The following is a 72,089-nucleotide window of genomic DNA, read 5'->3' as shown; positions in this document are numbered from 1 at the left end:
ACGAGCTCAGTGCTGGAACGAATTAAACTCGTATCTAGAGGTTCCACTGTATTGGTAAACTTCCATATGTTTTTTTCATCTACAAAACTTGTGGAGTGAAAAATTAATAGATAACCAAAAGGATGCATTATGGTTCCTTTTGGAGAGAGAGAGAGATTTAACAATCTGAAGCATCTATCATCTCTAAAATCCCATGCAATATAGATGCCCATATGGTATAGATGCTAATACTCAATGAGACAATTAAAGGTCAATTTGCAAATCACATCTAATATCCTACTTATTTATTTAAGTCTGGTGTGTAAAGCTCAGTAGTTCTGCTACTCCTTTTCATTTTGTTTTATATCAGAAAATGGCCATTTTGAAAATGTATGTATTTCAGTAACAGTTTTTAGTATGAGTTACGTGCCAGGGATTTAGATTTGGGTGCAGGGAATTTCTTTCCACAGGTTTTGTAAACACAGAATAAATCATTGCTGTTTTTCGTGAAATTCGAGAAAACATGATAGCATGCATGATTACATTTCTAAGTAAAAATAATCTCACTACTTAGACATTCCTTTATAATGTTTGCCAATTTTAATTTTAATGTTAAAGAACCTTTTAAAAATCAGGGAACAAAAGTGTAGATTTGCAACATGAGCTTCTACAGATAAGGATAAGAAAACTAAAATAAAATTCCAGAGCTGATCCAGCATAGCTCATCTGTCAATATAAAGAGTCCAGGCTATTATCCTATCTTATCATATCACCCTGATTTTTGATTGCATAGTATGGGATTAGGGAGGTTAGGACTGCTGCCTCAGATCCAATGACCAGCGTTCAGATGCCATACCCAGTCATTGTGTTGAGCCTGCACTGTCTCCAGTGTCTGCATGTGTTTCCTCTGCATACTCAGGTTTCTCTCCCATATCCCTAGAACTGTTCAGGTTAGGTTAAATGGAGGTTCAAAATTGGTCCTGTGTGCGTGTGTTTCCTGTCCAAGAGTAGTTCTCACTTGCTATTGGCATAAGTTTCACAGCCCCATAATCCTTAATTTCATTAAGCAGATTTGATAATGCTATTTTATGATGAATTAATCTGTGTAATCACACATTCATAAATCACTAAGAATCAAATACAAAAACAGGTACATAAATATTAAATTTGGCCACTGAACTGAACCCAGGACACTCCAAATCCTGTCCACTGGCTGGAGTTTAAGTTGAAGAATCTCCTTTGTCAGTTTTAAGTTGGATGCATGCCTGTGTCTTTGCTACATCAGCAGAGTAAACTGATTGGAATCTCAGTTTTCAAGTGATAGCATTCATTTGCAGGCAGTAGGGAGTATCTTTGTGATTTATTACTTCACTTTCAACATCCTATTTTAACTCAAGTAACCAGCAACACTGTTCATTGGAATTTCAATACAAACACCCTTGATTCACAGAAGAGATTTTAACAGCAATACTTAAGACCATTTTTAAAATATAAGTTTGCATATTTTCAAAATACCTTCCTTTGACCCCCTGAGATGTCTCCAGGGTCTTTTTAGGAGTCACAGTCACCAGGTTATGAATTATTAACCTAGGCCCTTATCTTGTACCTAGGAAATTGAATTCAATTTATTTTTCTTTTATTTATTTTGTCCATTCCACTGAATATGCTCACAGATTTTTAGCAAAGTACTTTGCCGTAGCAAACAAAATCATTTATAACTGCTTCCTTATCATCAGTAACTTTGGTATCATAGCACAGAGCTGTCCTCATCCCAGCTGAACATCAAGATAGGGGTGAATAATATGTTTATATTTTTAGGTAACTATGAAAAAGAATTATGACAGAAAAAAAAATTTACAAATGAAAATGCTTTCTTACTGCACTTGATATACATGATGATAAGCTTAAAGTTGAGCATGCTTTATTGCTCCTCCAGGAATTTCATATCCTTCCTACTCTTTTCAGTGCAATGCTTGCCATGAATGATAAAATGAATGCTAGATTGTAAAAGTAATTTTTTTTAGGTGTGTATACAGGATGAACACTTTGAGAAGGTTTTTTTCCCTATGAGATGCATACTTTAAGAATGAGATGACTGCTGAGCTTAACAGGGCAACTTAGCAAATCAGAATACTTCCTATACTGAAACATGAAATTCCGTAGTTCTGAATGATATAAATTACATAGTACATTCACTATTATATTCAATGTCATAATTTGCTTATTTGTATTGTTTATTTGATATCGTCATCACCATCTTGCTTATCATTATTTTTCTCATTGCAACCCAGCCACAGGCGATACACAAACCAGTGTGTTTCTTTGTGCCGGTCCCAAGCCCGGATAAATGGGGAGGGTTACATCAGGAAGGGCATCCGGTGTAAAATTTTGCCAAATCAATATGCGGACAACAATACAAATTTCCATACCGGATCAGTCGAGCCCCGGGTTAACAACGACTGCCACCAGTACTGTTAGCCAACAGAGTGCTGGCGGAAATTGGGCTACTGTTGGCCGAAGAAGAAGAAGGAGAAGAAGAGGGGGAGACGTGTCCAGAGGCAGGAGGAGAGGAGGAAAGTAAAGAGAGTGGAACTGAGGGTAGGAACTTTGAATGTTGGCAGTATGACTGGCAATGGGAGAGAGTTAGCAGATATGATGGAGAGAAGGAAGGTTGATATATTGTGCGTGCAAAAGACTAAATGGAAGGGGAGTAGGGCCAGGTGGATCGGAGGTGGATTCAAATTGTTCTATCATGGTTTGGATGGGAGGAGAAACGGGGTTGGAGTTATTCTGAAGGAACAGTATGTCAAGAGTGTTTTGGAGGTGAAAAGAGTGTCAGGCAGAGTAATGATTATGAAGCTGGAAATTGGAGGTGTGATGATGAATGTTGTTAGTGCATATGTACCACAAGTTGGGTGTGCAATGGGTGAGAAAGAAGATTTTTGGAGTGAGTTGGATGAAGTGATGAACAGTGTACCCAAGGCACAGAAAGTGGTGATTGGAGCGGATTTCAATGGGCATGTTGGTGAAGGGAACCGTGGAGACGAAGAGGTGATGGGTAGGTATGGTGTCAAGGAGAGGAATGAAGAAGGTCAGAGGATAGTGGATTTTGCCAAAAGGATGGACATGGCTGTGCTGAATACGTATTTTAAGAAGAGGGAGAAACATAGGGTTACGTACAAGAGTGGAGGAAGATGCACACAGGTAGATTACATCCTATGCAGAAGAGTCAATCTGAAGGAGACTGAAGACTACAAAGTGGTGGTAGGGGAAAGTGTAGTTAAGCAGCATAGGATGGTGGTCTGTAGGATGACATTGGAGATCAAGAAGAGGAAGAGAGTGAGGGCAGAGCCAAGGATCAAATGGTGGAAGTTGAAAAAGGAAGACTGCAAGGTTGAGTTTAGGGAGGCGGTGAGACAGGCACTGGGTGGCAGTGAAGATTTACCAGACAGCTGGGAAACTACAAAAGATGTAGTAAGGATGACAGCAAGAAGGGTGCTTGGCGTGACATCTAGAATAGGGAAGGAGGAAAAGGAAACCTGGTGGTGGAATGAGGAAATACAGGAGAGTATACAGAGGAATAGGATGGCAAAGAAGAAGGTGGAATAGTCAAAAAGATGCAGAAAGTAGACAAGAGTACAAAGAGATAAGGTGCAAGGTGAAGACAGAGGTGACAAAGGCTAAAGAAAAAGCGTATGATGAGTTGTATGAGAGGTTGGACACTAAGGAGGGAGAAAAGGACCTGTACCGATTGGCTAGACAGAGGGACTGAGCTGGGAAAGATGTGCAGCAGGTTAGGGTGATAAAGGATAAAGATGGAAACATACTCACAAGCGAGGAGAGTGTGTTGAGCAGATGGAAAGAGTACTTTCAGAGGCTGATGAATGAAGACAACGAGAGAGAAGAGGTTGGATGATGTGGAGATAGTGAATCAGGAAGTGCAACAGATTAGCAAGGAGGAAGTAAGGACAGCTATGAAGAGGATGAAAAATGGAAAGGCCATTGGTCCAGGTGACATACCTATGGAAGCATGGAGGTGTTTAGGAGAGATGGCAGTGGAGTTTTTAACCAGATTGTTTAATGGAATCTTGGAAAGTGAGAGGATGCCTGAGGAGTTGAGAAGAAATGTACTGGTGCCGATATTGAAGAATAAGGGGGATGTGCAGGACTGCAGTAACTACAGGGGAATAAAGTTGATGAAGTTATGGGAAAGAGTAGTGGAAGCTAGGTTAAGAAGTGAGGTGATGATTAGTGAGCAGCAGTATGGTTTCATGCCAAGAAAGAGCACCACAGATGCAATGTTTGCTTTGAGGACGTTCATGGAGAAGTTTAGAGAAGGCCAGAAGAAGTTGCATTGCGTCTTTGTGGACCAGGAGAAAGCATATGACAGGGTGCCTCAAGAGGAGGTGTGGTATTGTATGAGGAAATCGGGAGTGGCAGAGAAGTTGTACAGGATATGTACGAGGGAAGTGTGACAGTGGTGAGGTCTGCGGTAGGAGTGACGGATGCATTCAAGTTGGAGGTGGGATTACATCAGGAATCGGCTCTGAGCCCTTTCTTATTTGCAATGGTGATGGACTGGTTGACAGACGAGATTAGACAGGAGTCCCTGCAGACTATGATGTTTGCTGATGACACTGTGATCTGTAGTGATAGCAGGGAGCAGGTTGAGGAGACCCTGGAGAGGTGGAGATATGCTCTAGAGAGGAGAGGAATGAAGGTGAGTAGGAACAAGACAGAATGCATGGGTGTAAATGAGAGGGAGGTCAGTGGAATGGTGAGGATGCAGGGAGTAGAGTTGGCGAAGATGGATGAGTTTAAATATTTAGGATCAACAGTACAGAGTAATGGGGATTGTGGAAGAGAGATGAAAAAGAGAGTGCAGGCAGGGTGGAATGGGTGGAGAAGAATGTCAGGAGTAATTTGTGACAGACAGGTATCAGCAAGAGTGAAAGGGAAGGTCTACAGGATGGTAGTGAGACCAGCTATGTTATATGGGTTGGAGACTGGCACTGACCAGAAAGCAGGAGGCAGAGCTGAAGGTGGCAGAGTAAAAGATGTTAAGATTTGCACTGGGTGTGACGAGGATGGATAGGATTAGAAATGAGTACATTAGAGGGTCAGCTCAAGTTGGACGGTTGGGAGACAAAATCAGAGAGGCGAGATTGCATTGGTTTGGACATGTGCAGAGGAGAGATGCTGAATATATTGAGAGAAGGATGCTAAGGATAGAGCTGCCAGGGAAGAGGAAAAGAGGAAGGCCAAAGCGAAGGTTTATGGATGTGGTGAGAGAGGACGTGCAGGTGATGGGTGAGCAAGATGCAGAGGACAGAAAGATATGGAAGAAAATGATTCGCTGTGGCAACCCCTAACGGGAGCAGCCGAAAGAAGAAGAAGAACATTATTTTTCTCATTGCTGCAAGTTTGGGCTGGTTTCCCCAGGCTGTTTGGCCATGTTGTTTGTTGGTGGCAGTGCCCAGGTGCTGAGAATGTGACTGGACTTTGATACCATATATGTCATCATTGCACCATGGGAATAAAACAGCAGCACGTTGAAAATAGCAAGTAACCTAATCTATGCTGATTTATTTTATAAATTATTTAGGGAAAGGCATTTAGTTAGTTCAGGAATCCCTCTACGCTATTTTCTAAGCTTCAGTTTTTGTCTAGCAAATTGGTTTTGTTGTCTTTCAAGACTTTTTGGCTCAGACTTTGACTGGCGTCATGATAGTCATTTGCCTTACATCGCTGGCTCTTTATCTTCTGGTCGCTTTAACATTTTGTCCATTTTTGCTTAGCTGTTTTTCATCTTCTTTCCTTATATGCTCCTGCATTAGGCATTTACACTATGCATGTTTGACTGTTTCGGGTGTAGGATTTAATTTTCCAAGGCTAACGATATATGAACAGGATGAAAAACAGTTATTTATTCAAATAATGTATGAAACTGAATTCTGTGTAATAAATCATGTAAACTTCTTCATTTTCTGAATGCTGTGATTCTATTATTAAAGATTTTGAGTAAAGTTTTACCGCTGATTTGCTCGATTAAAATATCTACACTGAGTTGGTGTATTTTCCTCCTATTATGCTTCCATGAATAAAGAAGCTAGGCTTGGTACATAAATATTACTTGTAGAATTTTGTACTTTCCATGACAATGAGAAACATTCTGAATTCAAAATCTACACATTTTTTTTTTTAAACTAAGGGTTGATGTTACTAGAATCTGGGCCAGTAGTATTGAGCATCGGGCAGGAACTAACCCTGAAAGTGTTGCACACTCACGCACACACCCACACTCAAACATACAGGACAAGTGCAACGTCTCCAGTTTCCCTAAAACACATGCAATGTATGCTAGTATAGGTTTATATGAATATATTTTTTTCAATTATTTACAAGTATGAAGAGGGCTTTGGTAGTTTACAACTTTTAGATACAGTTTCCACTGTATGGATACAAGTAAGTATCATCTTATATTATAAAACTATGTATGATGAATTAGGTGGCTCCAGAATGACTGTAGAATAAATTGCTCAAATCTTTTCTTTCAGTAGCAACATAAATCATATTTTGGTATTATTAGTGACATAACAATAGTAACAACTGCATTCATAATCAGTGTGGAGGAGAATAGGGATTTGGAAGAAGTTTAAATAATTTTTTTGTCAAACTAGATTTTCAGAATAAGTGAATGTCTTTCATAATTTCTTTAATTTGCAGGACTTGAGGGGAAAAGCATTACACGGTAAAAATGAAAACCAAATGAAACTATTGTATTTCTTGAATAAAATAAATACAAGTAAGGGATTAAAAGTTAAAACATACCCGAGGCTTTTTTTCTCTAAAGATACGGCTGCAGTGGTGTTTTTTTGATTCACAATCATCTGGAGAGAATTTGGTGCCAGTCGGCTTAGAGCGTTGCTATTTCCTCTGCATGTGTTCAGAAATGATGTGGGAGGATCTGTGCATTCGTTTTCCAGCAGTCAGAAATGACATGCAATTATGGGGCCTTAGTACGCAACAGATAGCATCTCATTCCTCCAGCCAGCATAGAGGACGGCTTGTACTTTAGCAGCAGCTGTGGAAACAGGCCAGGGGTTTTGGGAAAAAAAGTTTTAACAACCTACCCACATCTGTTTATTTAGAAAAGAAACCATTGTGTCATTTGGTTATTCTAACGGCCCTTTGTAAGGCAATGTTAGTAAAACTGTGACAGATTTTTAAATACACAGGCTGCGCTCAAGTGAAGTGGCTACATAATGTGACTGAGTTTTAAGAACGTGTCAAATGCCAGCAGCATGCTAACCATTTGCATTGCTTTTGCCCAGTTTGACATCTCTATATGGTGTTTCTTGCTTCTTTTTTTCTTTTTCTTTTAACCAGACTACCACAGAGGAATGTTTTAGCAGCGGCAATTTTTTTGTAATTTGCTTTGGTTTTACAGTTGTGCTTTCTTTGTGCCTAATCGGCCTTAATTGGGTTCTGGCTCCTGGCATATTGCCCGAACGTGAAGGTATGGGCACCGGGATCATGAAGTCATAACCCACTACAGTTAACAGAAATGCTTCTTGTTTTTTTGTTTAAAGTACAGTGTGCAGCTGCTAGAACAAATGTCCAATTGTGTGACATTATTGCAAATACAGGCAGAGAACTTTTGAAAACACTAATCAAAAAGAAACACAAAGATCGTGCCTTATGTCTGAGTGGTTATAGTACAGTATCCTTTTAATTAATTCTGGTTATTAAATTCCAAACGTTGAATTGTCATTTTAAATATTTTTACAGAAATTAAAATATTTTATTATTCTTATCAAATATTTTAAATAAAACATAGTATGGTTAAAATATGCCTCGCAGTTAAGAGACCTGGGTTTGCTTCCCAGGTCCTCCCTGCGTGGAGTTTGCATGTTCTCCCCATGTCTGCGTGGGTTTCCTCCGGGTGCTCCAGTTTCCTCCCACGGTCCAAAGACATGCAGGTTAGGTACATTGGTGATCCTAAATTGTCCCTAGTGTGTGCTTGGTGTGTGTGCGTGTGTGCCCTGCGGTGGGCTGGCACCCTGCCCGGGGTTTGTTCCTGCCTTGTGCCCTGTGCTGGCTGGGATTGGCTCCAGCAGACCCCTATGACCTTGTGTTAGGATATAGCGGGTTAGACAATGGATGGATGGATATAGTTAAAATATAGAGAAAAAAACAACCGAACCCTAAACAAAATTAGAAAATCAAAACAAAAAAATAAAACATACATACTATGTACAGCCTTTAAACTCTAATGAAAGTTTATTATTGAGTTACAGGGTTTTTCTATTTACTTTCAAATATAAATATCCTAGTTCTTCTGCACTCTGCAATGGATTATGGTGCACTGAAATATATATTTACAATAAATTCAGTAACATTTTGCTTCAGATTCTTTACACAAAGAAAATAGATATTTTCTTAAATAATTTCCTTAAGAATTAAAAGAAAAATATTTGCCTTTTTTTCCATATCTACACAAGCATTTCTTAAGTTTCTCAGAGTTATGTTATTAAACAGAGCTGGTCATTTAACTGCATGACTTCTGTCATCTTGAGAAATTATTCTTTTCTCTCCAGGTTTACAAATAACCAGGTTCAGAAATTAACAGTGTTCATTGTCTCCTGTCATTTTCCTTGTTCACCTCCATGACCCAAACTCCAGCCCCCTTGTGTTTTTTTCTCCCCACATCTTTATAAAACATTCATCACATTTGGCTGCTTGCCATGCATTTTGGGGATAATGTGCAGCTGTTGCAAAAAAAAAAAAGAAAAAAGAAATGTAACTATCAAACTTAAAAATACACAATGATTTTTGAAATAGTAGGAGATAAACTATTCACAGTGTTGTAAGTTCACTTATATATATGTGAAGATAACTTTACATATTGTTTTAAATTTGAATACTAATGTATCTTCCTGTAAAATGTCCTGTAACTCTAGTGAAGAAGATTATTACTTAAAAACCATAGCTGTTCCTTTATTACATTAATTATCATATAAGTTGTCATAATATTTTTAAGCTTGTTTGTTCTGAACTGCATTGTGGTCTCATAATACTAAGAATGTGGATTGCAAAATGTGCCTTGTGGAGTTTACATATTTTCTTCATACCAAACGTGTACATGGTAGAACAGCAAATGACAAATGACCCATAATGATGATTGTGTCTTGTCTAGGTTTAGGTAGTTCCAAATTTGTACTCCATGCCAACAGGATAGACTTTGACCTCTGTAACGTCCTGTAACCCTGTAGTGTAAAAAGTAGATTCATAAAATGGATTATCTGAAAGGAAAGGCTTTTACTTTAATTAAGAGCAGCACATGTACGTACATATGATCAACAAAGTGACACTTTGTTTATGCTCAGTGGAAATTATAACATTTTTTAAATTCTTCTTTAATGCCTAATATATATATATATATATATATATATTTTTCCTGACTATTAAATGCATCTCTTCATGTATATGCATTATAAGATAAAACAAAAAAGACATAATTAGTGTTAGGGCACCAACCTCTAACATCCAATTCAATTGCCAGAGTCAACAAACAAAAGAAACAAATGGCAAATGCCCAACGTTTAGGCAGTGATTTAAATATACACTTAGATGTACATCAATGTGTATATACTGTATGTTGTGAACAACAAAACACAAAGTCATAAGAAGTATTGGGGTCCTGGAGGAAGCCCCGTTTACCTGATGAAATTTCCAAAGGCACAGTGCAAAAATGGCAGAGGTCACACAAAAACATGTTCTTTAACCAGAATTTCATCCCTCTCAGAAGATGGTCTGAATACCAATTTCTGGTCTGTTGCCATCTTAAATATTGTCAAAGCCAGAAGTGGCAAGGACTGTGACGTCATCAAGTTTTTTTCATCTGAGGACTTTTTCTCCACTCAGAAACAGATGGCATAACAGCAACAGTGCAACAGCTTTATTTATACCTTCATACTTTCCCTCACCAGAGCCTGAGAGTCACCCCCCCTTACCCCCCCAAGCTCAAGTGTAAATACACATACACACATATATATATATATATATATATATATATATATATATATATATATATATATAAGTAAGAAAGAGAGAGGGAAGTGAAAGAAGAATTGTATCGTGCTGTAACTGGGTTTTGCTTGTGGGAAGCGGGGGAAGCCATTGGGTGGTGGTGTGCCCCCTGGTGGTCCACTATATATATATATTAATAATAATAATTCATTACATTTATATAGCGCTTTTCTCAGTACTCAAAGCACTATCCACACAGGGAGGAACCGGGAAGCGAACCCACAATCTTCCACAGTCTCCTTACTGCAAAGCAGCAGCACTACCACTGCGCCACCTGTGAAAAGGCACTATATAGATGCCCGACCTGACACAAAGGAACAAGGAGGCACATGTAAAAATAAAACAAATATTTATTTTTCTTCAGCTGGTGGACACGTCTTCCCACAGCACAGTCCCACAAAGCACAAACCAAAACAAAAAGCACACTACTCTCTTCACCACCACTCCTCCCGGCAAGCGTTGTCCTCCTCCTCCCGACTCTGGCTTCCGGAGTGGTGGCTTGCTGGCTCCTTTTATAGTCCACTTGGAAGTGCTGCAGGTGCTTGATAACCTGCATCTGGCTGCACTTTTGGGTGTGGCTGCATTGCTGCCCAGATGGGCTCAGGAAGCCGTGCAGCTCCCCCTGGAAGTGGCCACGGAGCCCAACAAGGGGTTCCAGGGGAAGTAGTGTGTAGCCCATGGCTGTTCCCCCAGACCAAGTGTCGAAGGGGTGTCCCGGCCGGGCATGGGCCCTGTATATATATATATATAGGTATATCATATGTTGTTTGATAAATACGCATAATAACTTTAAATTGACCCTGCACAACTGAGTTTGGTGTGAGGTTTTGTGCTCAGTATAGTTGACATAAGCTCTTATATCCTAAAATGGAATTGGTGTTTAATAAACAAATGGCTGTGTGTATGTATTTTGATCAAAAATACATACACACACACACATATATATATAAGACATATGTTCCCAACTCAGTTGACGGCTTACAAGTATTGCTTTAAATCCTTACATATATACAGATATTTTTCCGTTTTGTTTACTTTTTGCCTTTGTTCTTTACTCAACTATGTCTATGTTCTTATCTCATCTTTACTTATGCATGACTATGCTTGAACTCTTTGATTTTATGTGTGGATACGTGTTTCATTTTGCTTTACTATTTTCTGAATTTTACTTGTGCTGCTTTTATAAACAGTTTTGTGCCAGTGGTCACTGCTAAAGCAATGATGAATTAAGTTTCATTGAGAATTTACTATGGTTTATGATTACATGTCCACAAGTATAATTATGCTAGGTTGTGTTGTCTTTGTCTGCCCTGATTCTATAGACCGTTTCTTTCTAGGTCCATAAAAGGAGTGGGGAATAATATATCTGTTAAGGGTTATGTCTTTATTGGCATGCTCACGTGTCCTTGTGGTATTTGTCCATCTGTGTTAGTATGGAAAGCCTTCGGGCATATATAAATAGCTACTTGTGCTGTGTGTCGTAGCAGAACCATGTGTGCTAGAACAGCTGCTCTCCTACAATCTAGTGAGTGAACATGTCCAGTGGTTCAAACAACCTGATATACAACCAGCCCCTGGGTGCTGTCTATCATGTCAGCAGATAATAGCTGACATTTTAACTATTCAGAAAGACACTTGTCATAATATACCGGGAGGGGTTATTATCCTGCCAGGCAAAAGATAAAATACATCTTCGCAGCAGCTGCACTCATGCATTCAAAAAGGGAAAATAGATAGATAGATAGATAGATAGATAGATAGATAGATAGATAGATAGATAGATAGATAGATAGATAGATAGATAGATAGATAGATAGATCCTAGCCTTCCAGTATTGGTTGCAAGGCAGGAACAAACTCAGAATGGGATGCAACAGTTACTGGTCAACCAATTAAAGTTACCATTTAAGCTAAAATGCATGTCTTTCAGAAGTGGGATAAAATTGGACTACCCAGAGAGAAACCACACAATGAAAGAGAGATTATGCAAACTTATAGACAGTCACTGGGCCAAAATATGAATCAACTGTAATTAAAAAGGGCTGAATGTTAAAAACCAAAAAACTGAAGCTTTGTTAAAAAAACACAATGGAAAATGCTTAGAACAAAATGCATGAAATTTTAGCTAAACTTCTGAAGCAGTATAAAGTTAGGGAGTGGTAACTAACCCGGTGGCACTGTGCATGAATCCATTGTAGAGCCCACTCTTGCACACATAGCAGTTTACAAATTGTGAATTAAATATAATCTGCACATTTTTGGGGTTGTGGTATCTATACTCACACAAAGTAAACTGACAAACTCTACATGATGGCCAGGGACAGGCACGGATTTTGAACTTAGGATGCTGCCTCTGTGATGTGGCAGCACTGCCCACTGTGAAACCATGCTGTCCCAGAAGAAGGTTTCTTTATTCAAAACAATAAACACTTATTAAATTTTTTCAAAGATGTACTGCTTTTGGTTTTTAGAACATTTTGGTGGTATATTTGTACTGATCACAAAAAGTAAAAAAGTGTTATTTTTTGGCTTTGTATGAGATGTCTGATATAAATAAACAAAGCATAATTTCACAACAATGATGTGCTGTATTTTTATACTGTGAACTAAATGAAAAGGTTATATTGTCCTATAGGGCGGCATGGTGGCGCAGTGGGTAGCGCTGCTGCCTCGCAGCGGGTTGGAAAATGGATGGATTGTTGGATATTGTCCTATAATTCTACTAAAACATTATAATCCACGTTCAAGAGGTTTCCAAGGGGAAATCGTGTAAAAAATGTAAAGGTAACACTAGTTTTGGTACTGCAAAAATTAATCTCTTACACATTTACTATTATGTAACAAGACCTAAATAAACACTTCTTTGGGTCTTCATTACACATACAAGGCATCAGTAAAGTGTTTATTCATCTCTGCAATGTGACTTACTAACAAAATATCACTTTGTAGTGGTCTGAGGTGGCCTAATTGAGACACATTTCTCTTGATATTACATATTTAGCTTTAGTCCTGTGAATCTTTCATATTAACAAGTAAATTTACTGTCGTGTCAATACGCCACAATGTACAGAGTTGAATAACTGATCTACTGATGTTTTATAAGTGTTAGGAAGGCCAAAAGAAGCCATGTTCAGATCTTGTTACATAACAGTAAATGAGTGATAGATGCATTTTTGCAGTACCTAAACCTAAAGTGTTACCAATATAAATTACTTCTTCATAATTGGGAAGTGAATACAACCAGAAGTCCATAACAAGGATTTGATCCTGCTGCTCCTGCTCATCTCCAACTTTACAGTGGATGACAACAAAGCTTTTATTGAAATGATCCAAAGGAAAGCTCTTCCAATGCTCAAAACTAGTGGGGAGCTGAGAAAGAAGGGGTTGCCACAGCCATTTTACACTCTACTCTGATTTCAAAGTCACAATCATGTCACCATTGTCAGCACATATAACGAAGCTATAAGCCTGCAGACACAACTCATTTCCAGGGTTTGTGCAGGACTGGTGGCCCTGACTCTTGGGAATCTACCCACAAAATAGAAGTATGATAGCAGAACAAAAATATGCACATAGAAATCAAATAATTACAAAATAGATTGCAATACAAATAATAAAAATGTAAATCAATTAACCAATGTATCAAAAATAAAAGAAAAAGACAAAAAAAAGGAGTTGTAATGTAAGCCAGTGGAGAAATCCTGGCTTAAACATGACAGAGTCAGGAGGCTAGGCTAATTTGGACTGGAGAGGCCTACTTGAAGTTCATTCCGTGTTAGAAATATATTTTTTCTGTTTTTTTCTCTCTTGTTGCTAAATATGAAAATTAAGTTAATTAACAACTATGAAGTGCCCTGGTGAGTGTGTTTTTGTGCATGAAAGTGCCCTTTTGACAGGCAGGTGCCCCATACAAGGTTGGTCTCTACCTTGCACCAAAATGATCTTAAAATGGATTAAGTAAGTTTAATAAAGGATGGATGGATAATAAACTGATTATTATAGTAAAGCAATGCACATTGATTATCATTAGAAGAAAATGAAGTGGAAGTGAAGCAGGCCTTTAAAGCAAATGAAAGCATAAATCAGAAAATGGCAATGAGAGATTTGGGGTGGCAGATAAGACCCATTTCTCCCAAATATATTACCTCATACTGTTATCAACAGTGTGCTCGACAATATAATTTTTTTCAAATACCACAAAAAAGTGATGAGTCTTTAAGGTGACAGTCCAGTGAAGCCTGAACATCTCTGTTTAAAAACATTTGTGCCCCTGCTTGTCTTCTAGAGCATTTATTTTTATAGCACGTTATGAGTTTCATGCAGGCAGAAGATGGCCCATAGAGCTGTTTAATGCAGGTGTCTGGTTAGTTACAAAGGCATGTAAACATAGACAGCTCACTCATGGGGGACATTAAATGCTTCAGGTTAACATTACACCTAAGCAGTAAACCCTTCAACAAAAGAAGGCTGCTACCGAAACAGACATCCAGGGCAGATGGCACAACAAAATATTTTGACTTAATATCCATCTATTTTAAAGGAACATGCTAAGGCAAATCTGGTGGTATAAAACCTGATAAGGGTGATGACTTTACTGTTTTAGTCTTTACTTGTTGAGAACTGATCTTGCTGTAGTGGGATTACAGAAGTGTTAAGCCAAGTTATCCAACATTCATAGCAAAGTGAATTATTAATAAAAATGAATACACAGTCAAGTTTCATAATCTGAATATGTGAATTTAATCTGCGACTGCCAGCATTCCATGCTTCATACAAATGCAGTTATGTTTTCTTTAAAATCCAGAAGAACACCACATATATCACCTTTGGTTTAAAAGTAAGAATCCAATAATTACATCAACACATGCCCTTTATTAATTCCCATATGCTGGAAACTGAAAGTTTTATTGGAGACGCTCATAACTCTCCTACTTATTTTGAAGAGGTTGATTATTTGGATCCAAAATTTTGGCTGAACACTTGCAGCTGTCTTCAGGCAATTGATGAGCACTTGAATAGAGCAAGACTTGTTTCTTTATGTGCCAGATAAAGCGTTGTGAGAAGTACAAAAGATGAATAATGATAAAAGCATTTTTTATGTCATGACAACTTAAAAAACCTTTCTTTATAACTTGTTATACTTTTTCTAGTGTAACAATTTCTGCCAAATAATATTGTATTGTTGTTTCAAAGATCCTTTCTGAAAATGTATAACCGTATGGCTTATGTACACATTGTTAATTAAGTATTAACAAGCAACTTCTCAGGTAAAAAAATGTTAAATATATTTGTTTGATTTATTGGCCGCTTAGATTGAGTCTCAGTTAAGCTACTTTTCAAACCAGGTGTACATGGGAACCCTGTGGGATCCTGTTCTGAACAAGATGCCAGTCTGTCATTGTGGACACACAATTTGTGTTCAGTGTCATGAGTTAACAGAATGTGTGCTTAATCTCAGAAATAATGACGCTGTTGATCATAGAAAAACAGCTTTTTTCAATAAATCCAACTTGCTGAAATATATATATATATAAATATTACAGGGTATCAGAGAGGTAGAATTAGGATTACGCATTTGATATTCTTGTGTAGACGTCTGTTCTTTGTTGGTTATCTAACATTAATTTAGGTTAGCTGTTATAACCTTCAAATGTACACTTTAAGGAGGACAAGTTGGCTACTTCCATCACAGTGAAATGATCTTAAGGATTTTTGAGGGTGTTCTATGATTGTGTGACCCCCCTAGTCATTTCTGAAGGTGGGGCAAACAAGCTTTAAGGAAGTTCTTACATGACACAGATTACTCTTGGGCATGTTGAGAATGACTATTTGAGCGAACAGGAAAGAAAAATCATATCAAAGTTAAACAAACTCATCCTCCTACCCCATGTTTTCAGTCTGCAGTCTGAACTCTGAAGAGTTCTTTCCTTGTACTGTTTTTCTTTTTTCTTTTACTTTTTTGATGGAACACTTAATAACCACATGGTAGTAATTATTTTGGAGCTGTTGAATTCTTCAATATCCTTTGGGCAACAGCATGAGTGGTAACAAGTGTAAATTCTGTGTCTAATATTCTGTATGTGGGCAGCAAAACCTGGAATCTTATTATAACAACTTTCTGGTAAAGTACTTTATGGTTAAGTTTTTACTTGATTATCTGAATCAAATCATGAACATACCACATTAATCAAGATGATGAACTATATAAATATCAGAATATCTTTATTGTCATTGTAACAAATACAATGAAATTAGGTGCAGTCCCTGTGGTGTCAAAAAAAATATAAAAACAAAAATACACAAAACAAGACTCCGAAGGGGAGAGCACCGAGCCACTGCAACTGTGTGCGTCGCCATTCTGTATGATGATATATCTGACCCTATATCATTAAAAGAAAGTCTTACCACTTTTGGTTTATTTTAATTATTACTACAATAAACTACTTTCTGTTCTTGGCATTTTTTATTATAAGCATTTCAATTCCTTTGCAACCAGTTAGTCAATGGATGTCCTGTTTCAATTTAGAGGTTTAATAAACATTCAGTTTTAAAGTTCAGTGTATCATTTAGTTTTCTGTAATACTCAGTTAATTAGATATGTGCATGAGGGTACTGAGTTTGACCCATTAAAGTTCAATGTTTAAGTGGTGCATACTAAATCTTCACATTAGCACATCAAATAGTTTAGCAGTACATTAAAAAATGGTTAGACTATTGATGCTTTCTTTTCAGATTTTATTTACTTTATTACATGCTATAATAACAGTAACAGTATAATACAGTATTGCTTAAAATTTTATAAGAAAGACCAATGCTTTCCCTTCAGCATGTATACTAGATATTATATACAGTATATATATAAAATCCAATGTCTGACTGTCTGTCCACTTTTCACAAGAGAACTACTTAATGGATTTAGATTCGGTTTTTTTCTATAATTTGCTTGAGCATTCCGTTTGATTTTGCAACTTCTCACATTCTCAAGTATCATAGTTCGCTTGCAGAAGCACTTCATTCACACTAATCCGGGACAGAGGCTGCAGGCTGAGGAGAGTGGGAATCATGATGTCAGGAGTGGGGCGCCGGGCAGGGCCTTCTTCACTCACGTGCCAGCCTCTGTTCGAATCACTCCACATTTTGGAGTGGACCTTGCCTCCGCTTAGCTAACAAAACCTGTTTGTTTATTGATTTTTAAAATTTGTTCTGTTTCTCTACTACGCGGACGGAGTCGCGGGGGATGACTAGTATACCGTATGTACTGTATATTAGTCACACATGTGTGAATAGGGGACAGCTTAAGGGCTCTAGTGATGGTAATTTTGCTCTGGGGTTGGCACTATGTGATAATGCCTTTTCTCCTCATCCCTCTACAGATCAGTAGATTCATGGCTGACCACCTCTGAGGTCACTTCCAGTTTCAGGCCAACTGGATCCACGTCTTTCTGCCAGAAGGCCCAAAGTCAGAATATCAGCCATCTTGAGTCAGTTCTGTTATGAAATTACATCTGTAAAGACATCTCCACAATTGTTGTGTCTTTTCTTTTATATGCAGTCATTCAGTAATATGGGGTTACCAGGGTGGTACCCCAGCTCTTTATCGTTGTCTTTCTCTTACAATATACATTATATATATATATATATATATATATATATATATATATATATATATATAAATATATGCAGTATAATATTTTAATGTCGGTATGTGGGTCTCTCTAGCCTCTCTAGCATGCTATCTGATTATTTTTATATAAAAGTCTAGGTCTGCTAAATAGTAAAATTTCATCAGATTTGAAATATTTAAGAATTTTTTAAAGACTGAAGAATTATCATTAAAGGCTAGACAGTCAGGAATAAATGCCAAGTAATTGCTGAACATTACAAGCTATGTGAGCAAATTCTGGGCAATTTTGTTAAGTGGGAAAAAGCATGCTACTCCATTGTAACAAAAACGACTGGATATTTACAAAGGGAATGTTATTCATCAGAGCAGCAGAACAAAGCAGCAGCAAATTAATTACCTACGTAAACATTCAAAATGAATTATTTCAGTTTGAATTTGTTTTAAAATGGAGTACTTTACACTCTAAACTATACTATACTAACAGAAATACCTTTCTTTTCCTTGATAACACATGTATGAAACAGAATGCTGTTTTCATGATTTGATATGAATAAACAGTCTTAATTCTATGAAAATTCACTGAATTCTTTTTCTCTCTAGATTTTGCATCAGTTTTTAGTATTCTGACTTCTTTGTATGCACAGTAGGTATTTGAATAGAATATTTATTGCAAAACTTTCAGACAGCCAGAATTTTTAGATGTTGTGCCTAGGGCTAACATATACTATATAATTTTTCCAGTTGTAACTCTTGAACATGCAACATAAAGCTGACTATGAGAAAAGACTTTAGGCATCCAAATGAACTAATATCCTTTAAAAAAATCAGTTGTCTTTCTGAATAAGAAAATGGTTTTGGTAAGTTTCATTTGCATTTGCAGCAATTGAGTCAAAATGAAAAAAAACTCTGTCCCTCATTAATAAGATTATTATTCATCTCACACCTTTATCTATGGTGACTTACAACATTTGAGAGATAATACTGGATACATTTCTTTCATTTTTCCACTTGGATCACAGGCAGGTAAAGTGACTTGCTCATGGTCACATAGTTTCAGTAACACGTTTTGAACCCACATTCTCAGGGTTTGAAGTCTAAAGTCTTAACCACTATATCACACTGTCTCACAAGAGGTTTATAATGTAAAATAAAAAGTATATGTCTGCTTTTTTGCCATCTCAATACTTTACTTATGTAGCCAACAATCTTGCAAAGTAAAGAAAATGAGATATCATCCTCAAACCCATTAAATGCAATCCAGTGTAGGGATGGGATGAAGCCTATCCTGGCAGCCTTGGGCACAGAGAAGAACATTTAAGAAAATTAATTACCAATAAATTAGTCACTAGAGTAATTATAACTGACAATGTAAAATGTTTTGTTTAGTTCTATAATATTGATTTATGCAAGACCGCACTAAGTAACAAATACATTTCCTTCCTTTTTGTAAAAACTAATTTTAGATAATGGGTCTTTCCAAGAGGAATATCTTCTCCATTCAAGGCCTTAACTAAATAATACTTTTGAAACTATAGTTTTAAATGTTGCTGAGATTTAATTTGTCAATCTTTCTGTATGTGATTAGACAATAATGCATAGTCAGAGAAATACATGAACTTTTTCTGTAATGTATGTGATGTATCATCAGTTTATTTATTAATATAAATTAGAATACACAGTGAAATTATGATTACATTTTTCTTTTAATTTATTTTACATGCAGTGGAGAGTGGTGACGTGTTGCATGTGCAAGAATTTTACTGGACCCTATACATGTGACAGTACTACTGTTACTATTTGCTGCTACTTTATTCATATAATAAACAACAAACTTTAAATGTTGTTCTGTTACGCTTGTTAACTTTGTACTCAGATATGTTGTATGCAGGGGGTTGTTCCTGCCTGGCACCATGTGCTTACTGGGCTAGGCTCCAGGCCTGCCCTGGAAACCCTACTCAGGATTAACCAGACTTATAAATAAAATGGTATGGTATTTTACTTTTTTGAAAGTTTGTTTGGATAAAAGTACCTGTAAAGAATAATCCATCCATCAATTTTCAAAATGCACTTATCTAATTCAATTTTATGGGAAGCTGCAGCTTAACCCAAAATCATTGAGCTAAAGGTGGAAACAAAATATTAAAAGATAAGTACAGTATTTTTTAAAATTCATTAAATTTGCTTCACTCTAGTATCATGTGGCAGATTAATATATATGCCACACACTGTGATGGAATACTGTAACCTGTACTCAAAAAATACATAACTTTTCCTTTAAACGTAATTATAATAATACTTCTTTTGCCCTAATTTTAAAATTATGTACTTATGCTTATCAAATAATTACTCAGTATCCCCATTTAAACTCTTAAATCCGTTTTTTGGAGTAGTTTGCATTTACTGCCTCCCTGCTGCAACCGTTTTATCCTGAATCAAGCAATATTGCGTTTGGGCTTTAAAGAGAAGAGAGAGTGAGGTTGGGAGCATGTGCTCATAGCGTGTTGATACAAACATAGCATGTATATGACAAACAACTTGATTTGGGACCTGAGTGCAGCAAGTGACACCTCAGCACCACACCAGAACAGTGTGAAGTATTTTACGTTGGCCGCCACCAACCCCCAAGTTTTCCCCTTAAGCTGGAAGACCTGCTTGCAGATTAATGCCTTGCTGAAGTGCCCAGTGAAATAGTGTCACTTCTGGAGTTTATGGGATTCAAACCGACAACCTTCCAATTGCCAGTGCAGATCCCTAGCCTCAGAGCCACCACTCCACCCCAAGCATTATAAAGGACTATTCAATAAACAGGAAAAGATCACAGGCTGTATTTATTTCACAAAGCTTTCTCTTTATGTCTATCACTTTTATAAAATTTGATCAACATCCATTGTTTTTACTCTATAGGCGGAACAACATCGGTGGAGTATTTCATGGGGTAAAAAAAGCATAGTATATTCTGGGCATGGAGAGAGTTAATATGAAAATAATTCTGGTACAATTAAAAACACAAACTACTATCAAGCCATAATAAACACTATTCAGTTAATTGAGCTAGTAATCATAAAAGCAATCTAAAAACATAGATAGCCTGAGCACTCATTTTCTGCAGTACGGGGTTTTCCTTTTGCCTTGCATAGGTTGGGGGGGGTTGGGGGGGGATGTGGCTGCTGATTGTGTAGGTGAGATAAGGTGATATACAGTATTCTTTTGTCAAATGAAAGACATATTTTAACTAGGCAGAGAAAAAAGTTGAAAATGCTTTACACAGAGAAATTAGAGAATAATGAAAGCATACATAACTCAAACTTAAAAATGAATGAGAAAAGTAACCCAGTGATAAACTGATGAAAAGCATGTTATGTGTTAGTGACATGTGCAGCGGTTGAGTGACAATAACGGTGAACCTAAGGGCCACAGAGGTCAAGACACAAGTCTAGGAACCTTTCTATGCACTCTTTCAAAGGGGAAATAACTTTTCTTAAAGGCACAGCAGCAGTTTACAATAAAATAAATATAGTGTAGACAGGTACAGTAATCCCTCGCTACTTCGCGGTTCACTTTTCGCGGATTCACGACTTCGCGGGTTTTTAAATACAAGTGATTGCCCGCCTATCGCGGAAGTTATGTTCCAGACCCATCAGCAACAGGAGAAAATCCGCGATATAGAAAGACCATATAAATAAACATTTTTATAGTTTAAGCCTTAAAATACCCATCCCACATGCTTTAAACACATGTAAACTTATAAAACACACTTTGTTAACACATATGATATGTGGATGTCGGGCTAAGGATATGAGTAACATCTCACTATTATAAAACATTTTAACTTCACGCAAGACAAGACAGTGAGACAGGAAAATTTGTGATGTACACCTAAAAGCCTGATTGTACAGGCTTTTAAATTATTGACATGCAGAGCGACAAGCAGCACAAAGCCAGCACAAAGTCCACTTCTCCTTAGCGTTCATTCAGCTCCCCACCCCCTTGACAATGCGAAGTGGCAGGAGCGTACTGCGCTTCCGGGGAGGGGGGGTTTGAGCGAAGGTGCGTTCAGCTCTCACACACCCACACACACACACACACACACACACACTCCTCCTTCCGAAAGCGCAGAGCGACAAGCAGGCATTTTGGCAGAGGCAGCACAAAGTCCATTTCTGCTCAGAGTGAGTTCAGCTGCCCCCCTTCACAAAGCGAGTGCAGACACATTGACGTCTGCACATTGAATGTGCAGTGTTGGTCTGAGGTGTTTAAGAATGTAGAAAGTGTTTAAGAGCATAGGAAGTGTTTATAAGAGCGTGGGAAAGGTTAACAAGAGAGTGAGAAAGGTTTATAAGAGTGTGGGAAGGGTTTATAAAGCCTTAAAATATGTATAAATAATAAAATAAATATAGGTCGCTACTTCGCGGATTTTCACCTATCGCGGGGGGCTCTGGAACGTAACCCCCGCGATAGGTGAGGGATTACTGTACATGCTTGGAAGGTTGGCATTTGGAGAAACTTATTAGAATATACTAATATATTGCTCAGTGACTGAGGAATATATATGTTTTTCTCAAATATTTTTAAAAATTAAAACCAACTTAGTAAATAATATGTAGGAAGGCTACATTTTAATGTGACAGTACAGTATGTCAACACTGACATTTCTTTGACATTAACCTTTACAATTCTGTATCAATAAAATAATTAAAGACACTTATTTTGTATTGCAGACTACAAGCTTTTGGAATGTTTCTACTTTATTTCCCATTTTTTAAGGTTCTAAAGGATATACAGAGTTTAACCTAAATAAAGAGTACTTAAGATTCTAAACATAATTATTAATTATTCAATTATAACAATCACATACATGCTGATTTTATATCACATCCTTCTCAATCCCACTTACACTGATTCAGAGTTGCAGGGTGCAAGAGCCTATTTTGAAAGCACTGGTACCAAGGCAGGAAACATCCCTAGACGGAACACCAGTCCATCACAGGGCCCATTCATACAGACACTGACAATAACACTGAGCCAAAAAGGAATTGCCAGTTAAAATAACCTGTCTGTCTTTGGGGATTTGGAGGAAAATTGGAGTACAACAGAGGGAGACAATATTCAGGCATAGGATTCAAACATGGGACACTGGATCCATGAATTAGCAAGCCTAATCACTGCATTACTGTGCTGACCCTATAAAATATTATAAGTTCTTATTCTTTTGGCTTCTCCTGTTAGGGGTCACCACAGCAGATCATCTTTTTCCATATCTTCCTATCCTCTGTGTCTTGCTCTGTTACACCCACCAACTGCATGTCCTCTTTCACCACATCAATAAACCTCCTCTTAGGCCTTCCTCTTTTCTGGCAGCTCTATCTTTAACATCCTTTTCCCAATATACCCAGCATCTCTTCTCTGCACATGTCCAAACCAATGCAATCTCACCTCTCTGACTTTGTCTCCCAACCGTCCAACTTGAGTTGATCCTCTAATGTACTCATTTCTAATTCTGTCCATCCTTGTCACACCCAATGCAAATCTTAGCATCATTAACTCTGCCACTTCCAGCTCTGTCTCCTGCTTTCTGGTCAGTGCCACCATCTCCAACACATATAACATAGCTGGTCTCACTACTGTACTGTAGACCTTCCCTTTGACTCTTGCTGATAACCGTGTGTTACAAATTACTCCTGACACTCTTCTCCACCCATTCCACTCTCTTTTTCACCTCTCTTCCTCAATCCCTATTACTCTGTACTGTTGATCCCAAGTATTTAAACTCATCCACCTTCGCCAACAGTACTCCCTGCATCCTAACCATTCCACTGACCTTCCTCTCATTTAAACACATGTATTCTGTCTTGTTCCTACTGACCTTCATTCCTCATAGCATATCTCCACTTCTCCAGGGTCTCCTCAACCTGCTCCCTACTCTCACTACAGATCACAATGTCATCAGCAAACATCATAGTCCAAGGGGACTCTTGTCTAATCTCGTCTGTCAACTTGTCCATCACCATTGCAAATAAGAAAGGGTTCAGAGCCAAGCCCTGATGTAATCCCACCTCCACGTTGAATACATCCGTAATTCCTACCACAGACTTCAGCACTGTCACACTTCCCTTGTACATGTCCTGTACAACTCTTACGTACAGTACTTCTCTGTCAATATCACAACTCCTCTCGGAGGCACCCTGTCATATGCTTTCTCCAGGTCCACAAAGACACAATGTAAGTCTTTCTGGCCTTCTCTGTACTTCTTCATCAATACCCTCAGAGCAAACATTGCATCTGTGGTGCTCTTGGCATGAAACCACACTGTTGCTCACTAATCATCACCTCCCTTCTTAATCTAGCTTTCACTACTCTTTCAGATAACTTCATGCTGTGGCTCATCAATTTTATCCCCCTGTAGTTACTACAGCTCTGAACATCCCCTCTATTCTTAAAAATTGGCACCAGTACACTTCTTCTCCACTCCTCAGGCATCCTCTCACTTTCCAAGATTCCATTAAACAATTTACTCCACTGCCATCTCTCCTAAACACCTCCATGCTTCCACAGGTATGTCATCTGGTCCAACAGACTTTCCATTTTTCATCCTCTTCAAAGCTGTCCTTACTTCCTCCTTGCTAATCCTTTGCACTTCCTGATTCACTATCTCCACATCATCCAACTTTCTCTGTCTCTTATCCTCTTCATTCATCAGCCTCTCAAAGTACAAATATAAATATTATAAAATATTATAAGATAGAAAATCATAATAAAATTGCACAAAAAGTAAAACACTTAAATAAATAAATACATTTTTAAAATATAAATTATCTTGAAGTTTAATAGTTAAAGGATTCACACTACCTAAACAGTAATAATGACACCTGATTATCTACAAAATAACTGACTGGCAACTTGATATTAGTTGATATTTTTCAGATTTGAATTGCTCTTTAGCTTATGGATGCATCATAAAACTTTGCTAATTCTGTACTAACCAATTCACTAAATGTACCTATAGCTTATTTTCGCTGTCACTATGGTTAAAATAAATACATAATAAAAAGTCTGACTTGTTTACAGTATTACAGTCACAAGAGCTATAAGTACATATTTATATTTGGATATTAAAATATAGATAATTTCACTTGGCCAAAACAGTGCTTAAAAATATTAATTCAGAGTTATGAAGGTAACCCAAGCCATCTAAATTTAGCATTTTATAAAGCCAGCTTTACCTGGAAGTAAAATTATGGATGCAAGGCCCATAAATTTGAAATCCAGCTGTGGCACCATCTGTTTTGGAGATCATCCAGTATTGACTTGTTCTCTTTTAATGCTATTAAAGTTGCACGTACTTGTTCACATTCACTGAGTCACAGTTCATTTTCTTAATTTATAAATAAATTGCCGGGATTATGATGTCTATTTTTTTCAACAGGCAAATATTTTAATAAAGATGATAATGGAGTTGAACTACTGCATCTACTCAAATATTCCTTTAGGTAAATATTTATTTTAATTATTCTCAATAAACCATCTACTGTATTTAGATTTTCATTTTTAATGTAATGTTTGAATTTGTCCTCTATACACGTGCATGTTTTAAATTGCACAGTATTGTAATTGTACTTTGCCAGTCAGATGAGCTTCAAAATATGTATGCAAGAAACAAGATATTGTAACTTTTCAATTTGGGATGTGCATGTTGTTTTGCTTTTTATATATTTTTAATAGAGCTATATTACAAATAAGCAAAATTAATATGCAAAAGCATGAAAATGCTCAGTATTATTTTCACATACACATAAGAACAAGGCTGACTCTTACTATCTCTTGAATAAATATTCATTATAAAATATATGTTAAGATATATTAACATATGATTCTTAACAAATATGTTAAGAAAAAGATTTTCGATCAAATTCAAATTTGGAGGTCATAGTGAAAACATTTATTCTTAGTAGCATTATGAGAAAATTACTGTAGGCCATTTTAGTGTCTCGAAGGGATGGATACTTGGCAAAGGAATTTTGAAATCTTTCTAATTGGCATCATTATCTGTCTCCAGGCCAATCTCACTGTTATCATGGGTTGCATCTCTTCCGCACTGGAAAAACATTCTCTTTCTTTTTTCAAAATTAAAAAAAAAAACTGATTTCTACATAGATTTCTTTAACTATCTTTTTGTTACCAATGTTATCTGAAAAAAATAAATATAACTAATTTTTAAACACCACTTATCAGGCTTCAGAAAAACAACAAACAGATCATGTGTTTGAATGTTAAGCATATGTTTTGTTATTTTTTTCTCTGTTCACACAGTATAATGCATTACAATGTGGCATTTCTTTTTTAGTGTTTATTATTTAGGCAAGTGACTTTGTGGTGTGGGAAATGCATTAAGAATAAGCCAGAAAGATATGAACATACAGTATACTGGATGCTTATTTTAGTGTTATCAAGGGATGAGGAACAATATTAACACAGTAATATTCTGATATTAAATTATATAAAATTATGTAGTTAAAATATCTAGATGATTGCAATTCAAGTTAAATAGGGAAGGTTTTTTTTGTGTGTGTCCAGATGATAAATGGCAATACTTAGCATAGTTACACATGAGACAGAAAAGTCTGTTAAAAGTCAGAGAATGAATAGAATTAAATATCCATATTTAACTCAAAGCTAATGTAGCCAACCAGGCAAAATTACTTATCTTAATTATCAGCCTCTCTAAAATGCACTTCTTGGCATCCTGGTCTCCTGCACCACCTCTCTTGAAGTTTTACTACCTTTGCATTCCTGTTTTATTAATAAAACACATTTTACCTTAGACCAAAAATGGCTTAATGGGCTATCTTGTCATTATTGTTAAATTTCATACATTTATCAAGTGCTTTATATCTTCTGATTCAGCATGAATTCCGCTTTCTAGTTTTACCAGTTATGAACAATACACTATAATATTAAATTGTGAAAACTATGTCCAAAGAAAGGAAAAAACACCAAAATTACTTTTTCCTGTTCAGTGAAAAAAAATGAGAACAGAAAAAAGAAGTCAAATAAAGCAATGAAAAACAGAATTCTCTGGTCCTTTCTAGGATTTTTAGATTCCTTCCTTTTCTCCTTAAACATATCTATGTATTTATGACTGTAAAGCACTGATTTATTAAACTATAACCAAGTGGTTTATGTCTTTTTATTTGCACAAGTTCAGCTTTCAAATTATGTTAGGCACTATGTAATATAACATCACAAGATATTGACATTATGATAAATTAAAATAGGAAAAATAATGTGCAAAGACAAAATAAATATAAAAATGTAAACCAATCAGAAAAATGTAAACAAATTTGTTATATTTTATTTGTAAAAAATGAGAATACATTGAATGAAGGAAACTGAATAAAAAATAAAAATATATTGATGTATTGATGTAATGTAAGCGTACATTATTTTTTGTATACCAGTTATGCATTTCTTTCTTATGAAATTTTAATTTGTTTTTCCTTTGCATGTAACTACTTTTTTGACATCTTGTCACACACGTTCAGCTACATCATTTGTAGAAGTAAATTTTAAAATAACATGAAGCAATTAGAAGTAGAGCTTCAAAGAGACCAAATACGTTGGTGTTAATGTGTACTCATGTGTTACGTGGATCAGTCTCAGAAATACTGACAGTATATTACTACTGTGTATAAACTTTGTTGGCAAAAAGTGATGGTGATCTCAAATCAAAGCTCATTGAGAAGGATAGTTTGACATAGAATTAAATGCTGGAAAAGAGAGGCAGAACTAAAACAGCTCTGCTTTACATTTGTCTCAAAAAAACAAGTGGTAAGCTTCACCAATCTGTAATTAATGGCAAAGCTGCCATTCACAAACCTCTCTTATCCAAGGCAAATAGACAAATAATGAGCCCAGAACCTGAACATCAGAAAAGAACAAAATAGTGTGATTTACTGAGTCATATTTCACACCACATATACTTCATACATTTTTGACAGGTTTATGTTTTATATATAATGGCAAAGATATATGAGATAATTTTACGGGATGGGGGTACCCAATGATGCAAACATTGTTGCCTCATTATGTTCTCATTCCTAGATCATAATGGCCCAATACTCACTGCTTAACTAATTCAGGAGTGGTTTCCTGAGTACCAGGATGAACTCAGACACTTTCCATAGCCTTTTCAATCAACATATCAGAACTTTTATGGAAAGTTCTGGAGCACAGAGTGCCAAATCGAAATAGACTTCTATCTCCTTCAGTCTTCTACAAACTGGAAAATTTCCTTCAAAAAGACTGGTGCAATATCAAACTAGACTTGTATGACAGCATTCATAGAAGAGCTGAAGCTATTCTGAAGTCAAAATGTGCCCTTATTCTATTTTAAGTCCTTTATATAGCTGTTTACATTATATGAGTGGCTAAATGTTTTTAAGTTGTTAAGCCATCACATTAGCAGCTCTAAGGTAAATTCAAATGTATGTTCGTGATCACTGATTCCCTGTTTCACACTGTAATTTCTGGCAAAGAAGTGTTTTTAGGGCTCTTAACATCTGGTAGAACAAATGAAAAGGTCTGATGCTAACCTGTCTCTGGTCTGTGGTTACGTTGGTGAAGGGTTCATAAATGCATTAGAATGGTAGACTCCCCAAACTAGCAAAAAGATCAATTTACAACTTTATAATGTATAATATATACTGTGCAATATGTACCTAGCATCAGACCTTTATATATATATACTGTATATATATATATATATATATATATATATATATATATATATATATATATATATATATATATATATATATATATATATATATATATGCGGTGGGTTGGCACCCTGCCCAGGATTGTTTCCTGCCTTGTGCCCTGTGTTGGCTGGGATTGGCTCCGGCAGACCCCCGTGACCCTGTGTTCGGATTCAGCGGGTTGGAAAATGGATGGATATATATATATATATATATTCACGGCATTCGAAGTCTGTGTCACAATCTGATAGTGTGGGTGGTTACATACCAGGTAACGCTTTGTGGTTGGCCAGCAATCTGCTAACATCCGCCACGGTGCCCTCAGTTTGTGAAGAGCAGATCATAGAATGGTTTGAAATAGTTTACTGTCAAATAAATGCAAAGAGTACACGACACGTGTTTCGCCCTCATTCTGGGCTCATCAGGTGTACACACTCCACTGCACTCCCTCTCGGGAATCGAACCTCGGACGTCAGCGTCAGAGGCGATGCCCCTAACGTTGCGCCATGGTATATATATATATATATATATATATATATAATATTTGACATTTAGTAAACTATTTTCTGCATTTTTAATTGGCATGATCAAACAAATGCTGAAGGAAAGCTCAGACTTCTAAAAGTAGTAACAGATTCAGTTTAAAACCTGGATCTTATAGGAAGTTTAACAAACTTTTTTCAGTGCTGTTAAATTGCTAACTGATCAAACAAAAGCAGACTCATATGCTAGCAATGCTCTTGCTTTACAAAGCAAATTGTTATGTTATTGGGTCAAAATTATCATGATAATTGCACACCCCATGCAAAAGTCAAATATGTGGCCATCTGGTTCTGATAAAAAACTTGCACGCTGTGCACTTTTATCTTGGGATATCAGAAACACAAGATTTTTGCATTCATTTTTAAACTCAAAATTAACTTGCAATGATTCAAGGGATTCAAAATGCTCACTCAAAGGAAATGAGAAATAAAATGACTTGAGATATCAAACAATGGTATAGTAGAATGTGATGTCTGTTCTATAGGAAATAAGCTTTAGAAAGACTAAGAAGGGGCGGCACGGTGGCGCAGTGGTAGCGCTGCTGCCTCGCAGTTAGGAGACCCGGGTTCACTTCCCGGGTCCTCCCTGCGTGAAGTTTGCATGTTCTCCCCGTGTCTGCGTGGGTTTCCTCCGGGCGCTCCGGTTTCCTCCCACAGTCCAAAGACATGCAGGTTAGGTGGATTGGTGATTCTAAATTGGCCCTAGTGTGTGCTTGGTGTGTGGGTGTGTTTGTGTGTGTCCTGCGGTGGGTTGGCACCCTGCCCAGGATTGGTTCCCTGCCTTGTGCCCTGTGTTGGCTGGGATTGGCTCCAGCAGACCCCCGTGACCCTGTGTTTGGATTCAGCAGGTTGGAAAATGGATGGATGGATGGAAGACTAAGAAGCAGAAGCAAAATTCAGGCAAACAAGATTGCAAAATGGTATACAGTATTTATTACATGCAGTTACTTACTTTATATAAGAAACACTTTTCGTCTGATTCTACTTTTAAATCACTCATTGGCCTTAGTTTTACATTTGTAAACTAGTATATATCAAACATTTTCAGAGACTTTTTTGAGAAAGAACAATAGTCCCATGTTTTGTCTACCAATCTCGTATTCTCTCAGATGTAATTAACATAAATAAATCAGTTTTTGTAAATGTCTCTCTGTAGCACTAACGAAGAAGGCAATAGACGCAATGTATAAACTTAATTTAAACATACTGTAATACAAATACATAGCTCTTTTGTCATTGTACAAAGGTTACATTTTTTCATAAAACTGGTGAAACGTTTCAAACTGTGTAAGGACCAAAAAAAAGTTTCCCTTTTCAATTAGTCAACCATTTTTTCCCATTATCTCTCTTCCCAAATTCCCATAGTGAAAGTTATATAAATGGATGGTTCCTGTAGGCTCATTTCCTGAGCTTAGATATTTCCTTTCTGGAGTGAAGCGACTGCGTTAATCTCCCTCTGCTCCTAGCAGCCTCAGTCCTGTGGCCCGTCAGCATGGTTTGTGAGTGCCGTGGCCCTCTGTAAGTGCTTGAACAATAACATCACAATGAACTTTCTTGTAAACGCAGTGGGCTCACAACCTCGAGCAAAGAAGAATGAAAAAGAAGTCAGACTTACAGTAAATGGCTCTTTTTAAGTACTAATTTATTAGATTATTCCTGTGCAGGAAGAGGGAATATAGGTATAATGAACTATGTTGACTTCTTTGTATTATTGTTATACAGAATTGATTCAGCATGATTTGTCTTTTAATTGGGTCATGAAAGTCATGACACACAACATCTTATGAACATACAGCTGTACAGCCGTGAGTGAATTTTTTAAAAGTAGAAGAGACCACAAAAATATGTTTTGTTAGTGGAAGACTTCAGGCATATCTTGCATCCTTGGTCTTACTTGGAATCATGATTAAAATGAAAACAAACAAAAAAAAGGAATGTTTCTTTATGTTATTCATTTTACTCAGTATGCTCACACATGGGTGGTATAACGCTGTAGTGGTTATCAATTCTATCTTACTGCTCCAGAAGAAAGGTTATGGACCGACCCTAGTCAATGTCCATATAGACTTATCTAATATTGATTCCTGCCATGAGCCTGATGCTGCCAAGATAAGCTCTGGCTTCTCGCAATACTGGATTAGGCCCATTTAGGAAGTGGATGAATGGATGGACATCTTGGATACGGTACACAGCTTGATTGCAAACTTAACTATTTCACCTCTATATGGACAAACTAAACTATATTTTATTTTTCAGTTTTTGCTCCCAAACCAAGGAATGAACTTCCCATGACACAAGATAAAAAAAAAATCTGATGTGGTTCAGGCCTTTCTTTAAGTTATACAAAATATTTTGAAAATACTAAAATGTTCTACCATTCAACTACTCTGTGCATCTCTTCAGCTTATTCTTACTTGTTCACCCATTAAGTATGCTTTTGCTACCTTGCTAATTGAACATCAAGTCTTGATATTTTATTTTCTGTTGTCTTAGAACTTTTATGAGAAATGTATTGTATATTGATTCATGTAAGCTATCTCTGTAAGAATGGGCATTAGAAATTATAATAATGTTGGCACAATTCAATTTCTTTATAAAGCATCAAAGTAAAACTGTAAAATGTGAATAGTAAATAAATTTTTAATTTGGGTGAGCTATTAAAATAAATTGATAAAAAAAATAAAAAATCTGCTACATGTTGAGTTTCTTAAAATGTATTTTCTTTGCAATTGTGACCAGGCAGTTGATTTGTTCAGAAAACTGCTCACTGTCCACTATACTACACTCAGTTTTTTCTACAAAATATTTAAAAAGAAGCCCCCATATCTGATTAAACCCCTTTAGCTTGGTGTGTCTTCTCAAATGTAATTAAAACTAAGCAGTCAGCATTTATTAAAATTGGACTGCTTTGTACCCACTACACCCTTTATTTTTATTATTGTGTATTTGTATGTTCAGTAACAAATTAAATTTATATTGATGCTGATTGACATTCCTGTTGTTGGTAATTTCCAGTAGAATGTTAGTGGGTGGGATTTTAGAAGGAAAAAGGAAGTTCTTTAAAAAAAGGTATTGTGTCTGTTACTGGGAGAACCTAAGGAGAAAACTGACACGATTTTACAGTTATTAAAAGCTACAGTTAAGAATCATTTGTCAAAGTCTGTGTGTCATCAATCGATTTTATAATTATAAAATATTGAGAACAACAACAACATTTATTTGTATAGCACGTTTTCATACAAATTATGTTGCTCAAAGTACTTTACAAGATGAAGAAAGAAAAAATATAAAAATTAGGCCATATTAATTAACAAAGAATAAAGTATGGTCTGATGGCTAGGGAGCAAAAAAAAACTCCAGAGGCCTGAGAAAGAAACAAAATCTGCAGGGGATCCAAGGCCATGAGATCATCCAGCCCCCCTATTACCACCTGCCATTAGCCCATACATAAACTTAACAGGAAAAAATGACATTTGGTTTATTAGTTTACTGTTGGAGAGTGAGAGGGAACTGGTTAAAAAAAATTGTGATAGTCCATTTTGTGAAGTGATGCATTCAGGATTTTAGGGAATGTATGGTATTTTTACTGAAGATGAGACTAAGTTTGAAACATAAAATTACACCTACCAATTGTGACTTTTATACAAATAGGGTGTGTACTGCTGAAAAATTGGCTCCTGAAAATTTTTTGTCAGTCATACAAGTTTTCAATAAAAATCAAACACATTTCAAAGCTTTCTTTCTTTCTTTCTGGTATGATACAGTTAAATATGCTGTCTTTCCATAAGTGGTTAAAGTTAGGCTGCTTAGTAGATAAACCTATTGTCCTTCTGTAACATTGGTAATGGGTTGTATTTATAAAATTTGTGACACCAAAATGAAACACTATTTCATCATTTCCTACATTTTGTATCAGTGAAATACACTGTCTTCTTTTGTTACTTTACAAAGTCACTTGCTTTGGATTTGTTGGTTTGCTTATTTTTCAAACATAAAGTCATTTTCTAAATCCAAGTTCTCTAACTTCCTGAATGTATTAAATTTTACAATCAAAACTCCACTAGGATTGTCAAAATAGGAGGAACTGCTGAATTTTCAGAATCCATTTGAAATACTGTTCTTGTCTAACTTTTCATTTTATCATTTCTCCCTGTTACTTTTATAAGAAAGGCCACTCTTAGATTAATTTTCTTCTCTAATGAATTTAATTATTCATATTGCTTACACTGCAGCCAGCTAACTGTATAGATAATGTCATATATGTTGTCTGTCAACTTATTGGCAAAAAACATTCTATTTAGACATTCCATTCTACTTGTTTATAATTTGTTCATGCACCCTATTATTTTCACTAGTTATTTTGTTTATTCATCTCTTAATTTTCCATATTTTCAGTACTTCACTTGATGTATTCTGAGAGTCTACACTGAACACCGGGCAGAACACACGTCTCTGAATGCCACTTCATTGCAGGGTACATAGCCACACACATATATTTACATTTGGATAATCAGCTTGATATCAAATATTTGGAAACTTTTATGATTAAAAGGTAAACACTTCTGCAAATGTCCACAAAGACAAAACTCTACAGTTAATGTTTAACTTAACAACCATATCCAAAGCATCTAGCTGCCCTGTCAAACTGACCTGGAATCAGCTCCTGGCAGAATCACATCATTTATATGAACACTAAAGGTTGGTTTGTATTCAAAACAACACTGGGTTGTAGATTTAATTGAATTTATATTTTTTTTAAATTAATTTATAGAAAAGTCACTGTCTATATTATGTCTCCACTTCCCTCTTCTGTCATTGGGGCTTTCTTTTGGTGGTTTGTTTTCACCCACCTGTACATTCTAGGTTAACAGTCATTTTCTAACCAGCTTCATCCTGAACAAGGTCATGGGGGGAGCTGGAGACTATCCCAGCCAGCATAGGGTGTAAGGCAAGAACAAACCCTGTACAGGATTTCAGTCCATCGCAGGGCAAACACACATACACACACCCACACCCCAACCACCCACTAGGGCCAATTTAGTATTGCCAGTCCACATAATCTTTGGATTGTGGAAGGAAGCCAGTGCCCCTAGAGGAAACCCATGCAGACTTCGGGAGAACATACAAACTCCACTCAGAGAGGACCTCGGATGTGAACCCTGGTCTCCTTACCGCGAGGTTAACAGGTAATTCTGAAATGACAGTGAGTGTATTAAATGTGCCCTATGGTAAGCAATATCATTATTGTTTTTAGCTTCATCATTTATCATAATCTCTTATTATTAGTGAGAAAAAACATTTGTGGCAATACATTTGAATGTCCTCAGCATTAATTCCACATTATATAATAAGCTTTGTAGTATCCCCCAGCATAAGAATTAAACAAAGGGGGCAAGAATGCTGTGTGTCTCACTTCTTATTCGAAGGTGTTTAAGAAATTGATAATAACTGTCAATGATTTGTGTCAGGAGCATAGCCAGGAAGTACATAAATCATAATTCATCTGATGTCAATCATTTTGGCTGTCATAAAATATATTTCAGAGGTTTCAAACCCAAATTACACCTTTATGGTTGGGATATAACCTCTAGAAAGTTTTCCTGCTCTTCCAATGCTCAGATGTGTTTTCTCCGCTCTTACAGAGATACAGCTTTTACATTTAATGCTTGCATTTTCAAGGAGCAGGAGGGTTGGGAGCATTCACTAATAATGTGTTGCCACACCCACCATTTTCAAGGCTGGCCATTAAAATTGCAACAATAGTGAAAACATGTCACTGATCTTATTACAGGATGGTAATAAAAATGATTACTGCACATATGCAAACTGTATGTCTAAATTACACACCCTGGACTTTCCCTCAGACTGTACAAAAGGCATCTGCAAAGGGAACCTTGTTGACTAAATTTGGCAGATTCTGTACTCTTAAGGACAATACATGCCCTGATGAAGAGAAAACAGCCATATGTTCAACTCTTGGACTTTGACTGAGGAAGAATTGTGGAAATGTGAGAAGGCAGATTATCCTTCTGGGACATCGATGCTCTTGTTGGATGAAATGCACATACAGTGATGAGAGTATGGTGTCAATGAGAATAGGAGGGGTCTGGAGTACCCTAACATAAAAATGAAAGGGAGGGCAGACATCTCATGTGCATTGCAGTGATGAAATAACAGCCACAGCACAGACCCTAATCCAACATCTGGGGTCTGTCATACCCTGAACCATAGGCATTTGCTGCTGTAGTGGTACCAAAGACACCATTAATAGCAGGATGACTGGCATCACAATGTGTCCTGATTCAATTTAGCACACTGTGATTCATGATCCATATACTATGATCAATGTACGGTGGCACCTCAGTGAAAGGCTCCTGAGTGTGTGCATTTTGCATCAGCATACAGGCCCAGCAAAAGAAGACGAGGTGTGGCATTCCATCGTGTTCCACTTCCATTTGCACTTCATTTGCATTGTCAACACCTTGACCATCCAGTGATATATCACAAAGGTGCTGGAGGCTGAAGCGGTATCCTATCTCTAGAGGTGCCATAGTTCACCATGAACAATACTTGACCACATGTGACATGAAACCAGTTCCTAGTTTATTACCATGTGCCACTTCTTCCCTGGCCCATATTTTCACAGAATTTGATACCAATTGAGCACATCTGGGACATGATCAGATAATAAATGGCATGCAAGAGACGACCTGACATTACCACAGATGAGAGGCACAGAGGCTGCATGTCATGCCATTCCACAAACACACACCCACTGTCTCTTCCTGTCCATGTCAGACAGTGTACAAGAGGTTACTTTTGCTTTGTAAGATACATGAAATAGTGATTACTGTGTGTTCTGCATAAGCAATCGAGCTTGATGCTCCATGTATCATTAGTAATCTACCACAGAAATATACAGTATATAGTGTACATTTGATATCTCATGTCTTTCTTGATATTGCAGTTTTAAGGGCCAGCAATGAATATGTTTATTTGGCTTATAAAACACAAGATACAATTTTTCTGTGTTTTTACAGCCAAACCATTATTACAGTCATATGAAAAAGTTTGGGAACCCCTCTCAGCCTGCATAATAATTTACTCTACTTTCAACAAAAAAGATAACAGTGGTATGTCTTTCATTTCCTAGGAACATCTGAGTACTGGGGTGTTTTCCGAACAAAGATTTTTAGTGAAGCAGTATTTAGTTGTATGAAATTAAATCAAATGAAAAACTGGCTGTGCAAACATTTGGGTACCCTTGTAATTTTGCTGATTTGAATGCATGTAACTGCTCAATACTGATTACTTGCAACACCAAATTGGTTGGATTAGCTCACCAAGCCTTGAACTTCATAGCCAGGTGTGTCCAATCATGAGAAAAGGTATTTAAGGTGGTCAATTGCAAGTTGTGCTTCCCTTTGACTCTCCTCTGAAGAGTGACAGCATGGGATCCACAAAGCAACTCTCAAAAGATCTGAAAACAAAGATTGTTCACTATCATGGTTTAGGGGAAGGCTACAAAAAGCCTCAGAGGTTTAAACTGTCAGTTTCAACTGTAAGGAATGAAATCAGGAAATGGAAGGCCACAGGCACAGTTGCTGTGAAACCCAGGTCTGGTAGGCCAAGAAAAATACAGGAGCGGCATATGTGCAGGATTAGTGAGAATGGTTACAGACAACCCACAGATCACCTCCAAAGACCTGCAAGAACATCTTGCTGCAGATGGTGTATCTGTACATCGTTCTACTGTATGACAGGGTGATGAGAAAGAAGCCCTTTCTGCACTCACGCCACAATCAGAGTCACTTGTTGTATGCAAATACTCATTTAGACAAGTCAGATTAATTTTGGAACAAAGTGCTTTGGACTGATGAGACAAAAATTGAGTTATTTGGTCATAACAAAAAGAACTTTGCGTGGCGGAAGAAGAACACTGCATTCCAAGAAAAACACCTGCTACCTACTGTCAAATTTGGTGGAGGTTCCATCATGCTGTAGGGCTGTGTGGCTAGTTCAGGGACTGGGGCCCTTGTTAAAGTCGAGGGTCAGATGAATTCAATCCAATATCAACAAATTCTTCAGGATAATGTTCAAGCATCAGTCACAGAGTTGAAGTTACGCAGGGGTTGGATATTCCAACAAGACAATGACCCAAAACACAGTTCGAAATCTACAAAGGCATTCATGCAGAGGGAGAAGTACAATGTTCTGAAATGACAGTCACAGTCCCCTGACTTGAATATCATCGAAAATCTAAGGGATGATTTGAAGCAGGCTTTCCATGCTCGGCAGCCATCAAATTTAACTGAACTGGAGAAATTTTCTATGGAAGAATAGTCAAAAATACCTCCATCCAGAATCCAGACACTCATCAAAGGCTATAGGAGGCGTCTAAAGGCTGTTATATTTGCAAAAGGAGGCTCAACTAGGTATTGATGTAATATCTCTGTTGGGGTGCCCAAATTTATGATGCATATTGCATATTTTCTGTTAATCTAATAAACTTAATGCCACTGCTGAAATACTACTGTTTCCATAAGGCATGTCATATATTAAAAGGAATTTGCTACTGTGAAAGCTCAGCCAATGATAAACAAAACTCCAAAGAATTAAGAGGGGTTCCCAAACTATTTCATATGACTCTATGTACATGACTAGCTTAAGCTCACATATGAGGTAGTGTGGCAGGGGATTCACTTGGGCCTTGGTTCGTATTTTAGTGTCTTAACCACTTAGCCCCCATTGCCTGTTTAATGGGTCACTGTTGGGATCAAAACCCAGGGATGCTTGTTTCCTAAATTTATCCACACTGATTGATACCAATTAGATTATAATATACTTACTTAAGTAAGGAATATAAACACATTTTTTCTTTATGTTTTTCTTGTCTTCATTCATCTATCAATCAGATAAGGCATGAACCCTTGATGGTGGTGATCTCTCTAATAGTCTAAAAGGAATTTAAAAAAAAAATGCTAAAAACCAAATGAATAAATAAAATGATGGATGGATGGAAACGTCTTTACCTTTCAAGAAAAAAAACAAGGACTCTCACTTTTGAAGGCTGTATTCCAGTGCATTACATTATAAAACTATGTACTGTTTGCTTATTTTTTTGCCCACTCTTATCTTTTTAATTAGCCTCTTTTAAGGATCATTTCCTATTTTTGGACTGAAACCTTCAGTTCCAACATATTTTAGTTATTACCAAAATAAAATGAAAATTTATTTTCAGATGAGCCGCTTTAGTTTTTACAAAGAGCAGATTATTTTCACACATGCACACATTGATTTAGCATTAGGCACATGCCAGCCCCAATCACTTGAGAGCATGAAAAATGTTAGAATACTGTCCATTGGTAACATGCCAGCATTCAGTAAGAAATGGTGCAGTGCTTTAACTGAAATTGAATTACATTTTATTTATGTTTGACTCTTTGGTCATGTATATTACTAAATAGTCAGGGCCGCAGGCCTCCAGATATGGTAAAATGATATTGTACAAGTTCACACATGAATGCACTCTTTACTTTAAAAGAGGGCTGGAGATACAGTGGATAGAAGAGCCGGGCTACAAAAGGCCTTGTGTTCCAAGCTGCATTCTGGAATGTACCTTTAGGCCAGCCATTGAGCCTATGCCGCAAACAATGCTCTAAATGTCAGTCATGGATGGGCAAAACTGACATTATTGCCGGTTTACTGACATCACAGTATTTTTCAATGATGGATGCAGGGAAACACTATCCTCCTTAAGGGAGTCAGGTGGAAGCCTTTGCAAAAAGAGAGCAGACTGATTTTGAAAAGTTTACATTATTGGTGGTTACCAAAAAAGAAATGGCACTGGAAAGCTAGGCTACTGAACACCTCTATTCAGAACTTAAAATATAAATCCAATTAGTCCATGTATATGAGACATCTGCAGTTCTTAACATAGTTACTGCAAAACATTTCTGGCTTTGACAAAATGTCTAGAACATATGGAATTCATTGACGAGCTTTTTTTATTTCACGTGTGCATTATTTATACAGGAATCTGAAAATGCTTTACGAGGCATGCTTAATGTTTTTTTTCTAAATATTGAAAGCATATGCATTAAAAACATTTGAACAAGGCAACACTGCTATTATGTAAATTATATGTATTGCAGAATGTTTCGATGTGTTTAGTCCAATTTTTTTGTGCTTTTGTGCATTTCTTTTTCTGATACTATTCTGTATTTGTAGTCATTTTATAGAATGGTGGGTGCATAAAAGGAAGTATGCAGTTTACAACAATAAATTGGCCTAAACTAAATCATTAGCATAATGGTTACCTCTGAATACAGGTCAGTATTCAATACAGGTCAATACTCGCAGATCCAGTGTTAGATAGATAGATAGATAGATAGATAGATAGATAGATAGATAGATAGATAGATAGATAGATAGATAGATAGATAGATAGATCTTTATTAATCCTGAAGGAAATTTCTATCTATCTATCTTGGAATCAAATCCTATACCCTGTCACTGACCGTGTGAAATCTGCATGTTCTCCCAGTATTGGCATGGGTTTTCCTCCATGTAGTCAGGGGTTCCACCCCACATCCTTAAAGATGTGCTGATTAGGCTAACTGTGGAACCTAAACTGACCTCAGGGGGTAGTGATTGTGGGTGTGTGTGTGCCCTGTAATAGACTGGCTTCTTGCTTAGGGATGTTTCCTGCCTTGTGTTGCCAAGATAGGCTCCAACCGCCAGTCAAAATAAAATTGAATTAAATGTCTTTGAGAATATAAATATATGAATTTAATTGAATAATAATTTCATCATCCATTTATTTGTCCAGCACATTATACACACTTAAAAAATGCATGTGGAAAAAAAGAACAATGCTGAATGTAAAAAAGGACCATGTAGTTATTCCATGGGAAAAAAACTTCAGATGATTCCTGTCTCTACAGAATAATAATTTGTTTCCTAATGTATTCTCTGCACAACAAAGATGAAAACAAAAACAAAAATGTACTCCTAAACAGAAATAACATAACATATCAGCTTTGATGATTCACAGAGAATGGTGACAAAGGTCTGATATTAGGTCACTCATTGGGGGTGACACATCCACTTCAAACTCTCAATTCTATGATCGGATGAGATCATTTAACCAAGGTAATAGTCATACGAAACACTATCACAAGACGCTGAGAAGAAGAGGTGAATGCAAAATGTATGATTTTTTTCTATTTATTTATTCATCTAATTTAATAAACATATATCATTTAATTATACTGTTACTATTGAATTGTTTTGATAAGAAGTAGAAAAACAACTAAATGTGCATCTACAAATGTAGGTTAATCTAAATTCTAGAGAAATTCAAAAGTTTTAAAGGCTGAAGAAAGATTCAGAAAGTATTTTCTAGTATAATTCATTACTTTTGAGAATACTGAACAATTCAGGTTATGTGTGTCTTTACCTGTTATCTGACTTGTACATTTATTTGTGTATTGTTTGTGAAACGAGCTTTGACTGTTTTGATTTTGTTTCGAAGTACACTAAAGGCTACTAGGGTACTTAAGAAAAGAGTGTACTTATTAAATGGTTTGAAAATCCTGTCTTAGTCTGTTCAATCCATTATAATGATGAATCCTTTGGCACATATTTTGTCTGACTTTCTTTTAACCTTGCTTCCTATCCATATTCACAAGGACACTTAAACTGAGCTCAGAATTTTGAAACACTACTTTACTGCTGGTAAATTCAAACACATTATTGTCTCATGCCAAGAAACAACTGGAAGCGCACATGCACTAAAATGATTTAACAGAAATGAAATGCTGAATGCTTGCCTGTTCCTAAAAGTTCATTTTGCAATAAATGCCTTTTATTTCATTATTGCTTTGGTATAAGAAACAGTGAGAAATGTAAATATAACATGAAACCCTATCAACAAGTTTTGTATTAACATTCATTAAATAGTGAACAGTGCTCAAAAAATAAACCTTTTATCAATGTGCTAAGAAGCAATAGGTTTAACGCTGAAGTTATATGTCTGTCTGTCTTAGTTATTATGTTACCCTTTTTCTAAATCTACCTGCATTTATCATCTGCAATGGCACAAATGACACCTGGACTGGATGCCTGTCCGTTACTGTGCACATTCACATACATTGACACGGCTGGTCACTTTAAAATAGCCAACCAGATTACCAGCAGTTCACTGGGCTATGAAAGGAAATCAAGGTCCCAAGAGGAAATTAAATCAAACTTGATGAAAATTGGTAAACTCCATACAGAAGGCATCACAGTAAGAAATTAAAAAAAGAAAGAAAAAAGCCTTGTGAAATTGTGTGAAGTAGCAAAACTAACTGCACCGCCACCATTTAGTCATAAATTTTCCATTTCCTTTAACGGTTTATGGTCATTTTATGGTTGTGCAGAATCAGCACCTATTCCTGCTAAATCAATATGAAGGACAGGAATCAACACCAAGATTATCTGTCAGTTAGTGGCAGCGCACACTCAAGCACGTTCACTTTATGAAATCACATAGTCCAGTTTATAGATACCCATTAACCCTATATGCGAGTTTTCTGGGACATGAGAGGAAGTCAGTGTATACAATGAAAACCCACACAGAAACAGGAAGAAAACACAAATTGCATGCAAAGTGGTAATGATAAAAATAAAACTTACTATATTACAGTATATATATAATATACTCATACCTGCTTAATCCATGTCTGAGTTGTGGGGTACTTTATATTATCCATCAATTTTCCTAACTTGCTTATCCAGGGTAGTCACAGGGCAGCAGAAGTCTATCCCAGGAATAAGATGCAAATGACAAAAGAGTCAGCAGTTCTCCATCTAACCTGTTTCCATTTACACCTGTGTGGATTCATTGTGCACTATTTGGTTTAATAAAACACTTAAGAGAAAAATGTGACAGACTGGATGGTTTTCTTAGAAGTAACAAAATCTACAATATAAGAACATTACATTGCAGATTAACAAACCATAATATTAATAAGGTCTGAAATTGGAAAGGCTTGGTTTCTAATTAAGCAATTGGGTTGAAACAAAAACCTGCAGCCACTATGACCCTCCAGGACCGATGTTGCCTACCCCTGCCCTATATTATATTATAATATAATATAATATAATATAATATAATATAATATAATATAATATAATATAATATAATATAATATATTATACTGTGGTGTAATGGTTAAGTATTTAAAATCAAAGGTTGTGGGTTCAAATCCCACTACTGACACTGTGTGGCCATGTGCAAATAACTTTATCTGCCTGTGCACCAACAGCTAAAACAAAAGAAGTGTAACCAATTGTATCTCAAATTCTGTAAATTGCCTTGGAAAAGCTGTCAGCCAAATAAGTCAATAATAATAATAATGTAATACTGTACAAGGCAGCAGTGCAGCACAGGATTTAACACTTCTACTTCACAGATCCAGCATCCTGCGTTTCACTTGTACATTGTATGGAATTTGCATGTTCTCCCTTTGTTTTAGTGAGTTTTCCTACAATACCCCAAAAGACACGCTGCTGCTGTCAATTGGTGACTCTAAATTGGCCATGTTAAAGAGTGAGCAAGGATGTGTGCATGATTGGGCCTTGTCATAGACTGGCTGATTTCTTTCTTATGCCCAATGTTATCAAAATAAGCCCCAGCCCATTGTGACCCTTAACTGGACAAAACATTTTTGACAATTAGCCACTTTGGAGCCTAACCTGTATGTCTTTTAGGGTATGGGAGGAAAACCAAAGAATAGAATAGAATAGAATAGAATATGACCAATCTGTTGTCTAAACCTGCTTAATACAACTGTAGGAACATGAATAAAAATGCCCTATCAAGATAGCAATAGGCACAAGATATAAACCAACCCCAGAAGGGATGTCAGTCCATCATATATACATTTATGTTAATTTCCACCATAACACATGGCGGGCAACTTTTAGATTTGTCAGTTAACCTACAGAACCTGTGTGTTTGTGGGAAAATTAGAGTAGCCAAAGTACATTCAAATGAACACAGGATGCACACAAGCGCTCTATCTATAAACTGAAACAAGGATCAAGTGTTATTTAATAAATTGTTCCCACCAGTGCCCAGATCTAAAGGAGACTATATACTGTATGTTGTCAAAGACTGAGTAATTGTAGAGATTCTTTTTAACAGCAGATGCAGTGACATGCTTTATAATCCTAGCATACATATTAAACTTGAAACTCAAAATAATTTCCAGTAGTCAGTAGGTAATAATAGTACTATAACATACAGTTTACAGAGCACAGTGAAATTCTTATACTGTATGCATGTCCAAACAACAGGCAACAAGTCGCCTCTCTCTGGCATCATGATGAATAAAACACAAGAGCTAGCTTGTGATTATTATATACTGTACGTTAGAATGAAAGCATGAGGTTCTACAGCATTAACTGGGATTTTTGTTTATTTGCTCTAGATAGATAGATAGATAGATAATTTTCATGTTTGGCTTTACAGATCAATACAGTTAATTACCATTTTATGGTTGCCTATAGGTGCAGCCCTCAGCATATTATAAAGTTCCTCAGTGGTCAGTATATCAATAATATATTTAGCTTTTAGAGTATTCCACAACCTTTGGACTTCAAACCCTGAGGTTATGGGTTCGAATCCCACCACTGACACTGTGTGATCACGAGTAAGTCACTTCACCTTGCCTGTGCCCTAATTGGAAAACAAGACAAATGTAACTAAATGTGTCTCAAATGTTGTAAATCGCCTTTGCCAGCCAAACAACAAGTAATAGTAACTTTATTATCCTACCCAATCAATTTTCATTATCTTTGGTCTGCACAATTGCATTATCATTAAGTGTGAAAATGTAACAGATGTACAGACCTTTATCAGACTGCACCTGGTTATCGTTCTGTGCTGTCTTGTTCTTCTGCTTCGACAGTCAGTTTCGTTAAGAAAACTTTTGAGTAAGTTGAAAAAAATGTATAGCGAGCACTTTCTCATAATATACATCCGCAAAATACTCTTCTGAAATGTAATCAAACGCAATATTAAATGGACTGAAGGCGCGGTCCTACAATAAATAGTTCACCACAAAAAGACAACAACAGCCGTTAAGTACAATAAGATCCATGAAATTAGAAACGGTGAAGCCAGCTAATCGGATCTGGACTTTACAATGAGGTTACTTTTTGAGAAAAAAAAGATAACTCGAAATAATAATAATAATAATAATAATAATAATAACAACAACAACAGTAATAATAATAATAATCCGTTTGTGAAAATCTTCAGTAGTGTCTGCTCGAGAGAAGTCGGAGCTTTCGGTTTTACTTTGTCTGTAAAAGAATCTTGCAGTGAAGCTCTCCCGGGAGGGTGGGATTAGCCCCGGGCCCCTGTCAATCTCCTTTTCCTCCCTGGGTTTTTTATTCTTAACTTTTTTGTGTTCGCTCCTCCCCCATCCCCCTCCAAGGTCTCAAAGATTTACAACAACAACGAATCGGACCAATGAGAGAAGCCAAAACTTCGGCGAGGGGCCGAGCAAAGAAAGAAAAATGAGCGAGACAGAGGTATATGGCAGAATGGGGAGCAAAAGAAGCGTTGCTATTTTTTTTCTCTGCGCTGTTTGTTTGCTTTCCCATGCATGCATAATGAAGGATAATTGGGGCATGCTGCGAAGCTTTTTTCGTATTTAAGGTCTCCTAATAATTCATCTGTGGAATTGTACGGCCAGGTTAAGGCGAAGAGGCCAGTCGCCTTTTATAAGTCTCCCACAACAAACCAGCGCTGGAAGTGAGCCTGCAGCCAGAAATCCTTGCGTGGACTGAAGGAATCTGCCGGGAGGGGAAAGCTGTCAGATCGAGCGGAGACATTTTTTTTTATTATTATCCTACTTTGAAAACTGCTGCACTCTGCCTTTGACTAATATCCGAATCAGGCGTGGAATCAGAAAAGGAGCTCGGGACCTAACTGCTGCTGCTATTGAGCTGTTGCAAGAGAAGCGAATGAAAGTGCAGCGCACAGCTTTGGACTCAATGTAAACTCCGCAGACAAAAACTAACGGAGGAGCGGTCCCAGATGCAACTTTGCATTTAGACTCAGGATTGCCTGTCACGGAACTAATGGATACATGAGCGCCTTGTTCAGCAAACCTGACACGAGTTGTGGTTGGTTTCTTCGAGTGCCGAGATGGCGAGTTTGGCCAGTTCTGTTCAGCGTGCGACTCGCTGGGTTTGGTCCGTGGTAGGCTTCATTGTGTTGTGCGGCTGCCTTGCGTTCAGTTCTCCAGCCATCGGACGACGCATGGTATGCTGGCAGGCGATTATGCTGTGCCAGGGAGAAGCGGAATGTAACTACGCCTACGAGCAATATATTGAGGCGTGCTTGCCGATGATCAGCGGGGACACATATCGGTGTCCGAGGCACTGCATCTCCGCACTCATCCAGCTCAACCACACCAAGAACGGACCTTATTTAGAGAACTGTGACTGTGTCAATGATGAGCGCTGTAAAGAAACGAAAAGGGCAATTGAACCATGCATGCCAAGAACTAACGGCGTGTTGGGCTGCACGGAGGCGCGGCGCAAATGCGACCTGGACCCCCGCTGCAACTTTGCCATGCGCAACTACTTAATGCGCTGTAATAAACTCATCAGTGGCATTCGCTGCACGGACGATTGCAGGAATCTTATCGAGGAGATGGTCTCCGTGCCTGCTGCCGTGCTTTTGAACGAGTGCATATGCGATGGGGTGGAGAGGCCCATATGCGAAGCTGTGAAGGAGAACATGGCACGTTTGTGCTTCGGCCCCGACAGCAGCACGGGAAGTAGCGGCTCGGACGTTGGGGACTACTATTACGATGACCTCGAGCCCGAAGAGAGGACGTCCTCCGTCGAGGAGACGAGTCCCAACTCCGGCTCGCTTTCCAGGATTCCCGGTATCTTGACTCTGTCGGCATCCATCTTGCTCCTTGTGCCTTTCCTCTAAGTATCAAGTGGACCTGAAATACGGTTATCCTCAAGGGGGTCGCCTCATGAGGATTTTCCGCTTGCAATGATACTCCAAAGAGGGTGCAACTCCTTTTTTATTTTTAAGCTATTGTTAATGCCCGTGGCTTTTAAGCTAAAATAGGGCAATTCTATGCAACCTTGGTGCCAGTTCAACTGGCGTTAAAGTTAAATGGATACTAGTATTTATTTGATGACTTATCTCGGGAGCGTCTACTCTTTGTGAAGTTCAGAAGTGTTCCTTGTAATACTGCTTGCTCGGTGCCTCCAAGACAAGATTGCGAGCAGGTGACAGACCGCTGTCATTTTGGGCTTTTACATGCAATACCCTAAACTGCTATCCATTTCGTCTACTGGTTTGAAAAGGCTGTGCCTTAAAGACAAAACACATAATAAAATCAGGGCGCAACTCTTGTGAACTGTAGTGAACAATGCAGATTGTTTTTAGGCTTAAGTGAAGCGGTGCACTGCCATTAGAACTAACCCCTGAACGTTGTTCAAAGGGTTTATGTAAAGGTTTATTGTTGCCTTTTATGATATCGGGGTGTCAGTCTCTGGTATATGTCTTCATTAAACGTCTATTTAAAACTGGCTTTTTGTTACCAGTTGACTCCATATTGTACATAAATGGTAATGTATGAATACATTTTTAAAGTAATTTATTAAAATATAGTGTTCCGATCAATTCCATAGACTGAAGGTCATGCTTGTAATTAAAATTTATGCTTAAAGTTACATAATCCAATGTTTATTTTAAAGGGAAATCAACTTTTATTACACCAGTTTATGCTAAACACTCCAAATGTATAGTGTATTATATAGATTTTTTTTCCAGAGATTATCTTTTAATTGTATAATGTCGAGAAGTATTGTTGAGCATAGAAATGAATAAATGTATTGTATGACTGCCTTAATGTTGTATTTTTTAGGAGGCATAAAAAGAGACTTATTGTTTAAAAGATCTGCGTTCCTGTCTTTATGTGAATTTGTGTATTCACTTACATTTATATTGTGGAATGCCAGGACTATGAAAAACAACCATGTTTTAATGAGTTCAAAATATAATTTTGTTACTGACTGACTGACTACTTGTCTGAGTGCCAGAGACAACAACCATTATTAATAACAGTAAATTGGTCGATGACAGTTCCTTTATTAGATGTATATTGACTTCATGGCAGGGTGCTCTTTAGAAAAGTTGTTTTACTCCCTTTTCCAGTTTGGGCATGTTTTAGACACTAAATAGTAAAAAATTAAGGATAAAGCTCTTAAAGTGACATCAGGATAATCCGCTTTGAGAATACTGATATTCATTTGTTATATAGTGTACCTTTGTCTTAAATACATGTTATCAAAAACACAAATTGTGTTGTAAAGAGGTAGGCCTATTTCTTTTTTTGCTCTTGACATGTATGCTCCTATCAGTCCCACTTTTTACAGAGGCGTTTATTTATTTACGCATCTTCAGCTACCGGCTGACACTCTGGGAGGCCCTGGATAAACAATTATGCTGTTAAGCATTGTCGAGTGCCGATACACTTGACCCTGTAAATAGAAATGTTTGCAGTAGGAATAAACTCAAGCGTTTGAAAATCTTTTAAACATTAACACAAAAGAGAGGGCGTTTTCCTTTGGGGATTTAAGCCCAAAGCGCGCCAAGCCAGGCACTTACAAAAAGTTTATTTATCTTTTATTCATTGTGTTTATTTAAAACTTTCAAAAAAAGTTGCGGTCAGTTGAGAGGGAGAGCTCAACAGCCACTACAAATAAACTTTGACTGAAGTCTGGAAGACTTTCACCACATGAGCCTCTTATGTGTATTTTATGTTGTCTGCAGTTTACCCTAATGTTTTATCCATTGGATGCAGTTTTCAGACCCTGCACAGCATACCACTGAAGTGACGTAAAATGTAAGTGAATGTTAATGTAATGATATTTCTTTAAACGTAACAGCAAAGTCTGCACAGTCCAGTTCCTATTCCCCTGAAAAAAATTATGGGGGAGTGCTGTTTTGAGAAAATATAACGGGAACCGTGAAACATAGCTTGTGTTTACATAACAAACTGAGTTGTGATGATTTTAAAATCCACAGTCGTTAAGCTGTCAGTCTTTTATCCTTCAAACTGTAAGTGTAGGTTGAAAAAATAAAATGAATAGTAGTTTCTTTATCGACAATGACCTATCATTAAGTAAGCAATGTTGTAATGGCAATCAACCTGTTCATTAGGGATTTAGGGAAGATTTCATGATTATACTGAAAGTCTTGTTAATATTTAAAATCTCAGGTTATTCTGGTTTCATTTGAAGAAGTCAGTTGAGTTACTGCCTTCATTTGAAATAAAGTAAGCCTTTCTTTCCTTCAAACAACAGAAAGGATTTGAACATTTAACAATTGTTGCCTTCCTTTTCATATCTATCTATCTATCTATCTATCTATCTATCTATCTATCTATCTATCTATCTATCTATCTATCTATCTATCTATCTATCTATCTATCTATCTATCTATCTATCTTTGTGGGTGGAAGTTTGCTGAAAGATGATCCTTTTTTCCAGAAGGAGATTTAAGTTTGTTCCCAGCACTAGAAAGGGCTTGAAGCTGACAGCTGGACTGATAATTAACTGCTACAATAAACTCAAGACTTGATTTTACAGGCTCTTGTCAAAAGCATCTGTGTGGAATAAATCAACACAGAAAAGCGGCTCTTGGATGGATGGACACAAGCATTTATGTTACTTCGTGTCAAAACGTTGTCTTAATATTAAGACTTGCAGGCAACAATCAACCATTAGTCAATTTTTCAACTTTTTTTTTCCATCTTAAAGGCAGAACCGTATGTATGGCTTAAGTTAGAAGGTGCAAAGAAGCATTTTCCTGGGTAAAATGTATAATGTTGACAAGACTGAATAATCAAAGTATGCTGTTGTTTATTATCCTGCTTTTCAGTTGCTTATCTAATGTAAGTTTTAAAACAGAATGCCCCAGTGAAGCGCTTTTAATAAAAACATATTTTTTTCAGTAATCACTATAGCTTAGTTAAATTCAGTATTTTCCTGTTTTCACATCTTTACTGAACCGTCTTGTTTTTGGCTGTATCATTCCTCACGATTTAATTGATGTTTAAACGACCAGATTATTGACATAAGTTAAAAGTGACAAAACTATGGAAAAACCTTTACACTGAAATGGCAACAGCCTTATTGTTAAGAAAGATTCATATTACAGCTTAAGTATTACAAAAGTAATTACTATGACAGTGCTATGATCATTTATATATATATATATATATATATATATATCTATATATATCTATATATATATATATCTTTATATATAAATATGTGTGTGTGTCTGTGTTTAATGTATTATAGTAAGATAAACATGTATTTGCTTATGTATTCATAAGTAAAGCCACAGTTAATGGGCATATAGATCTATGCCTCCAAAACACGCTACTTCCATAGTTGTATTTTTGTGTTTCGTGATAATATATGTTTACTTTTACTAAAAGATTTGTATCCGTGCTGCAGTAAACGGCATGTGTCAAGCATATCACACTACAAGTAGGAGTACCGCTGGAGGTAGAAGGGGACGACAGGCAATCAGCCCCCGGCTGTCGTACACACATAGTTAAATAAACAGCTCGCGCCCGTTATAAAGTTTAGTTTATGTGCCTGAAGGGTTTAGATCATTTTAGAAGCAGCTGCACACTTGTGTATACATAAAATAAGAATTCACTTGCATCGTCCATTTTTCATGTTTTAGTTCGAAAAAAGAAGATAGACCATTCTTCTGCTAGTCACCAGGGGCTCTAAATCATTGATTTCAACAATGTTTTATTAGAGGACGGACAAGAGCCCTCGAGCTGAATTAATCGGGGAGAAGTCGAGTGGCACTTTTGTTATGGAAATGTTAAGCACATAATAGTTTGGCCAAACAATATACAGGCACTTCATTCTTTCAGCCTCCCTGACACCTCTTCAACAGGAACTGCAGGGAAGGATGTGGGAAAGATTTGCTCACTCCTTAGGAGCATTCAGTTAATATTTGGTCTGCCGCAGTGTTAAAATGTCGTGAACCCAAAATTAACCATTTGAACATACTGAGGACTTTTAGAAATCCGAGTTTAAGACCGCGTAAGCCTTGCAAAACAAATAAACCCAACTGCTACAACATAGGAGAACGAAACTTGAAGTTTTCTTACTTGTTAAAATGTTTTAGTGGGGTCAAGATACACACGTTACAACAGTGGGGGTGCTGCATCGGTGTTCAGAGTTGCACATGAAACTGAATAACATTCTAAATCTTCATATGGCTGGAGCTGCAAAGTAAAAAGACAGAAAATACTGTGCCTTGATTGTGTGTGTCTGTTTTTTTATATACCACTTGTTTACATTATCTATCTATCTATCTATCTATCTATCTATCTATCTATCTATCTATCTATCTATCTATCTATCTATCTATCTATCTATCTATCTATCTCTCTCTCTATCTACCTATCATTAGCTTACTAGCCACATAATATTATTATAATCTCATACACATATAGGTAAATATGGATTCATACTCGTATCTATCTAATTCACATTAGTGTGCTGAATGACAAAGTGTAAGGTTTCTGTCAACACATGACAGTTTTTAATTCTGGTATGTTTTTACAAATAATATTATAGGCACCACTGAATCAAAAAATTACATCATTTGAAATCCTGTGCCGATTTTACTGTTTACACATATCATTTAATTATCAAGCATCTAATAAAATGATATAAATATATCCTGCTTATCTTTGAACACTGCTTAAACATGCCTGTAAATGGAAGATACAATCCATCCTTTTAACTTTGCCCTTTCTACCACTTAATGCATTTGATTGTCATCTGTCCATATTTTGTAGGCCCTTTCTTTGTATAAATACCAGGCCATCAGCATATTTTTTTAAAATATACTCTGGAAAATTAAACATGGGATACTAACTGAAATGTAATAATAAATGCTTATTAAATCATCACACAAAATGTGCATCATTATTGGTTCTTCTCTCTTATGCCTTTGAAGGTTAACTGACAAAAGTCCAAAAACAATCATGAAACAAATAAATTAATAAAAAATAATTTAAAATAAACAACATAAAATATAACAGTCCATGGGTGATGTAAAAGTTTATTCTTTAATTCATGGAGTACAGTTATTTCCAACATCCTAAAACACATAGCATATGTAACCTAAGTACTACACCATTTAACTATATTTAAAGTACAGTAAACCTTAAAACATACAGTATACCTTACCATGAAATATAAGAATCACGCTTGATGCATTAAGGCGTAAGTGATGTATTTAACTAATACAAATACAGTTTTATATATCTCTGTGCTGATAGCAACACAGTGTAGCTTTAAAAAGTGAAAGCCATTTTCCCCTCTTAATAATAGTATTGCTTCTACATTATTGTTTAGAATAATGAAGGAATGGGAGTGTTGGCCCCCAACCCGACTTTTCCCTGAAATGTTTTCAATTAACTCTTGGCACCAGCAGGAAAGCACCAAACGTTTCCCATGCTGAAATATGGAAAATCTGCAGGGAACATCTCAGCGGGAGTAGAATTTCATTAAAACAAGCACATCATAATTCAATGACTTATGCTCTCTTGCTAAGACCCTTTATTGATAAGGAATTTAGGGAAATTGTCATGGTTGTGCAGAAAGTCATTATTAATATGTTGAATGTAAGATTATTCTAGTTTCACTTGAAGACATCAGTTGATTTACTGCCTGTGTTTCAAGTAAATTAGCAGTACATTGAATTGGTAGATAAACATTCTTTTTTTCTTAGTGTTTAAACAACAGAGATCATTTGAAATTTTATTCTATCTATCTATCTATCTATCTATCTATCTATCTATCTATCTAGTTTATATTCAGTACTTTTCACATTAGTCTGTACTGGCCAAGCTTTGGTCCCTGTGTTGCCTTGTGGAGATAAGCAGGCCGGTATAAGTTGTGAATTTTTTGGATTTTAGAAAAATCAAATCAACTCTTCTGTCTAGCTTTTATAAAAGTATTTTCATTGTACAAATGTGATTAATAACTGCAAATCCAGTGGCATATAATAGATGTTTACACTAGTTATTATTTTTCATAGGTTAGTAGTAAATATTAAAATGCTATGATTGATGTCTGTGTCTAAGAAATTAGTAACACATCTCTTTAGTTACTTAAACTACACTCTGTGTATGCTTAAACACATCAATCACATTTTAAAAATATATTTTCCAGATTTGTTGCTTACATGTTTGTGCTTTCCATTTGTATTTCTAACCTCCTCTTCCCAGTCAAAATGTGATACAAGCTAGCTGAACTGATAACGTTTGAAGGTTTCAAATTATTGCCCATTTACTGCACAACTTTTAAGCCCCACGACATCCAGATCCAAATTTTTTTTTTTCTGATCCAAGCTGCCACTTTGATTTCATCACATCAAACCCTTGTCGAGATCAGAAACCTTTGAAATGAGAAAAGGTCCTTAATCCAGTTATACCAGCTGGGGTCCAGCACTGTGGGTCCTGAGAGGCAGTTGCAGGATTACATTTTTCTCAAAGAAACTCTTTAACTTCCATTTAAACTATTTAGAAACCGTATGGTTCAAATATAATTGAAAATACATTGACATGAATCAGAAGGCTATTGAACAACTGTAGTAGGTTTGAACGAAGTTATTTATGCTGTAAGCTCTTATGACTTTTTCATTATAATGCAAGGTCAGTGCAATGTTTTGGTGGGTTTTAAATGCAAAAAAATAAAAAGATTAAAAAGGAAAGCTAATCATTTATAAAGAAAATCCTATCAGTGTTAACATGTCAATAATGTAAACTTTTCAGCTTTGCTTACAATAGTCATCATTCTTTAACACTTTATAACTAACAATTAATATTAATGTTTTAAATTAGTAATTAACACATCTACATTGTACTTTTTATTTTCAAATCTTTTTCTTGATTGTGGAACAGTTTGCTATTTTTTTTTACCTTTTTAGGATATGTATTTTATTCTTTGGCATTTACAAACGGTTTGAAAAGTCTTAGAACATGGCACATTTTTAAGTGCATAAAAGGATTATGTTAGGATCAGGGCCCATCATTGCTTTTATCACCTATGTCTTCAGGCATCAACATTTGTAAATAATTCAGTCAAAATATTGAACATTTAATTGTAGATATAAAGATAAGTAATTGCTGATTTCTGAGACATAATGTCACAAGTGAATTTTTTCAGTTATACGAGTAGTTAACTACCAAGTTTACAATGATGTTCTCCTATTGCCATAAGATGTGTACTTCCATAACCACAGTGTCTGCTGCTTTAATATTAAGTTTCTCTTTAAATAATTATTTTTGGATGGTATGATACAGTTACTGCCTTGCAACAAAGACACTTGGGTTCAAGTCCCAGGAGCTCACTGCATGGAGCTTATATGCTCTCCCTACATCCATGTGAGTCTCATTCAGGTGCTCTGGCATGCAGGTTAGGTGGGCTGGCGAATATTAAACTGAACCCATATGTGTGTTTGCCCTGTGATGGGCTGGCACCCTGCCCCAGGATTGTTCTTGGCCTTGCAAGATAGGCTGTAGCGACCCTGCTCTGGATAAATAGGTTGAGAAAATGGATACACATTCTCAGTTATGGTTTTTTGATACTAATTGTGTAGTTTCCAAAAATAAAGTTAAAGAAATTTATTTAGAATGTAAAAAAAAAATGTGTAAAGATGATACATACATAGTGAACCGATATATCTTTACCTGGTACAGTACATGCAAAAGACATGAATTTTAAATGTTTATTCTGAATTGGCCTGGTGTGAATGTAGGCAAACTCTCCAGGGCTGCTTTCTACCTTCAGACCTACTACATTTGAGTTCATGTAATACCAAGAATTGTTATTTTCTCTGGTAATTCATAGTATTATGTTTGGAATAATCTCCTACACAGGAAATCTCATTGTAGATTTACTTACTTTACTCACTTACATTTTATCAAATAACTTCCAAACCCGCTGCGTTACTCCTTTCGGACGTTCCACTTGTGTTTTGGCACGTGAAAACTTATGCGATCAATACCCTAGTGCTACATATTGCACCTTTCTATTTTTCTAGGCAAAAATATGTCTTTACATTTATTGCCATGGTCCTGTAGATAAGTGTGAGGTATTATGAAAATGTTGTTGGAAGAGTGTCAGTAAAATGCTACAAATGATCAGAACTCTCTAACCCACTATGCAAGACTAAGTCAGCCAGGATCTGTATACGACTGTTTTTTTTTTTTTTATTAGACTGTTACTTTTATTGTCAAGCAATTTAAGTTTCATCAGTGAATTTGGTTTCTGCACTTAGTTGGAATGAGCACGTTCTGTGTTAATGGGAAACCACCAATGCTTCTGTAGCCTTATATTGGCTGATAAATTCACCTGCTCACATTTCTGTCCCTTGTTGCACTTTGTAAAACTCTTCTAATTATTATGTTGCTCACTCCTCAACTTTTTTTGGAGTCAGATATATGGTCAGGCCTATTGCTTCTTGTATCTGTTTGCCTTCTTTGAGTTATACCCTTGCCTTGAGCCCTAGTCAGGCTGTAAATATGTCGTGCTTTGTTGTGAATAAGTGTTTGCAAAAAGAGTGATAGGTCTCCAAAAAGACCCACAAGCCAGGCCAGGACCTTTACTGCCTTGCCTATGGATAGGTTTCTCCCTAGGGAGCCTGACCCCAAACACAACAGGCAGGCTTTGGCGTGCACAGCCCCGAATGAAGAACATGTTTCAAAAGTTCAAAATAGTTGAAATGTCCCAAAATATACACACATGCCCTCAAGGGAGAGGAATTGCCAAACCACTGACTTGAGAGATAAGTCCGTGCAAAGAATCTTTATAAATGCAGGATTTAAAAAAAAAATTTATTTAATTTATTAAAATCAAATAAAATTCCATACAAGCAAGTGAAGTTTTACTACTATAAATGCAGGGATTTAATTGAAATTAACAAAAGAAGAACAAAAAATTGCAAGAAGGCAAAATGAGGCAAAGGGGTTTGTCTAAAAAGGCAACCCAAGGCTAACAAGTCCAAAAACAGTCCAGAAATCGTAATCCAAAGACAGAAGCAAAATACTAAGAAACCGGAAAAAGATAATAATCACAGAAAATGCACTCTTAATGAACTACTTAAGGATTACCATCTAGTCTGAAATATTAAGCAGTGATATCAGGGTGGTCCAGCCTCCTGAGGTTTCACCCACAAAACACAAGGAATGGATGCAGAGAGCATAAAAATACAAAACATACCAATTCAATAATTAAACAAAATATTAGTAAAGAAAAGTGAAAACTTGAAAAAACAATACAAATATCAAACAAACAAGAAATAAATATAAGCCAGGGAAATAACACTGGCTAAAAACAACAGACAAAACGAAGTTTATGAAAGTGATTCAGTCATTTTTACTACAAAATCAAGCAATCTACACAGAAGGGTTATTTTCTTGCTATTAATAAAGTAATGCAAATGTCAAAGTCTGAATATTCACTTTAGTACCTTTGCAGTCAAATTCAGTCATGCAAAATCTGTTGGTAATTTAAAAAAATTAGGATTGCAATGAGCAGTGAATCAAAACAAGACTTTAAATGTATTAATGCGCATATTAATGGATCTAGGGAAGGCAATTTTCATTGACAAAATACGTAATATTTTCTTTCCTATTTGGAGTACTTTGTAGCTTAAATTCATTAGTTTACTTTATTTAAAATACTGACTGTGATAGTTTTCAATATAATATTGTATATCTAAAAATCAGCATCATACTTTTAATTTACAGCTTTGAAGTTTTGTCAAAATACTTGGATTGATTCATTAATCTATTATAACTTTAGAAGTTTAAGGATTCTTAATGATAAAATTATTATTGGAATATAAACAAAGGCATAGGAAATACTGATCATGATTTATGAGTTAACTTTGTTTTTGCCAGATTTCTATCTTGGCCTATTTTCTTACTCTTAAGAACTTAATGCAGTGCTGTAGTTGATTGCATGTGTATACAGATGGGCATTATAGGCTTTTTTTATCAGATGTTGGTGAAATTATGTAAATAATTAAAGACTTTTTAGGACTTCACATTATTATGTTGGAAGACTTGCGGATACAGATATTTTGGTGTTTAATTCTTTCTCCTTATAAATTAATTTTATGGACAGGTCCTGCAATGTGTTTCTTGTTGTTGGGATAGATTCCAACTCACACAACAACTGCACCTGGAAATCTATTTAAAACAAAACAAAAACAAAACATCCATAAGTATGAGCCTTTAATTACTTGGAAAACAAAACAAAACATAAAAAGCTGCTTTATATGTATTGCAAATAAATCAAAATAACAATAAATTGGAAATGAATGTCCCTACTCTTTGGAGATCAGCTTTTTCTTTTTTTTAACTCCTCTCAATTTTCTTCTGCCACAACATCCAGTGGACGAGTAATAGTATAGGAACACTAAATGGCTACAGTGACGCAAGGCACAAGCTTGCCAGTTAATTATCCAATCCTGTATTGACTATATGAGGACTTTAACAACATTAGTCAGTAAAAAATGAGAGAGAGGAAAATATATAGTGGTGAATAATCCAGTGATTCACATGGAATTGAATTCATAACGAAGCTTAAAAAAAAGACACCTATGGATTTTTGTGACTTACAATATTCTTGCCATTGACACATGAATAAATGTGTTTAGTTTCTGTCTGAAAGTGCTTACATGTGAACTGTGTCTGCCATTTAGTATTCAATGAAAGTTCTCTCATAAAAAAAATCCTGCCAAGTGTAGACATTTTGTTAAGTCATGAGACATATACTGTTGTTGCTCTGGCAGTATGATGCTCACTTTGCCAAATATTATGACAATCTTGGCGATCACAATCTTAAAAGTGTATTAGGGCAGAAATGATACTCAGTACATTTCTCTATACTGCTTAGAGCCTACATATCCTCAGCTGTATCCACAAGAATTAAGATAAATGAAAGAGCATGTGCTAAGTAATGGCAAGGTATAGGCTGCCCGTGTACTGCATTTTATACAGAGAAAACACTGTCATATTCACAATGGTGTATTTTACCATGTCTTCATGCAGGGAATTTGTAGCATATCACATTTTTAAAAAATATACTGTGTTGTGAACAAATGTTATAGAATATGAGTAATTTTACTGGTGTGATGTGGATTACCTGTATTGCACAGTTAATGAGGCATTAGAGAGCAATATTCCTTGTTTTCCACTCAGAAAATCATTAAAATCTTTGAAAAACCTCTTTTAGTGAGTTTTATGTTTCACGTGCAAAACAAATTTTTGTCGTAAATATAAAACTTGGAAGGAAGCCTGTTCTGGCCTGAGTTCTGTTAATTAAAGATGTTAAATATTGACCAATATTAGAAAATGACTGTTCAAGGATCATTAGGCCTTATAGCTTTAAAAAAATCTTATTAATATTTCTGCCTTAGGTAGAGTCAAGATCACTTCACAGAATAAAACATGGTTTTCCAAATACATAAAATAAGTTAATTTATATAAGCAATTATTTAATTCAAAATTTAATTTTAGATTTCTGAATTACTACAGTCATTCTTGTGTGTGCACTGAAAATTGTACATCATTTGGGCTTCTCATAAAAAATGTCAGGAACATGCAAACAATTACATGAGCAAAATTAAGAACAGTATTTTATCCTAACAATGTTTGATTAACTTGCAAATTTAATTTTGTACTGGAACTTTGCCTAGTAAGCTTATATTTCTTTGTGTTTGTTGATTATAGAATTTTGAATGTCTTTGCTTATTTAGTTAAATTTGCATTTAAATGCTTTATTTGAATGACTTCAGTATGGATTTTGTTCTGGTCATAGCACTGAGACTGCCTTATAAAAGTGGCTATTGATCTGTTGATGACTATCCAACTTGGGACTATGAGCATACTTGTTTTGTTAGACCTCAGTGCTACCTTTAACAATTTTGACATAGAGTACTTTGCTCCACATACTGGTAATTTAGCGAATACATCATTTTATCATCTACTGTAAGGAATTTAGCCTGACATTGACTGTCTTTGACTTTGGCAGGTGTTCAATGTTTAGCCTATGCTTTTATTATGTCTAGACTGGACTACAGTAATCCCTCGCTACTTCGCGGTTCACTTTTCGCGGATTCACGACTTCGCAGATTTTATATGTAAGCATATCTAAATATATAACGCGGATTTTTCGCTGCTTCCCGGGTTTCTGCAGACAATGCGTCTTTTTACTTCTGGTATTTGCTTCCTCAGTTGGTTTGCCCAGTTGATTTCATACAAGAGATGCTATTGGCAGATGGCTGAGAAGCTACCCAATCAGAGCACGCAGTTAAGTTCCTGTGTGCTGCTGATTGGCTCAGCGACGGAGTGCTGCATTAACCAGGAAGTCTCATCTCACTCATTCAACATTAACGTGCTCTTGCTACTGCATTCAGGGGATTATCACCTTCAATCGTCATCATTTTTACTGCGCAGCATATTCATCACGTCATATACTGTATAGCTACGTGTACTTCGCTATACAGTAAGTGTAAACTTTTCTACCGATTTCATATTGCTTAGCAGTTGTCCCTGTTATTAATAGAGTAAAGGGTGGGTTGTAAACAATACAGGGAGGGTTTAAAAACGTCCAAATACACGTTAAATAATTAAATAAATATGGTGTCCCTACTTCGCGGAAATTCAGTTATCGCGGTCGGCCTTGGAACCTATCTCCCGCGATAAGTGAGGGATTACTGTACTGCATTAACTAATTGTATGGTTATCCAAAGTCCTGAGGAAACTACAGAATGTTTAGAGCTCTTCTGCTAGGGTTCTCACAAAGACGAGGCTCTGGGAACATATTATGCCAACTTTGAAGAAACTGCATTGGCTCCTATTTAAACTGCATATCGACAATCTAAAATACTAATTCTGACATACAAAGCCTTAAATGGCCACACTCCATCTTATCTCTCTGATCTTCTATACTGGTATACCTGTATCAATCATCTGATGTTCATGCTGTACTTACCGCTCCTAGAACTATAAAAAGAACCACGAGTAATGGAGCCTTCTGTGTCTCAGCTCCGATAGTGTGAAATGCAATACCCATTTTTAAAAAAAGACTTAAAATATATATGTTAGGAAAATCCTTTGTATAATTTATTTTGTTATCTTTTATTGACGTCCTTTTATGTATTTTTAACTAGTTTTGTTGTGTTTTGCACAGTATCCTTGGGCTATAAAAGGTTAATGATAGAATAAGTTTATAATTATTATTAGTGCAGCATATTCTATAAGATACCATGGGGTCCATGGTCATAAAGTTTTTTCCAGTTTACATGCAATATATAGCCTATGACAGTCTTAAGGATCTATGGAATGACGAAGAGTTGATCTACTGTTCCATAGCCAGGACAGAATCCATATTGCTTCTCTTGAATTTGAGGTTTTTAACAGACTGTGTGTTTCAGTACCTAGTTATAATTTGCTGTAATTGAAACACACATTCTTGTCACAATTTTTAAAAATGAAGACCACCACCTCAGCCTGCTGGTCTAAAGACATTGTCTGATCCTTCCATGTATACTGAAGAGGCACAATAGCCAAAAGCATCTCCACAAGATCCAGTGCATTCAGAATTGCATGCCTGATCTCATCCATCCTTGTGAATTTGTCAATACAGAGCTTTTCAGTCATGGCAGCAATCTCAGCCACAAAGATGGTTTCAACTCTAGTCAGTAGTGCACACCCACAGAGTTCCTCAGAAGTGCTCCTTCTCAGCAGCATTCCCAGTTGATCTCTGTATTTCTGATAACAGTCTAGGCGACATCCTGACTACCTTTCCTTGGTGTGGTGGTGGATTTGTGTGCCTCAGTGATCCTCAATGTGTGCCTCAATGATCCTTAGAGTTATGTTGTCTCCATATATGTACTCCTGTTAAGGTTATTCATGGCAAATCGATCTAAGGAAAGAAACCAGGCAAAGAAAAATTTTTAATTGACCATCACAAATCTTCTAACTAGGCCTGAGAGTAGTGCTCTCCAGTGAACACATGGTGGGCAGATGACCCACACAATTCTTAAAAAGTTGAGCACAAAAACATTGTGGGGTCATCATCTAAAAAGAGAAGGAGAAGGGTCTATTTCAATGCTAGTCAGTTAAAAACAAGAATGGAATGCACCCAGGCACACTAGACCTTGGCATTGGAAGCGGGCTTTTGGAAAGTGAAACATAACTCTTCTGACAGGAAAGGAGCATTAATACAAGCAAGAGGTTGAAAATTCTTAGCCAAATATACTTAACCTCACCTCTATGCACAGCATTTCCTCTGGGTTCAGACATCTTCATCAAGTTATTAAAATCTTTGCTAAAGCATTTAAAATTAAATGGAAGGTGGAAATCAAATGATAGATAGATAGATAGATAGATAGATAGATAGATAGATAGATAGATAGATAGATAGATAGATAGATAGATAGATACTTTATTAATCCCAAGGGATTATATGTTTTAAGAGAATAATACTTTTGCAGTACCTGTTGTTCAATATTTCTAAGTTGGAGAAAACAGGTTTTAAGTAGATTACTAAAGTGAGGTCTAAAGGGTAGATAAAACAACAGCTACATTTTGATGAAACTCTATATAATTAAAATTCATGCCATCTCAGTTTTAGAGACAACATATCAAATTGCTGTTTGCAAGATTTCCACTCTTTGAAAGAACTTTTGGTTATACTCCAGTTTAAGGATGAGTACATTTCATTTGTCCAGTGTTTAACAGTAATTAAGTTTGAAGAAAAAATATAAATACTTTTTTATACTTGAAAAGAGTGGAAAAAATGATGTGCTTTAGAATTATATCTCCCAATGTGAATATGCATTGTGGACATCCCAATGCTCATTTGCTCAATTTTTAAAAAACATTTTTAGGTTTATTTTTTTGTAGTTATATATTTTATCTTTATTCTTTGGACACCATTTTGTGTTTTGTTGTTTGTGTCATTGACACCATTCTGTATTTATATTTACATGGCTGTTACTATGTTATTTATGGTTGCTGTTCCTGATGCTGGTCATGAGATACAGATGCGATGTGCCATGTTAGCACTCAGCAGTGTGCTTCTGCATACTGGATCTTGAATTAAAAAGTAATCTTTTTCAGTGTCAGTGAAAGTTAATTTTTTTTTAGTGAAGCAAACAACATGCAAACAATCCAGCTATAGACATTGATCAAGTCCTGTTGGTGCTTACTAATTGACTAACGTTTTCTTTCTCCTCTTTTGCTCGTGAGAACAACATTATTACTTAAGTATTAGGACTGGCTTCACCAGAAGGACTGTTGTTAGAAGTATTTTTTTAGAATTTGACAGATTTGAAACGTAATCCACTATGTGCTTTTGTGTGACCATGTTCTGGTTTAATTAGTTACTACATTATGATTCAGATGTAAATAATTTTGTTTTACATTAGGTTTTTGTTTTGTGGTTTTGAAACTTTGGAATATCAGAGATTCACTCTGTATGTTTAGTTTTGCTGACTATTTTCTTTAGACATTTCTTAATAAATTTTACTGTTTTCTTTTTGTCTTGCTGCAATACCATTTAGTTTTCTTATGGGCACCATCATCTTCTGGTCTCGTTGCCAAAATGCTATGCACTGAACCAGGGGCCTTGCGTTATTTCACTAATGTTGTGACTTTTTAAAAGCTTGCAAAAGGTGATTCATAGCATCTGTGATTAAGGAATGTAAAAACGAAAAAATGTGTTCTGACTTTATAAGTTTACAAATCTAGTATGAATTTACAACCATGAGTTTGCTTAGCATTTTCATTTTGGTGTTGATTTCTGATTTATAATTTCATCATTTCAAACTTCCACAATCCTCACTGACTATGTATCCATCCTGCCCCTTCTCTTGGTTATAATTTTCTGACCTCCCAGTACTGACTTGGATTATAGCTTAAGTTTTTGCTCTCTCTCCTGTCCCTTTAATACAGAAATTTGTCATGTCAGCAAACTGATGAAGATTTGTGAGGCAACCAGGAGACAGACATTAAAGACGGAAAAGGGCCAGAACTGGGAAATTAAAAATATGTTCATCAAAGCCAAACCAAGAACCAAAAGTCATAGTCAAAAATAACAGTAGCAAAAATCACAACCTGATGAGCATTTTAATCAGTTGAAGATTAATAATAATAATGCATATTATTTATATAGTGCCTTTCCCTTGCTTTGAAATAGTTTTGTTTTCCACAGCTCAGACAAAGAAGTGATCTCTCGGCTGACCTTTTACCCCATCATGACATTACTCAAAGGGCATGACCTCTGAGGGCATGCCCCTGACAATGCAGGCAGTTGTTCTAATTGTGGAAGTCCCAAAATGGAAGTGATCGCAAAAAACAAAATGGTGTATAAAATGCATCAATCTAATTAACAAAATTTAAAGAGAACAGATAATCCAAAATAATTACAAGAATCATATTCTGTTACCCCAAAACCCCCCAAACTGAGTGTCAGATCTCTGAAATTAGTCTAGAAAAAAGAGTTAAAAAGTAAAAACAGGAACCAATTCAAACAAAATTCCCTTGCACTGCTACAGACATAACATACAGTACATAAAGCAGATATGCTAATATTATGTGTAGTTTGCAATCGTGTTTACTTAATTACCATTCACCAAGGGGTGCTGCAGTCTTGGTTAAAGCAAATACAGTAGACAGTAGTTATGCGCCAACAGTGAAATAAAACAAGTAAATGCTGTGAGCTGTGAAACTTCACTAAGATATCATAACCTAACTTTAGGCACAAATGAGGGAGTGTTATCATTAGTCAGGAAGGCATGAATTAGACCACCAAAGCAATGTGTCCAGCTTTCCTGCTAAACTCTGTACTGTATATATTATAGAATTCTGTGGTCACTAATGTTGCAAGCCGAGTGTGGGCCTATTAACATAATCATTAGAATATTGCCCTTCAACATGTTCTTGTTGTGATAAGGGGCCAAAACAGGAAGGCCATATCAACCTAAATACCTTCAAAAGCTGATACTTAATGTTTTTCATTTAATGTATTAAATTAAATAAATAGAAAAGAAAATCAACTATTTGAAGCTAAAAATAAAGTTTATTTAAAAAACTAATAACAATACAAGTCAAAGTCAAATCTTTACAAAAGCAAGTCAAAACCCCAAAAAATCCATAAAAATTCAAACTACCTACACCTGAACACCAGCAAAACCAAGGAGCTGGTGGTGGATTTTAGGAGGCCCAGGCCCCTCATGGACCCCGTGATCATCAGAGGTGACTGTGTGCAGAGGGTGCAGACCTATAAATACCTGGTAGTGCAGCTGGATGATAAATTGGACTGGACTGCCAATACTGATGCTCTGTGTAAGAAAGGACAGAGCCGACTATACTTCCTTAGAAGGCTGGTGTCCTTCAACATCTGCAATAAGATGCTGCAGATGTTCTATCAGACGGATGTGGCAAGTGCCCTCTTCTATGCGGTGGTGTGCTGGGGAGGCAGCATAAAGACGAAGGATGCCTCACTCCTGGACAAACTGGTGAGGAAAGCTGGCTCTATTGTAGGCATGGAGCTGGACAGTTTGACATCTGTGGCAGAGCGACAGGCACTGAGCAGGCTCCTGTCAATCAGAGAGAATCCACTGCATCCAATGAACAGTATCATCTCCAGACAGAGGAGCAGCTTCAGCAACAGACTGCTGTCACTGCCCTGCTCCACTGACAGACTGAGGAGATCATTCCTCCCCCACACTATGCGACTCTTCAATTCCACCCTTGGGTAAACATTAACATTATTCAAAGTGATTGTCTGTCTGTATACCTGCATTGTTATCACTCTTCAATTTAATATTGTTTATTATTAGTATGATGCCGCTGGAGTATGTGAATTTCCCCTTGGAATTATAAAGTATCTATCTATCTATCTAAAAAACAAAGAAGTTAACAGAAAGCCAAAGAACAGTACCACAAAAAGTTAATGGCACAGCAAAGAAGCTGTGGTAACAGGCAATTTGAATAACCCTCAACTAACTAAATTCCTGATAATTGAAGCATTTGAGGAACTTAGATCCCGCTACATTATTGTCAATGAACATAACTACATAATTAACAAAGAAACTTAAATAGGCAAAAAACAATGAAAGTGGTTAACAAAAAGCAACAATAAATAAACTACAACTAATAGTGAACAAATTAAGAAGAAGAAAGAGAACAAGAGAATGACAGTTAACATTCTAAGAGACGAGACCCTGCAGAATCATAACAGTTCTATAAATAAATGATACTGTCAACCTTAAAACAAAAAAACTAATTTATTTACAAAAGTTTGCCTTTTATCCATCCATCTACTATCTGAATTCAAAAATAGTTCAAAGGTCAAAATACTTGGAATCTATTTAGGCACTATGAGCTTGTGGCAAGAACCAACCCTTTGTTTACCAGATGTATTAAATTTAAAGGTTGTATTTAATCTAAACATTATGTTTAATGTATTAAACATAATGTTTTAATTTATTTTAGTTTTGTTAAGAGAACACGTACTGGGCAAATAGTACATTTTAACAAGCTATATTATATTATTTAGTCATTCTTTCACTTTTTAATAATGCTTGTTTGCTAAAGGACCACAGAGAGATTAAATGTATTCATGAAAAACTGGGTACAAGTAAGGAACCAGCACTGGATGGTACACACCTATGCGCAATCTACATGTCAGTGGGATGAGGGAGGGAACCAGATTACCAGAATATGTATAACTCCAAAATTAGAAAGAGATGAGGTAAAGACATAATCCATACAGGAGTAGCAGGGCAAAACCCTCTACTCACTATTAAGAGTTTAAGTGCTTGCGTCAAGCTCATCAAACTGCACCAGGATGATCCCAAATCACTGTAGAATAATATTCTGTAAGTAGATCAGTGTAACATGGAACAGCTAGGCTGAAATGAACCATCTACTATATGAAGAAATGCTAACTTAAGAATCTAACACAATTAAGAGTCATTTGGCTAGGGCTTAGACAACTTAGTATCAATAATTTTTCAGGAGAATGTTAGGCCAATTGTCAGTTATTTAACCTGCAGGTAAACCTGAAGGTAAACAAAGCAATTATTTGAAACACATAAGCAAGCAAACATCAAAATAATTGAAGGCAAAGACTTTACAGTTTTGGTTAGGCCTAGTCAAACTACAGAGCTAAACTATTGTACCTTTAGACGTTGGATCAAGGATTTAAAAATTAGTTGTTCATGCACGCAGGCCTATATATATATATTGAGTTCAAGCCATTCAATGGGAAAGAGTGGACCACAATTCTTCCACAGTGCTACAGAAATTACAGGAAAAAGTCTGTTTGCAATTATTGCTGCCAAAGGCAATGTATTCCACTTTTGAAATCATGGGTGTCCAATACCTTTTTCACAAGGTATTGCACTGATTTCTATAATACATAAATTACATAAATTTACATTTGTTCTGTCATGGTCCCTTTGTATTTAAAATTAAGCTTTGCTGGTGCTAGTATATAATCATGCTAAAAAGTTAAAGCAGCCAAATTGCTATTTCACATCCAGACACACATATAGTATATGAGAGTATACTAGAGAGGAATATTTAGACATAGAGTTTTTTAGAAATAGCCATAGATCTAAAGTGTAGCTGTACATTAAGGGGTGTGATTGAACTTTTGCTGCTGCGCACATAAGTAAACAGATGGAACATTGCCTGGAAATACAGTCAAACATGTAGGAGTATGATCTGATTTCTGTATGTAATGGGCACAATCTTAAGTGACATTTATTGTCAAATTGTAGAGGTGTAATGTCCTGCAGTCATGTTATGAAAACACCTTTTCTAATGGAGTTTTGCATGCAGACTTGCTCATGTAAAACTCCATACCTCTGAATGGACCTTGAACTAAGTAGCTTCCATCTCTTTGGAAAAGCATTTGGATGGTAAGTGGTTTGAAACTGATGGTGATATACAGAGTGCTGCAACGGTATCTTGAAATTGATTTTGTCTTGGTGGAGATGGATGCCATAGTGTTATGGTAGGACAAATTCCCAAACACGTATGGAGGTTACATGAAAAAGAAGCACCTGCATATTTCTTCATTTTTTATAACGGTACCGGATTTTGTCTAAATATACAAGTGCGCAAGCTTATGTTAGTTTACTTTTTGAAATAGCCAAAATGATCAGAAAAAAACAGACAGATTATTCTAAGAACAGGATTTATCTATACACAGACTAGCCACTGACATAAGGACAAAGCATTAGAATTCTGCTTTCTGAAGTTAGTTTCTTAATTATTAATCATTTTTATAAAACAATAGGTAATTTTACGTGAAGAGGAATTGTCCTATTCTTCATAAAATAATTAACATACCAGATTGTTAAGGCATTTATTTTCCATAATATTCTCTTCAAATTTACAGTCTGATGTTTAATATCAGCAAAGTTATAGTTACTTTTTTAATTTGATTGCTTTGTTTGGTGGTTGTTTTATTGCTTCTAATACTGCTACTAACACAGCAGCCATATTTTATTTGAACGTCATTGCATGTTGATTGTAGTATGCTAGTCCATTTCATTATTGTGTCATAATTCATTTTCAGCTTTCTGTTCAGCAGTTTGTGGCTGAGATTTAAAACATAGTGTGTACTCTACCTTGCTTCCTGTTCTTGGAAACAATCTGTATTTGGTTTCAAAATAGCTTACCAAGCTGCTGTGGGCTGGCGCCCTGCCCAGGGTTTGTTTCCTGCCTTGCGCCCTGTGTTGGCTGGGATTGGCTCCAGCAGACCCCCGTGACCCTGTAGTTAGGATATAGTGGGTTGGATGATGGATGGATGGATAGCTTACCAAGAAACTGCAGATATTCAAGAATAAATGAACAATGTAGCCATCTGGAGTGACATTTTGCATCTCTACCTACTTTACCCATTGCTACAGAAATACAGGATGTATTTCCTTTCATTAAACCCACTCTGATTTGCAAATTGTTTATCAATGGCCTTTCACATACAGTATTTTGTCTTGTCCACATTATTAATAAAAAAATTATATCAGTAAAATATTTAAGGTCAATTTATATTTTAGGCGATGTTATCTATTTGGGAAATTTTTTATTTTATTTTTTCATTTTACTTCAATAAAGTAACATTGCCTACAATCAACTTGCACAACATGACTTCTTAATCAAACTAGATAAAAAGAAGAATAGAAAAATATGTGGGTAATATTTAGAGTTATATCCCTATTCAAAGCTGTTTTTTTTAACTTTTCAAAATAAGTTTGCAAATGATAACATACATAATGTAGAAAAGTTAATGGGAAAAAGATTGTATTTTTTATAGATAGATAGATAGATACTTTATTAATCCCAATGGGAAATTCACATTCTTCAGCAGCAGCATACTGATACAATAAATAATATTAAATTAAAGAATGATAATAATACAGGTGAAAAAAACAGACAATAACTATGTATAATGTTAAATATTAACGTTTACCCCCCCCTGGTGGAATTAAAGAGTCGCATAGTTTGGGGGAGGAACGATCTCCTCAATCTGTCTGTGGAGCAGGACAGTGATTTTATGATCCAGCTGTAGAACTGTATAGACAATGAGCTACTTAAAAGGAAAAAAATAGAATGTATAGATACAATTATATTAAATTATTATAATTTTAGTGAAATTGAAATCCTTTTCATATTTGTTCAGGAGGCTCCTAAAGAAACCAACTTTACCTACCTTTTATTTATTACATTTTGAAAAATGACTTTCTAGTCTTCAGTCCTTGCCCCTTGAATTTACATTCTGGTTGACTTCATTTATTCTGTATATGTAGTCTTACTCTTTCAGTAAAGTTCTAGGGTCATCTTGTATTGTAAAGATAATTGCTGTAGAATACACTTTGAGATAATGATAATTATGAAAGGAAGTAAAAAATAAAGAATACAAATATACAAATATTAGTCTTGCTTGACCAGCCTTTTATACAGAGGCCTGAATGTGATCAGATCAGGGACTTCCCTAAAAAAGAACAATTTGTTTAATTTCAACCAGAGGTTCCAGGTTTCCTCACACAAAGTTTAATGTCCAGACTTCCCTTTACTGTATGTATTCAGTAGTTTCCCCAGCACGTTAAACCTGAATGTTCCTGTTGCTACTAGAACGGACAAAAAAACAGAGATACCACTGAATATAGAGACCTTCGGTCCATTTCTTGAACCTCACAAGAAATTCGCTGGGGAAATCGTACAACTGAGAACAATTGTTAAGTCGTGAGCATGGGGTTGGGGTAATGAGTGACTCCCATACTTCTTATTGTAGTGCCAGATTTATTTAGGGGAAATTCATGTTAATTGCCTAGAAAGACTCAAACATGGTCTAAAGCTTTACAATACAGAAAAAGTATTAATAAGTGCACAACAAACAACTTATGGTATGATATACCTGTATCATAATATTACTACTTTTGGTAACACTTTAGATTAGATATTACCTATAATGCGTCTATTAATCACATAATATTACATAATAAGACTTTAACAAAGGCTTCTTTTGTTGTTAAGAATGCAAAAGTCTTCTTCTGAGCTATGCATTGTTGAGAGACATATTAACCAATTAAACCATCAAAGTGAAGCTAGCTGAGTAAGCCACTTTATACAGAGACTAATAATCACCTCATTGACCAAAGGAAGCCTTAGTCAATGTCTAAAGTGATTCCCTGCTTTCATATTATAATAATAAACTGATTATTTGACTAGTTATATTTTACTCTCTTGTCGGAAAAAGGGAGCACAAATATGTTACAAAAGGCAAGCAAATGTGACAATCAAAACATATAGATTTCCTGATCTGTGGGCACATGGCCACTTAGACCTCAAGCCAGAGATTTCGTACTCTTCACCAGTGAATGGAAGCACAAGTCTAGTAAGGTATTAAACTATTGACCACAATATGGTATAGATACTGAACATTTGTAAGGAATGCAAAACTCCCATTCTGCTTGGTGAAAGCAATATCATTCACCCCCAAGACTATCTATGTATTATCAAAGTTAAACAATTTTCTGATTGACAATGCGGTGATGTGTGCAGGAAAAATGTGGACAAAGAAACAGAACAAAGGGTTCCTCCAGGCATGAATTTACTTCTTAAAATGCCGCTACACCAAGTGCTTTTCACAGAAATGCAAGGAGGATTTTTAATTGTATGGACTCAAGAGTACTCCATCTCCACTCTAGTTGCCTAACTCAGTACTTCATTGATTAGGTGGATTTCCAGCTCCAGAGGAAAATACATACTGTAGCTCTGTACATAGTGCTTAATTACTTAATTATTTATTTATGTTATATACTTCTTGTGTGTGATTTTATATAAAATTGTGACATAAAAGGTCATTTAAAAAAAAAGTAATGATAGTTTTTCATACTACATATATTGTTTTTCTGAATTATACAGTATGCAACTTAAAACCATCTAAATAGGAAAAATAAAACAGAATCAACTGAGTAAATAGATTAATAATAAATGTCATTAGGGTATTACCAAAAAAAATGACCAATACTAATTTATATTGACTGGTGAAGTAAATGTATATTTGATGGAAAAGACAAAACATAATCATCACTCCAACTTTGTATGTTTAAGAAAATTAGTCTTTATGTTGTTTTATGCTGTAAAGAAAAACCAAACTTCATAGGGTACTTTGCGTTTTAAGATATTTATTATTTTTGTTTTCTGAACATGCTGATTTCAATTTAGTGCAACAGGGGGCTCTAGACTATCCATGTTTCTCCATTCAGGGAAGGAATCATCCTTGCATAAGGAGCCAGTAAATTGCAAGGCACAGTCAATCAAACACTCAGATTATACAAGGCCAACTTACAGCAGCCAACCTGTATTTTATATGTGTGTGCAAACCAAAGCGTCCTGGGAAAATTCACATGGACATAAAGGGAATATGCCAACGACTCACAGGGCAAAGCCCAGACTAGAACCTGAAACAAGACTTGGAGATATTTTAATTATAAAAGACCTTTCAGACTGGATGTATAAACTGTATATAAAAATAACTGTAAAGCCATAAATGAATGGAAACGTAAAGAATTAATGTTTAAGTCTTGTCTATGGTTGGTATTGTGTTAAAATCACCAGTTTAGGGTAAAATGTCAAGTAAGAATTTCTTTTCATTGTATTATACATACACATGGAAGTATTACATATGTATCTACAGTATATATATACATTGTTAATATATAGCCTGTACTGAATATATACGTGTGTATATTTATAGATTTGTGTGTCTATTTGTCATTTTTTAAATGTGTCAACAAATCTATATACTGTATATAAATAAAAATTTCTAGTTTTTATAAATTACATTACAATGAAGGATTCAGAAGTCAATCAGAACAGAATGTTACCTCTTACTCAAATCAAATCTGACATCCCCCTCCCCTAACCCATCTAGAGAGAAAGAAATCTGAAAATTTAATATGAAGTAATCAATCAAAGATTTTGAGGCAGCCTAAAGGTTAGCATATGTTCAGCATGCTTAATTAATTATGGAGAACATTAATAAATGTCGACAAAATTCAAAAGATGTTTTTGACAGTTTCCTAAGCAGTTTATAAAATGAGTGGTTATGCATACATAGCAACAAAGGTTTTGTCTTCATGAGGAGATTCAACCGTTCCTGAAACATTTTTTTTTCTAAGTTATAAAATTAGACCTGATCCCATTCTGTTTATTTTCTTATTTTTCTTTTTACTGCAGCAAATATTATGAGAATACAGTTTCAAAATTAACAGAGAGATATTAATTCATTCATTCATTCTTAGTTCCACTTAATCCAACTAAGGGTTACCAAGTGCTAGAGCCTATATTATGTTTTTATTTTGTTGTAAACTGTAAAAATTGTCATATTTATTGCAAAAGCCTTTGCTTAACAATTTTGTGAAAACTGCATAATTTATAATTAATTAGCACTCATTACTGAAATTCACTTTTATTTGCACACTAAACTAATGAAAATTGGTAATTAAACAAACATTGATTCTTTTTCATTTTTATGACAAATCTAAAAGAAAGAACAGGTTTGGCATATAAAATCAACAAATTTTATTAAGACTTTGTCCCTTCATTAAACAATAGACTTTAAAGTGCAAAATGAGATGTATCAACTTTTGGCTTTTTATTGAAGAAACATTTCCCACTAACTACAAGGCGCCTGAAGATGTTAATTTCTTTGCCTGTGGTGATGTTTTCCTAATAATGGGAAGGAATGAAGTGATGCAACAGGTACTGCAGCTCACAAAAAGGAGAATAAAGGAAATGTTCAGACAAAAGTGCAGTTTTTTTTTGTTAGGTTGAAGCCATAGACAAGCGCTTTTTAAATGGAATAGCCGTATAATTAATGTGACAGAGTAAATAGAAGAGAGTTCACAGTCATCATCATTATATAAAAACAGTCCTAGTGGCGATTTCAAAACACAGTATGGGTTGCTGAAAGGCAAAGACTGCAATGAATAACAATCCTGAGAAAGTTTCACAGTCATATTTCAGAGGAATGTCAACTCTTGCTTGTGTACGAATAATTACTTTTGCAACCCTTACTTCTATGTAATAGTGAGGTACATGGGGCACCACAGACAAATGGCCTTGCAGCCATACAATGCATTAGGGGAGCATTGAGTGTCTGCACTTTTCTTTTGTAATCACCGTCATGCAGAGCACCAGCTTTTCTAACCATCACTGATTTATGTCCACCAGTGCATTATTGGCAGCATATTATGTTCTGAAAGCAAAGCTCAGATGTTAAATCTAGCACCATTTACTGCCAGGTCACGTGTATAACTTGTTAAATGTAAAAGACAGTGAGAATATACTTCTTTTGATACTGCAAATATAAATGAATGCTTGATTAAAGATTAACAAACTGGTGAATGACTTTACAATGAAAT

At 36.0% G+C, this 72,089-nt stretch overlaps 1 protein-coding gene across 1 annotated transcript; it reads left to right on the top strand.

The window, feature by feature from the left end:
• Positions 1–44,536: 44,536 nt before the first annotated feature.
• gas1a (growth arrest-specific 1a) lies at positions 44,537–46,974 on the top strand. Its single transcript, XM_028805544.2, has one exon. It carries the CDS (start codon positions 45,198–45,200, stop codon positions 45,993–45,995), a length of 798 nt encoding a protein of 265 aa, XP_028661377.1. The 5' UTR covers positions 44,537–45,197; the 3' UTR covers positions 45,996–46,974.
• Positions 46,975–72,089: the final 25,115 nt, after the last annotated feature.

Source organism: Erpetoichthys calabaricus, chromosome 7 (assembly GCF_900747795.2).
Source record: "Erpetoichthys calabaricus chromosome 7, fErpCal1.3, whole genome shotgun sequence".
NCBI lineage: Eukaryota > Metazoa > Chordata > Cladistia > Polypteriformes > Polypteridae > Erpetoichthys > Erpetoichthys calabaricus.
This window is presented reverse-complemented; position numbering and strand designations above follow the sequence as displayed.

Excerpts from the sequence above, each read along its gene's own strand:
- gas1a (XM_028805544.2), top strand. The coding sequence starts at position 45,198 with ATGGCGAGTTTGGCCAGTTCTGTTCAGCGTGCGACTCGCTGGGTTTGG.